This window comes from Peromyscus maniculatus, chromosome 1 (genome assembly GCF_049852395.1).
Source record: "Peromyscus maniculatus bairdii isolate BWxNUB_F1_BW_parent chromosome 1, HU_Pman_BW_mat_3.1, whole genome shotgun sequence".
Lineage (NCBI taxonomy): Eukaryota > Metazoa > Chordata > Mammalia > Rodentia > Cricetidae > Peromyscus > Peromyscus maniculatus.
Window position 1 is genome coordinate 97,502,166 of NC_134852.1, and position 72,089 is coordinate 97,574,254.

At 35.2% G+C, this 72,089-nt stretch overlaps 2 protein-coding genes and 2 pseudogenes across 2 annotated transcripts; all 4 read right to left on the reverse strand.

The window, feature by feature from the left end:
- Positions 1 to 25,452: 25,452 nt before the first annotated feature.
- On the reverse strand, positions 25,453 to 35,406 carry Or13g1 (olfactory receptor family 13 subfamily G member 1). The gene is made up of 2 exons (XM_076565817.1): positions 35,305 to 35,406; positions 25,453 to 28,194 (listed from the first exon to the last, which is right to left on the reverse strand). Exon 2 carries the CDS (start codon positions 28,094 to 28,096, stop codon positions 27,047 to 27,049), a length of 1,050 nt encoding a protein of 349 aa, XP_076421932.1. The 5' UTR covers positions 28,097 to 28,194; positions 35,305 to 35,406; the 3' UTR covers positions 25,453 to 27,046.
- An 8,479-nt stretch (positions 35,407 to 43,885) lies between these two features.
- Positions 43,886 to 44,095, reverse strand: LOC107399961 (large ribosomal subunit protein eL39-like; annotated as a pseudogene).
- A 192-nt stretch (positions 44,096 to 44,287) lies between these two features.
- Or6f1 (olfactory receptor family 6 subfamily F member 1) lies at positions 44,288 to 45,214 on the reverse strand. The gene has a single exon (XM_006996526.2). The coding sequence runs from the start codon at positions 45,212 to 45,214 to the stop codon at positions 44,288 to 44,290; it is 927 nt and encodes a 308-aa protein (XP_006996588.1).
- A 16,910-nt stretch (positions 45,215 to 62,124) lies between these two features.
- Positions 62,125 to 66,152, reverse strand: LOC102915342 (olfactory receptor 14A2-like; annotated as a pseudogene).
- Positions 66,153 to 72,089: the final 5,937 nt, after the last annotated feature.

Genomic DNA, 72,089 nt, shown 5'->3' on the forward strand with positions numbered 1-72,089 from the left:
AAACTTGAGATTCTGAGAGTCAGGCAAAAATCTGCAGGATAAAATGAATACCCAGCAAACTCACACCATGTTTATTTATTCCCTTCACATCTCAGTAAATCTCAGAACTCTATGTAGATAACATCATCTTCAGTCTAAGTTAATCAATCTGTCCTCAAGATGAGGGATACTTTTCTACAACTGATCTAGCAAAAACATAGAAATTGATTTATAATCTCTTCTGGCAATAGTTCCAATCTTCAATGAGATGATACTCTGCAAGTAAGAATGTTTCCATTTGATATGAAGATATGATATGAACTAATAAAATACGCTGCGTTCAAATCTGGGGAGAAACAAAATATTTGACTCTATTCCTAGAACATGTAACAATAAACAAACAAAAAGGAATTACCAATGAAGAGTAAATCAGCTGTATGAAATTCATGCCCCCATATTCTTCATGTTTATGGCAAAGACTTTGGTAAATATATTTGAAAGGAATCAAAATTGTATTCATTACCAAAATAAATGTAATTTTCTCCTTCCTAATTCCCTTTCCTGGTTTGAAATGCTAGTCTGTAGTACATAAGTACTTATGTCAAGCCTCACACAGCCCATATTTTAATCCCTTTTATAATTTATGGTAGATACTGACTGTTTGGCTCATTCATTTTTCTTCCACCTGAATATTCATATTTTCACAATAAACATGGAGGGAGGACAGTTCATAGAAGCATGTTTTTATTCTTGACATTCCTTAGACTATGAAAACCATCTGCTTCCATGTATATTTTGTAATGTTATCAGTTACAAGACTAATATCACATACCTATGACTTCATGTAAATGCTTGGGGATGCAAATACCACAAACTACAGTTATTGCTTATAAGGACTATATGAACAGTATCAGGGAATGCAGAAGCATAAACTTTTACCACTTTCTATCTGTACCTGTTAGAAGTATCACCCTCACTTTTAGGTTTTAATGTATGAATTTTAGAAAAACACAGTACTTACCCCTTTTACTAATTTCTTTAAGAATTTATCCTATGTTTTCACATGGAAAATATTTATTGAGAAAACAGCATGAAAGAGATGTTTTCTGTCTCTTAAGTATACAGATATGATGCACAAAAGGGGATAGTGAAAAAACATATTTCTACCCATAACATGTAAATTATGATATTGTGTCTTCAAATGGTTAAAATTTAGGGGCACAACACAGAAATTTTAAAAACAATAATATCTTTATTCATGAACTTTCATTCTTTCAAAATAGTTATGTCTCTCAAATATTTATATGCAGTGTTTTCTACAGAGTTAAGAAAAATAGTATTTTTATTTTTTCTAAATATTCTATAATTATTGTTATAGAGACATTTTATTTTAAATATTTTATAAATACATTAAGTAGCCACCAATAATTTTAAAACTCTGGTTCAATATCATTATATTCAATTACTCTAAAGTTATCATACTGAAAACAATTTTTTTGAAATATATAAAGTATATTTTAATACATTAATTAATAATAATTATTTTGCAATAAAGAAATAATACTTGTCAGTCAGCTTTTAAGCAGGGCAAGAATTAAAGCAGATTGTAAATGAGCACATCAGTTCTACAGATTTATACCTGAATCAGTATATATTAAATTTTTAAACTTATTTTATTGTTTAGAGTAACAGATCAATGTCCTCACCTGGTGTTTAAAACACACAATCAAACAAAAAAAAGGCAAAATAACCTAAACCTTATTTTAAAAATTGCAATTGTTTTTACACTACTTAGAGGAAGAATTACAAATGTCTTGATATAGCATTAAGAGTTTATAATTTGCTCTCAAATCTGGAGTCAAATTTCACTATGATTTTTTTTATACTTTCTCCACCATAGTTAAAAATTCAAATGTTAAATGTTTTTGGAATCATTTTTTCATCTCTGTTAAACTTCCTTGCATTATACTCTCACATTCATTTAAATGGCTCAGTGGTTCTTTTCTGATGAGGTTCTTAACTTCCAAGTACATTCATTTCTAGTCACTCCACACTTCTAACTGAAGGCCAAGAATGATTTTTCATATAAAAATGTCTGTATGACTGGATATTAGTTGCTTTTCTGCTGCTGTGACACCCCAACAAAAGCAAGTTAGGGAAGAAATGGGTTTATTTTGGCTTATGATTATAGAGGGATAGAGTTGGGAAAGATGCAATGGCAGAAGCATGATGTAGGCTGATCACATTTCATTGTCACAGATAAAGCAGCCAAGAAAGAAAAACACCAAAGCAAGACAATCACCTCTCAAAGCCCATCCCACACTGATATATTTCCTGCATCAAAGCCCGGTCTCCAATTTCTCTAAGCAGCACCACCAATTCGGTACCAGGTGACCTAATATAAAAGCTTATGAGGAATATTCTTCATATTCTCCAAACAGTATTACACATCTGGTCTTCATAAACTCCTGGTTGTTCCATGATGTAAAATACATTTAGTTCAAACTGAAAAGACCCCTTTGTTGTTAGCATCCCAGAGACTCTTCAAAAGTCCAAGTTTCCTTTTCTTTTCCTTTTTTTATTATTTATTTTTATATAGTTTTCCATGCAACTGTTTTTCCCATTGTTCATTCGGATCTCCATAAAATGTGCTTAGTATTTCCATGAACATTTTGTGTCTGAACTCTAGATACATCTCCACATCATAATTTTCATAATATATGGAAAAACCTGTAAGTTGGTCTGAAAAGTAAATAAAAATACAAGTTCATTATTTAGGTTTGTATCATCCCTACAAAAGTAATTACTTCCATCATTCTATAACCTTACAAACTAACAATAATTTCACTATCAATGTTACCATGGAGCTCTTTATTCAAAGAAGATATCCCCAAATATTCAATATGAAAAGTTTATGTGTACACTTGTTTTCAACATTACCATAAAAGTTCTTATTTAGAATTCCACATGCTTGCTCCCCAAATCATTTGTTGACTAATGTACAATTGAAAATACCATCTACCAAATGAGAACCTGATCTACTATAGGACACACTATAAAACACATGCCTCTCAAATGTAGCTGAAGTTTTTTTCTGGTCCTGCCCAGCCCCACAGACCCTGCAGCTGCTTATAAAATAATCACTCTGAAGCTTATATTAATTAAAACTGCTTATCCATTAGCTCAGGCCTACCACTGACTAGTTCTTATATTTAAACTAACCCATACTTCTTATTTATGTTTAGCCACGTGCCTTGGTATCTTTTCTCAGTTCTGCCTTCACATCTTGCTTCCTCTGTGTCTGGCTGGCAACCCTGACTCAGCCTTCCTCTTCCCACAATTCTCTCTGCTTATCCCGCCTATACTATACTTCCTGCCTGGCTACTGCCCATCAGCATTTTATTTATCAACCAAATCAGAGCAATACACATTCACAGCATACAGAACTACATTCCCATCAATCAAACAAGATGAAATACTCTCAAATGTCTACAATTTATCACAAAATTCATAGGATAAGTATAAATAAGGATGTATAGACCAAGGCTTAAGAAAGATAATAAGTACATATACTGCATTATGTAGTGATGAATTCCAGGCTGCAGATAAATGCTCAAGTCTTGTTTCATACTGTAAAGCAGTTTTCAAAAGTAACTGTTAAGTGAAATTATTCTAGAATACTAAGTCAAAAATTTAGTTCAGGATATTGAAGTGTGTTCTTTAAGGAGAAGAAGAATTGATTCATTTTTTTGTTATGATATTTTTCTTTTTTTCTTTCCAATAAGTTTTCATTGAGAATTATGTTAAAATAGAAGACGGTAACTAATGTAATGAATCTTACAATAAGACATATGCCTACTTGTTCTGCTGGAAATTTCATTTTCTGAACAAAGGGGTGCAGTTGAAACAGAAGACAGCCTTTCCCTGCTGAGGGGATTTTCTAAATCCTTAACTGCAAAGCATACTGTATATTGAAGTTGGAGACTGAGGAAAATCACAGATGGAATATAAAGAAAAAGTCTTATCTACTTTTCAGGAGTTACAATGGCTTAGAATATGGTACTATTGAAAAAACCCTTTTACACATATGCATTCAATTGAAAAGTAACATTTCATTGTGTTTTGTGGTTACATATTATTGATTTATTGTGATTTATATACTGTGAAATGTGTATATATGTGTTTTGTGTATTATAAGCTATATCTGTCCATCTATCATATATATATATATACATATATATATATATATTATAAGTGCATATATGTAGATATATACACATATATGTACATATAGGAAAATATATACAACAGTAAGAAATATGTTCTGAAAGAAAATCTTCAAGTATGAGAAATGAGTTAATCACTGTATTTGGGAATGCTCTATCCAACGAGAATGCTCAAGTTAATTTTCAGGCTTTTGATATTTATTTTGCATGTAGAATTTTAGAAATAATTTCAACATTCCTGTATAACGTCTGTGTTCCATTTTATCTACTCTTTAGACATATATAAGTGTTGCTTATGTGACAAAAGTTTAGTGAACTTCCTCTTTTGACCTTATGTCTGAGATTTTGCAAAATATCATAGTATAGTGAATGTCATACTGTATATCCTATTTTTCTTTCTGGTACATTTTCATGTGGTCTCCAACAGGGTTTATAAACTGAATGTTGCTTATACAATGGACTATTGGAAAATTTGTTATTTTCATTTCAAGTATTCCTACACATTGGAACAGAACATATGAACGTTAGATCCCCTTTAACTTTTGTTAATCTGTCTAAAATAGAACCTAATTACAAGTACTCAGATAGTAGAAAAATTGCCATGTAGTGGTAAAATTTTGGTGCCTGGGGGACAGCCTGCAGCAGTGCAAGGCTGTAAGGGAATTCACAGAGTCAGCATACTTCAACTTTTTTATCCGAGGGGGGTAAGGGAAAAGTCACTCACACTCTCTCATGATGGTTTATTTCCTCTGTATCTTTATTCTGTGCCTATGTTCTCTTTTGTTATCTTTATCCAGAAATGTCCCTTTGTCCTCTTTTGATGTTTTCCTTCTAAATCTCTTTATTTTTCACTTACAATTATATACTGCAGCAAAATCTTTCAAGTAATATAAAAATTACAATGTGGTTACATTCCATTTTTCAAGTGAATGATTAAAATGAATGAAGTAGGAAATAGTCTTGAACGCCTTGGCATAGGAGATCACTTCCTAAATATAACACCAGTAGCGCAGACACTGAGACAAACAATCAATCAATGGGACCTCTTGAAACTGAGAAGCTTTTGTAGAGCAAAGGATACGGTCAACAAGGCAAAGCGACAGCCTACAGAATGGGAAAAGATCTTCACCAACCCCATATCTGACAGAGGACTGATATCCAGAATATATAAGGAACTCAAGAAATTAGACATCAAAAGGACCAACAGTCCAATTGAGAAATGGGCTTTAGAACTAAACAGAGAATTCTCAACAGAGGAATCCCAAATGGCTGAAAGACATTTAAGGAATTGCTCAACTTCCCTAATCATCAGGGAAATGCAAATCAAGACAACTCTGAGATACCACCTTACGCCTGTCAGAGTGGCTAAGATCAAAAACACTGAAGACACTTTATGCTGGAGAGGATGTGGAACTAGGGGAACTCTCCTCCACTGCTGGTGGGAATGCAAGCTTGTACAACCACTTTGGAAATCAATATGGCGCTTTCTTAGAAAATTGGGAATCAATCTCCCCCAAGATCCAGCTATACCACTCCTGGGCATATACCCAAGAAATGCTCAATCATACCACATATTCCTTATTATTAAACATTTTAGATATTACAAGTAAAAAAAAGATAACCTATGTGCATTCATACCTAAGCCACTTGTTATAGATTAATAGCATAAGCAAACAAGACATTTTTCTCAGGTCTTTTACTGGAAGACTGCATTTTTGTGGTTACAAGGAAAGGTCCAATCACTTTATTACTTATCTTGAAAGGCAATCTTTTTTTTTAAGATTTATTTATTTATTATGTATACAGTGTTCTGTTTGTATGTATCCCTGCAGGTCAGAAGAGGGAGCCAGATCTCATTACAGATGGTTTTCAGCCACCATGTGGGTGCTGGGAATTGAACTCAGGACCTCTAGAAGAACAGCCAGTGTTCTTAACCTCTGAGCCATCTCTCCAGCCCCCTTGAAAGGTAATCTTTAAGGAATCTTAAAGGAATCATGAACCTAAACTTTTATACATGAAAAACAATCACCTCTACTTTAAATCTTTAAGATACATAACCACTCATCAATAGTTTTTTATATCACAAGATTGGGGGCAGAAATGGGTACAAGGAATTGACCATCATCTTTGGTCACCAACAAATCCTCACAAGGGAAGTACATTAGTTAGTAATAATTGAGCTACTTTGTTTTTTTTTTTTTGATTCCTAAGCTCAAAGCTATTATCAAAATATCTTAATCTAACCTGAATCATTCTAAGATTTATTTCAGCTATCATACACACTGATACCTGTGAACATATTTCCCAACATTAAGTTTAAAAGAATTTAAACTATCTGGGCTCTTGGGACTCAATTGTTTTTCTTAATCATTAACCTAAACCAGGCTATATGACACCTCAATAGAAACTCATGTGTTCTAGCTGTGTGACACTTCCTTGTTTTATTTTTTATCATCTGCAGTCTCTGATTTATCAGAGGCAGAGGCAACATTTTATCCTATCATTGCCTATGTTAATTTTTCCACTGAAATAACCTTTATAATATCCTTTACTATATTTATTTACAAACCCCAGTCATCAAAATCCTATTTAAACTAACACTATTATTATATAAACTCATTGTATCAGTTAGACAGTAGAGCTTAGGAGGAAATCATCTTCATAATAATCCACAGGTAAAATTGTCCAGCAGAATGGGATATATCCAAGAGATAAACACACTATATTACAGGTAGTGGGGATATCCCCACACCCATTCACACTATGCCAGATACCAGAGAAAGATGGTAGCAACAAACATATAAATGCAGAAAAAAAGCAAAAGATACTCTGGAGCCAAAGCTCCTGGCGCCTTGCCTATCTGAGACTCACCCATCAGGGTTTGGTTTCTTGGTGGTCCAGTCCTTGGTGGTCCAATCCTCTGAAGTCAATTTCCTCTACTGCTCCTCTGACACAGCCACCGGCATTGACAATAACGTTATATTTTGATAATACCAGCTTCTCCCTGCAGTGAATTCTCTCATACTTCCTTGCCTGAAGGATACTCCTGAAGAGTAGTAAGACAGTCAAACCCTTATTTTGTGTATAATGTTACCTGAAAATCAGCTAGGGAATGCTGGTCCTCAACAGATTTACAAATAGGACAAGATCGCTTCCTGTAATTTGGGATCTATCCATTTCATTGATCTCCAAATTCTTGAATACTTATAAGGCCAGGAATATTCTTGTTGGTATTAAATATTTCTTGAGAAAATCCTAAATTTTTGTTTCAAATATTAAAAATATAAGACACTTCTGTGGTAGAAACAATCAAATATAGTCTTAGGTTATGAAATTGTGCCTGTGTGTTTGTCTTACATAGATTTGAATCTATACCAACATTAAGGTACATATGGTATCCAGTCAAAGAATACAAAAAATGATGTGTTTGACAGAATGGATTCTAGGAGATCTGAATAGAACCTATGGTATCTATTAGAAAAATTATATCTAAGACATTACATGATATACATTAGAATACATATTGCCTGCCATGAATTTTTCCAGAATTCTTTGGTCATATATCCACTTCTTGTAGCAGCATCTCAAAGACTGCAAGGGCTACAGCCTGCACAATATGGTATAGGACATAACCTGTCCTACTCACGGACACTTCTAAAAGGTGCTTGAGTAACCATTCCAATCATTTTTCTTTTGAAAAAAACGTCATGTTTTTACAATTAAAAGTTAACCAAGAACAATAAAAATAAATCCACCATAATCTTCCTAGGGAACTTTCTTTACTATAGTTTAGAGTATGTGTTATCTGAATAAATATTGTAAAAAGGTTAATTCTGAATAGTGATTTAAAAATGTAAAGGTCCAATAGAAGTAATTAAGAAGTAATCTCTCATTATGCATGATTAAATCACACTGTCAAGTTGTGACATAGGTTCTCTGAATGTTTACTCCTTTGTAGAGTTTAAGGTTGAGCTGTATTTGAGAGTCTTTGTCTCCATAAATGATAAATTTTACTCATGACAATGTGATCTCATTATAGTAGACATATACATTTTCCCAGAATATTATCATTTCCTTCACGATAATATTCACAAAAGCTAAGTACATGGTATTTCTTTGCATGTCTCTTCTCAATTCGAGTTCTAGATCATCTGAAATGATATTCCACCAAGTTCTACCTGATATGGACCACAAAAGACAGCATGGTTAAGGCCATGTCCTTAGGAGCCATCTGGTACAAAAGTTGATACTTTCCATGGCTGCTCCAGAAAGGACCATAGTATATCTGACAGGCCATAGATCATAAGCATTACCTTGAAGAATATGAAATTCATACTCTTTAGTCTGAAAAGAAGTAAGAAAAAAAAGGAGAATCAAGAAAAGCTATGAGCATTTGGACATGTGGCCTTTTCATCTCATTATTAAAATCATATCTAATTTCCTAAGAGTATCTTAAAACTTACAGATAAACTAATTTGCTAGTAAATCTGACCTAGTTAGGTTTCTATTGCTGTGAAGAGACACAATGACCACAGCAACTCTTATAAAAGAAATCATTTAATTAGAGTGGCTTATAGTTTCAGAGTTTTAGTCTATTATCACCATAGTGGGATATGGCATGTGGGCAGACATAGTGCTGGAGAAGGAGCCTTGTGTTCTACTTCCTGATCCTCAGAAAACAGGAAGTGAACTGTCTACTACATTGTGTGTAGCTTGAGCAAAGGAAAACTCAAAGCCCACCCCTACAGTGACATACATCCTTCTGTATACCACGTCTACTCCAACAAAGCCACCACACCTAATAGTGCCACTCCCTTTGCGGTTATTTTCTTTCAAACCACTGCATTCCACTCCCTGGTCCCAAAAGCCTTGTATCCATATCATAATGAAAAGTGCTTTCAGTTCAACTTCAAAAGTTCAGTCTTATCTCAGATTCATTCAATCTCTTAATTGCAATTGCCTGTAACATCAAAATTCAAAAGCAGATCACACATATTGTATAATGGCACAGGAATATATATTACCATTCCAAAATGTAGGGAAGGGAGCATAGTGAGAAAACACTGGACTAACACAACACCAAAAGCCAGCTGGGAAAATTCCAAATTCTGCTTCTCCGTGTTGGTGTCAAAATGTTGTTCAGATCTCTAACTCCTTTCAGCCTTCTCAGCTGTAACACTTTTATATCTCTTGGGCTGGTTCCACTCCCTTTTATCAGCTCTCCTCTGCAGGTATCTTACATTTCTGGCATTTCTAACATCTTGAAGTATCCAAGGCAATCCATTCATTACTTTCACAGCTTCACACAATGGGCTTTCTGGGTCTCCATCCCAGTACACTCCTGACATATCCTGGCCTCAGCAGCTTTCCTTAGTCACGAGAGATTCCACAACATCTTTCTTCTATCCTTGACTCTAAACTCAGAACCATGTGGCCAAAGATGTTGAGGTCTACTGATTGCTGGGCCTGGAAGATGGCCCTTGTGTTAGTATGATTGTAATTAGCTCCCATAATCTCATAAAGAGTGGCATTTTTAGGAGGTGTGACTTTGTTGGAGTGGGTGTGATCTTGCTGGAGGAAGTGTGTCACTGTGGGGTAGGCTTTGAGAATTCCTATGCTCAGGATATGGCCCAGTGATTCAGTCAACTTCCTGTTGACTGCAAGATGTAGCATGCTCAGCTCTAGCACCACATTTGCCTCCATGCTATCATGCTCTCTATCATGAGTCACAATAATGGAATGAACCTCTGAAAATGTAATCTAGCCAGTAAGCAGCTCTTTTCTATGGTCTCTGTTTCAGCTTCTGCCTCTGACATACTGTTCTATTTGAGCTCCTGAGTTTTTCAGACTTCCTTCAGTGATGAAAAGGAATGCTGTAGTATAAGCCAAACAAACCCTTTCTTCCACAACTTACTATTTGGTCATGGTGTTTTGTTGCAACAATAGAAACCCTAACTAAAATACCCCTCATTCAATTATGTCTTCATTAACTTTCTGTTTCCATGGATTCCTTCACTGCCCAAAGTTGACTGTTCTGGAACTTTGTGTATATACCAGGATGGCTTGGAACTTAGAGACCCATTAGCCTCTGCCTTCTGAATGCTGGGATTAAAAGCACCACATCCAGCTCTAAACTTTTCTTTAATTCCTTTTCACAAGTTGAGAATTTAGGTGGATGGGACTCTTACCCTGAGGTTACCACTCTCTTCATTTCATTTCTTAAGCTGTTTATCTCCTTGAATATAGGGCTTAGCTCCATTCCTCAATCTGGTGATTTTTTTTCTTCTCATATCTTTTTCCTTGCTTAGCTTGCACTTTTTCATTATATATCTTCATTAGAATTAATGCTAGTAACACACAATAACATCTACACTAGGCTGTTTTGAGATTTCCTCTGCCAATAGAATTAATTAATCCATATCTCTTCACTTTAGCTTTAGGTAAATATTTTAGACAAAGGCAAAGTATAAAAAGCAGGCACAATCTTCACCAAAATATCACAAGAATGGTGTCTAGACAACGTACTAAAATGCTTCTACTCTGAAACCTCTTGGTCTATCTCCCACAGTTCAAATCACTTTTAGTACCACTGTCTTCTGTGTTCCTACTGGTATGGCTTATACTGTAGAGCTTAAAGCATCCCATTGCTTTCCTAACCCAAACTCCAAAATTCAAATTCCTCCAAACAAAAACATGGTCAGGCTTTTCACATCAATAGTCCAGTCCTTGGTACCAACTTCTGTCTTAGTTATGGCTTCTATTCTTGTGAAGTGATACCATGACCATGGTAACTCTTATAAAGAAAAATATTTAATTGTGGTGTCTCACTTAAAGTTCAGAAGTTTAGTCTGAACTAAAATTCAGTACAGGAAGCAAGGCAGCTTGTAGGCAAACATGGTGCTAGAGAAGAAGCTGAGAGGCCTTACCTCCTGATTCACAGGCAACAAGAAGTAGTTTGACTCACTGGGCATGGCTTAAGCATATATGAACCTTCAAAGCCCACCTTTACCGTGACACACTTCTTCCAAAAAGGCCACACCTACTCCAGCAAGGTCACACCTCCTAATAGGGTCAATCCCTTAGGGGACTATTTTCTTTGGCACCACCACTGCTTGGGAAATCCACTATCTCTAAATAGAAGCATGTATCTAGATACAAGTCTTCTTTCAAATATAAGGAAATTATTGAAATTGATCAATATTGGCCAATGGTAAATTCTGGAAGAGGGAGAGTCAGTTTTCCTTAAGGGTGTGGCCATATGTGGATCAATCACACCCCAGTGGAAGTATGCATGTCAAAGGTTATACTAGCAGCACAAATTAGAGTTGATATGATTTAAAAAAAAAAGAGTTAAAGAAGGAGAACACATTTCATCAAAATAAACTATACCAAACTCTTAAATAACTAATAAAAATGTACCTAATGCAATTGTCCCCAAAAGAGGACAGTTTTCTGTAGGCTCACATTCTGGATATTTAACTTAATCTCAATGGAATTTTATTGACTGCTTTATATCCCTGACAGCACTATGTATCTAGGTGGGAGAGAGTGATGGCCAAAAGTACTTACATCATGTCTTGGATAAACAAGAGAGAATATAAAAAAATATTGGGATTCTACAATTTCAATAGAAAAACAAACACACTACAAATAACGTATCCCAATATATGTATCCAATTTATAGGCAGTGCAAACTGAAGTTTGTTTCATTGATGTGAAAGCATTTTAGTGACTCTCAAATCCAATCTATAGTAATTCCTAAAACACAAAGAAATCAAATACATAAAAATCTACCATTTTGTTCATCTAACATTCAAAATGTAAGTTTTAGTGGACAGCTAAATACTCCAATGTGCAACAAATTAATCCCCAAGTTATACAAGTCCTGTGAAGAGGATGTTTGGCAGAAAAATCTGACAAAATATGATGACATTTTATTCTCCCTAAAATTCACATTACTACTGATATAAACATGCCACAGTCAAGTATGTTTGTAACAAAAAATAATTACAGGAACATTTTCCAGGGCTCAAATACAAATGACATTTACACAGTTGTTAAGCAGTCTTGGAAAATGAAAGACACAAAATAAAACAGAGAGAATATTGAAGAGTGATTCACGTAGTCTTTGTTTTTTCTTCCATCCTGTGGGCTTTGGGAATGGACCTCAGACTTGGTGATATGTATTTATTGCTGAGCCGTCTCCTGTAGCCAAGTTATGTAGCTTTTAAACAACTGTAATAATTTTTACTGCTTGTTAATGATGGCTGTATGGATAATCAGAGGAATTTTGTATATTTACTAAAATTTATGTAGCAAAATTAAATATCATATATGTAGCAACAGAATATATTAAATAACAAAAACATTTCAATTTTATATGGAACTGAATGTTTTTATTATTATTTTTACCTACCACTGTGAGGCCTCCAGCAGCACAGGGTTTGATGGGGATCCAGCAGAGTCCATAAATTAGGACCTTTCTATCTGAGGGAGTAAGGAAAAAGACAGACACACTCTTGATGATTTCCTTCTAACTTCTTTTCTTATTCTGTGTCTTTATCATTCTTCTACAGCTCATATATCCCAAAAAATCTTTGAGAATAATAAAAATACAATGTGGTTACGTTCTAATTTTCAAGTGAATGATTGTAATAAATACAGGAAAAAACATGTTTTCCATTTCCCTTACATGATTAAACAAATCATTCCAGGAATCCACATGCATTTAAATTTGAGTAACATTTTAGATTAATAGAGTGTAAACAAGCAGGATATTTTTCTCAACCAGTTTTTTTTTTTAAATTGGCAGGCAGCATGTTTTGGTTACAAAGAATCAATCACTTTAAGATTTATTTATTTATTTATTTATTTATTTATTTATTTATTTATTTATTTATTTATTCATTATGTATACAGTGTTCTGCCTCCAAGCCAGAAGAGGGCACCAGATCTCATTGTAGATGGTTGTGAACCACCATGTGGTTGCTGGGAATTGAACCCATGACCTCTGGAAGAGGAACCGGTGCTTTTAAAAATCAATCACTTTATTATTTATCTTGAAAGATAATCTAACAGGAAGCTTAAAAGAATCACAAACCTAAATTTTTATATATGAAAGACAATAAGCCAGACCTACATTAAATCTTTAGGGTGCATACTCACTCATCAACAGATTTTTATATCAGGAAGTTGAGGGAAGAAAGAATTGGGTACAAGAAATTAATCACCATCTTTGATGACCAACCAATCCTAGCAAGATAGGCATGTCAGATAATAATAATTGGGCTGTTTTGTTCCTATTTTCTGACCTTAACTAATCCCTCACTTAAGTATGTGCCTTTCTAAAACTTTAGAATATCTACTTCAGTTTTTCACCTCAAAATTATTCATAAGAGCATCTCAATCTAAACTTAAGTTATTTTCAGCTACAGTGCACTTCAAAACCTCTGAGCACATCTCCCAACATTAACATTAAAATAATTTCAACTAGGTGGGCTACTGCGAGACAACTGTTTTTCTTAATCATAAACCTAAGCCACAGTCTATTTGGCTCCTCTATAGAAACTCATATGTTTTTATAGCTGTGTGACATTTCCTTGTTTTACTTTTTATCCTCTGCAGCCTCTGCCTTATCAGAGGCAGAGGCAACATTTTATCCTACATTTACTTACGGTATTTTTTTCCCCACTAGACTAACCACTATCACTCCTTTACTATATTTATTTAAAATTCTCAATCAGCCTGGCGGCAGTGGCACATGCCTTTAATCCCAGCACTCGGGAGGCAGAACCAGGCAGATCTCTGTGAGTTCAAGGCCAGCCTGGTCTACAAAGCAAGATCCACAGTCACCAAACTACAGAGAAACCCTGAAAAAAAAAAAACAAAGCAAAAACAAAAAACAACAAAACAAAACAAAACCCTCAATCATCAAAATCCTATTTAAATTAACACTACTATTGTATAAAATCATTGCTTCAGTTAAACAGTACAGTTTAAGAAGAAATCTTCTTCATAAATAAGCCACAGGTAAAAATGTCCAGTAGAATGGGACATTTCCATGAAATAAACACACCTCAGCATAGGCAGTGGTGATCCACACCCTGTCACACTATGCCAGATACCAGAGAAAGATGGCTGTGACAAACATGTGAAGGCTGAGCAGAAGCAAGAGACATTCTGAGGTCTGTGCAGGGTTTTGTTTCCTGACCAGCTGATCCCGTGAAGTCAATTGCCATGTGCTATTCCTCTGGCATGGCCACTGGCAACTTCTGAAAAATTTTGTTAAGTTTTATATAATATTTATTTTAAAATTTTATTAATCTTATTTTAATTTGCAAAGCTGTTAGAAATCAATACTTAAAAACAAATAACAAATTAAAGGTCAAAAGTCAAATAAACTGGATGAAAATTTAGTTGTTCCAAGCAGAGAAAAATGCCTTTAAAATATTTGTGAAATTATTCCTAGGATCATTCATAATAAAAACATATTGAGTAAATATGCCTATACGTTTATTTTTATTCATTATTTCCATAGTTTTTGTGTGGTTAGGGGTAAGAGTGTGTGTCCTGTATTGAATATGGAACTGATAGGACAAAATGCTAGAGTCAGTTCTCTCCTTCTATTGTGTGGTTCACAGGGAATAAACACATCACACTCATGTCATCAGGCTTGGTACACGTGCTTTACCTGCTTGTCAATTTTTCTCACCCCAAATTATGTATATTTTATACAGCAAAATAGTTTGATAACAGATCTGTAGGAAACACTCATAATGAGCAGTGTAAATTATATAAGCCTTTCAAAAGGAAAAATTTTTCTGTCTATGAGATTCACAGAAGTACTCCAAATTTTACTCATATTTTTTATGAATTGTAATACAGATATTTGGCCTTATTTTGATTAGTTTTATACATACTGAAGATCAGATCTACTGGTAATGTGATAAAAAAGTGAGTGTTTCCATAATGAAAGAAATTAAAAATGAGATGAAGGTATATATATCTTAATTAAAAAGAAAAGGAATGTATATTGATATATATGATGAATGTAGTTTAAGAGATAGATGTGTTATGTTGTTTGAATTATATTAAAAAAGTGTATACTGCTTAGAAAGTATAAAATACAAACTGCATAAATTAATATGAGAGCAGTGAATGAAAATATTCCTGATATTTTTAAAACCCTAAAGGAGGAACACCATTTTAACTATGCTAACATATTGATAATAGATTGTATTATCTATTGGTTACTGTATTTTAATCATTAGTAGTATTTTTTGTTTATTAGAGTCTAGAAAAGGGACTTAGTGGTACATGGGTGTAGTCTTAGCTCCTATGTAGAAGTACCACTGGCCCTCAGAAGACACAAATCAGGGCAGCACAGTGATCTACTTCTCTCAGTTCCTGTCCCTGTCCCTGTCCCTGTCTCTGTCTCTGTTTCTGTCTCTCTGTCTCTCTCTGTCCCTCTGTCCCTTTCTCTGTCTCTGTTTCTCTCTTTCTCTCTCTCTCCTCTCTCTCTTTTGCTCATACACACAGATAACATAAAGGACCTGATGAAGACTAGCTGCATATGAAAATGGAGTTTCTTCCTGGAGATATCTGGATAAAATGCCATGGGATTTATAAGGCTGGGGGAAATGTGAATTGAATGAAAACTTTTACTTAGGTCAGTGCTTTTATTATAGATCGCAGGGACCAGAATCAATCCTTTAAAACTATTCTTTTAATTTAATTATAATCATTTACTTTCCACTTTTGAAATATCTAAACTTGTGGTTGTAGTTCATTCAGTAATCTCAGAATTCTGGAGACCAGCTCTAAAAGGTTATGAATTCAAGGTCAATTTAGGCTATATAGTGAGAACTTACCTACTCCACACCAAAACAAAACAAAACAGAAATGTGAATAATGTTTTTGGCAATAATGCTATGTTTCTGAATGAGGTACTTAAATCTCACACCTTTTCTTCATCTCGGGTTGCTTGTATGTAATCAATATGAATAGTGACAATCACCATTATTTTTCATAAGCATGATTTTTCTTATTTTTCTGAAGTTAGCAAGTCTTATTGTTCATTCACAAGGAAGTAATAGGAGAATCCTGCTTTGGATACTAGATAAAAATTGCTACAAAGACCTCTAACACCACATCGTGCATTACATGATTAGCAGCTTTGTAGTATGCAGCCTCTTGGGAAACATAAATATATTTATATTTAAGGTATTGTATGTGTTGCTCATGTATAGGATACTGTTTTGAAAATGTTATATATTGTAGATTGTCTAAAATTAAGTAAACAAAAGCATCCACATGGTTTCTTTGAGATTAGTGAAAACACAAAATCTACCCTGGTAAGCATTTTCATGAGCACAACAAATTACTGTTAACCATAGCTAACATTTTGTACTTCCTTTCCACTTTTACACAGGTTCCTTGGCAGATTCCACCTTCATGGTTCATGTTCCCTCAGATGAACAGCTCCATGCAGATCTGACCACTGACAACAGATGCCTGTAGCAAACCCTCCCATGTATCACATGAACATAGTTCTGAATGTTAAATTGCAGGTGTATAAATAAAACATATAATATATGACATTTAGCTCATGGTTCTAATATGTGAAAGTTATACATGGAATTTTATTATATATGAACATGTTAATAAATATAAAATAATATAAGTTAATAGTCTGAATAATTTCAGAGGGTATGAAGTAACAAAAGCCTCCCTGAACCTTCCATCTCTCTGATGGTTGCTTTTTTGTTTGTTTGTTTGTTTCTCAGAGGAGTTAGAAATGGAAGCCAGAGCCTTGCAAACTTAAGCATGTGCTCTCTCTCCCTGATGACTGCTTTAAAATGTGTGCTTTTTCCCCTAAGATGAAGTAAGTTCTCAAGTAAGATGTACTTTATAAAATGTTTTATAAAGGGTGATGACAAGCAATCATTAAGATTGAATTGACAATATCATATTTAATAAGTAACCCATAGGTGAAAATTCCATACAAAACATATCTGAGAACTGCATGGACAGATTAAAAACTAAAAGAATGGAGAAGTACTATATTAAATTACAGTAAAATGCTAGAATAGGCATGGAGTTGCATTCCAATTGTAGAATGGGTATTTAGTAAGGGCAGGATTTTAGATTTGGTGTCCAACACCAAGCATACACACACGAGCATAAACTCGCATGAGTATGTTCATATAAAATATAAAATATTCACAAAAGCTATGTAATTTATTTTAATTTAATTTGGTTATAAATATATAAATTTCTGTGCATAATCCTATAAAATAATCATAATAAAACAATAGAATAATTTCATTTATATTTATAAATGTATATGTACTTAGAGAAAATGGGTTATGGAAATGATATAGCACTCTCCAAAGAAATGCTGAAAGACCAAATTGAAATGGAGACCTCAAAAAAGGTGAAAAATCAGAAATTCATAGACTACAAGGAATATTCTGAGGATGCATTTATAATTCACTTTTATGATTTGATTAGAAAGTTGTCCAGTCTAGTTAGCCTCAAGGGCAAGTATTTCAGTCTATCTACTTATCTGTCACTGTGGAGAAACAGGAAGGAAAAGGGGTAATGTATGTATTTATGTATTAGACAATAGAATCAGAATTTATTTTCTAGAGATGGTGGAATACTATTATACTATCTTCTTAAGTTTGTCTATTTGTGTTACACCCTGTTCTCTGTTTTATGAAAGTTACAGAAGATGCACACAAAAAGCCAAGCATATGAAAAACAAATAATTTTAGTATAGAAAGAAAGTTATCAGAATTATCCAATACTTTATGTAAGGTGTGATTTCCTTGAACTGATGAAAATGCCTGAAGTAATACTATGACTCTAATTTCCACTATTTGATCTCCCAGTGAGATTTTAAATTAAAAAATTTCATGTTTAAACATAGGGGTTGACCAGAGCATAAATTGTCTCCCATGGAACATAGAAGAACTTTGCTACTATTATTTTATTTATTATGAACCTTCTGGAGTTGAGATGCCTGCCAGCTATGCTTTAGTTCTGGGCATGCCAGGGGACTTGTTAGAGTGTTACACTGTGACAATTAAAAAGTTAGAATTAAGTATAGACAATTACAAGGATATGAACTTGCAATTTGATCTCAGGAGAACTTAAGAAAATAACCTCAGGGTATGTAACTTAACTGTACTGACAATAATGAATTCCTCAGTTGATTTAAGAGTATCTTGGCAACAATGAAATCAAAGGCAAACTTGGACAAAATATTACAGGTTTCTTCTGGGACCAGCTGTGATTTTCATGAAAAACACAAGACCATTTGCTTATTATTGGACATATTTCCTCTGTGTTTTGGAGTGTTTGGGGAGAAGGACAGTACTATCTAAACACATTTATGTGAAGTATAACTGCACTATGAGTCCTTAATGGTGGAGTTGAACTCTTTAATTGTTTTGTTTCTATTCCACCAGGCTTATCTGCACCTGCTCACTATATGTTAAAATAAAAATATTGCCAATAAAAATATATTTCCCTTTGTATTATGACTGATTTTGCAGACAAATAACTAACTTTGTTCATTAAATTTATACTTCCTTTAGTATTTTCACTATGCCACACACCAACTTTTATAATAAAATTCTCACTGACTGCAGATGTATTTCTTTTATATTCTGTAAAATAGATATACTATTTAAGTTCCTCAATTCATAAGTTATTTAATTGCTTAAAGTTTACATACATATTTTATTTATGTATGAAGCCCAATAGCTACTGACAGAATCTCCCCAATGCAAAAGAAAAGATATACACATTCTTCCATGAAAACATACACATTTACACACACACACACACAGGCCTATGCCAAGAATATTATTCACCCACTCCCCTGTACAGACAAATCTATATGCACTGATATGAGTTACTTCATTCATATTTCTACCCCACCATCATGAAAGAGAAAATATTCATTATCTTATAAAACTTCTGTGATAAGACAAGTTTTATTAGTTATCACCCTTTCCAACTTCTTTATTGAGCATCCTCCTGTATGAGTCATTTCTCTTAGTGTACTACTTTCCCAAGTACTAAAATATATGTTTTAAAGGTATTAAAAAAACAACATCCAAAATTATGTAGAATTAAATAACAAATCTGAAGAAAATATACCATTGAAGTGAAATGTATTTGGTATATTAAATTAAGAATTTACTCAAAAAAATTAAGCAAAAGGAGAGAGCAAGTTGCTGGATGCAGAGTTCACTGTGCTTGAAGAGCCAACACATAAGCTGGCATGAATTCACTGGTGGAGACACTATTTTTGGGCAAGATTCTCAAGCATCTCTTCTTAATTGTTTCAGACCTAATGAACATTAAAAATAATTTTGACATATTGATGACTTTTGACATATTACCAGCTGCATGCCTTGCAACAGTAAAAGTAAGTAACCATAGGAATCCACTGGCTGATTTGCATTCAAAGGAAATTAAATCAGCATGTCTCAGAGACATCTGTAAAGTTTATTTTAACATATGCATTGCAGTTGACATATGACTTCAGCCTAAAATTCCATTGCAGCATGGATAAGTAAATATGGCACATGATGGTATATTCTTTTGTCCATAACACTGAATAAAAGTATTCTGTAATAACATATTATGAATCATATATGTGCATATATGCAGGGTGTAAAAAGTATATGGTACATATAACATAAGAAGGAGTCATTTTTCTGGGTTTTGGAAAAATCTTTAATAAAGTACTCTGATATGGGGACATACTTTTCCTCTTTTGCAGCTTCTTAGCTGTGGTTTTGTCTGGGAATGCTTTTTTGTATTACAACATTCACAATTATATATATTTATTACATGGCAAAATTGTAAGCAAAAATATTGTAGAATTACCAGATCTAACACACTAAGAAATATATTGCTTGTCATTACTTTTATGGTGAAAGCACAATTTTTCTTCTGAGAATTTTTATTTTATTTTATTTTACAATACAATGCAGTTCTACATATCAGTCATGGATTCCCTTGTTCTCCCCCCTCCCGTCCCCTCCCCTTCAGTTCCCCCTTTCCCCCCAGCCTACTCCCCATTCCCACCTTCTCCAGGGCAAAGCCTCCCCCAAGGACTGAGATCATTCTGGTAGACTCAGTCCAGACAGGTCCAGTCCCCTCCTCCCAGGCCGAACCAAGCGACTCTGGTTTCAAAGAGCCAACTCATGCAATGAGCACAGGACCCGGTACCACTGCCTGGATGCCTACCAAACAAATCAAGCCAATTAACTGTCCCACCCATTCAGAAGGCCTGATCCAGTTGGGGGCCCCTAAGCCACTGGTTCATAGTCCATGTGTTTCCATTCCTTTGGCTATTTGTCCCTGTGCTTTATCCAACTTTGGTCTCAACAATTCTCGCTCATATAAACCCTCCTCTTTCTTGCTAATTAGACTCCTGGAGCTCCACCCAGGGCCTAGCTGTGGATCTCTGCATCCAGATCCCTCAGTCTTTGGATGGGGTTTCTAGCATGACAATTAGGGTGTTTGGCCATCCCATCACCCAAGTAGGTCAGTTCAGGCTGTCTCTGGACTGTTGCCAGCCGTCTATTGTGGAGGTATCTTTATGGATTACTGTGGGCTTCTCTAGCACTTTGCTTCTTCCTATTCTCATGTGGTCTTCATTTACCATGGTCTCCTATTGCTTGTTCTCCCTCTCTGTTTTTGATCCAGCTGGGATCTCCCACTCCCCCAAGCTCTCTTTCCCTCGAACTTCGCCCTTCATTACCCCCACTCATGTCCAGGCTGTTCATGTAGATCTCATCCATTTCTCCGTCATTGGGTGATCCCTGTGTCTTTCTTGGGGTCCTGTTTTCCAGGTAGCCTCCCTGGTGATGTGAGCAGCAGTCCAGTCATCCTTATTCCACATCTAGTATACACCTATGAGTACATACCACCTTACGCCTGTCAGAATGGCTAAGACAAAAAACACTGAAGACACCTTATGCTGGAGAGGATGTGGAACCAGGGGAACTCTCCTCCACTGCTGGTCGGAATGCAAGCTTGGACAACCATTTTGGAAATCAATAGGGCACTTTCTTAGAAAATTGGGAATCAATCTCCCCCAAGATCCAGCTATACCACTCTTGGGCATATACCCAAGGAATACTCAATCATCCCACGAGAGCACTTGCTCAGCTATGTCCATATCGTCATTGTTTGTAATAGCCAGAACCTGGAAACAACCTAGATGCCATTCAACTGAAGAATTGATAAATAAAATATGGTACATATACACAATGGAATACTACTCAGCAGAAAAAACAATGACATCATGAGGTTTGCAGGAAAATTGATGGATCTAGAAAAATCATCCTGAGTGAGGCAACCCAGACTCAGAACGACAAACATGGTGTGTACTCTTCTGAGAATTTTAAAAGGCATAGACTATAGCATAAGTAACTATGGCCATTTTGTCCTATGATATGTCTCCTGAATTTCTGCCCCTTTTTAACTATATGAATGAATATTTGGACCAACATCTCTCCAACTTCTTCTATCCAAAACTACCTTAACCAATGTTCATTATCATTCTACTCTTTTAGATATAAAAGATTTTAGATTCTACAGTGGGTAGTTTTACGTTGTATTTGTCATTTTGTTGTGCTTTTTCTATTTTACTTGACATAATATTCTCCAGCCTCATTTTCCAGTAATAAGTTTTATTTCGACACATGATCTTATGTATTCCATACTGACCTCAGACGTCTATCTAGAAAATATTGACCTCAAAATATTGATTCTTCACTCTCCATTTCCCAAGCTCTAGGATTATGAGTGTCTTTTTACTATGCCTGGCTGATTTAATTTATTATTATGAGTAAACAGTACACCATCGCATACCATATTTATTTATCCATGTTAGGTGAATATGTATGTAGTCTTAAGTCATGTGTCAATTGCTGTGAACATGTTACAATAAACATGTGCAGATAACTTTCAGATATGCTGATTTGACTTCCTTTGAATGCATGCCCAACTGCTGAATTGCAATTCTATGGTAGCTTAGTTTTACTGTTTAAAAGTATTCAGGATGTATCAGTATATATCCTCAACAATATTGAATAAGAATTCTTGTCATTGATGCTTTCATTCATATTCTCTCTTTCAAATCCAACTTTCTCGATTTTATTAATTACCTCAATCTTTCTATTAAATCACAACTTCTTATTACTTATTTTGTTACAATTCACTGAACTATTTGTATGTGCTTTAAGATTTCTGTGATTCTTGAATAGTTATTTTGTACTTTTTGTGAAGCAGTCACACATCTTCATTTTTTTAAGGGTCAATCAGTATGTTCTCAGTTGGACCTAAGGTGGTTGTGTAGTGCAGAGCAAATTTTGATACGCAATGTACTGGTACTTCCCAAGAGAAAGGAGCCATAATGTCTATCTACTTCTGTTTTCCCTGCAAAGCACATTGTTGGTATCTACAATCAAGCCATACACTTTTCCTAGTGTTTTCCAAAGATAGATAGCATCTTTATAGCATTTTGCTGTGCCTCCTGGTTAGGAGAGAAGTACTCAGTTAATGTAAAACTCCCTGCTACTATCAATGTGTACCTTCATATATTAAACTATAACAGCATAATACAATATCAGGTAATTACATATCTTTTGTAACAGAATTCTTGTGTTTTTGTTCAAATTAATATTTTCTTGAAGGAATGATTTCTGGAAAGTTCTTTTCTGTCATCTTGATTCATGTTGTGTTCACTGTTTTAAGCATGTGTTTGAAACTTAAACATGCTTTACATCTAGCATTATCTCAACCTCCATTTTTTTCTTTTGAAATTTTAAGGCTGCTCAAATAATAAAATGTTAGCCTATTGTCAGTTTTTACTTTGACCAGGTGTATATTTTGTCATTCTAGCATGAAACAGTGTTTGGAAAAATATCCAAGACCGATGAGATATGATAGAATTCAGGCACCTCACAACAATGCTATTATTATATTTTTTATATTTCTTTGTATGTGTGTGTATATATATGTGTACATACATGTGCATTTGGAGGCAATAACAGTTGAGTACATCTCTCAGAGCTGTAATTAAAGGCATTCACAGCATTCTTAGCTTCTTACATGGGTGCTGGGATCCAAACTCCAGGCGTTATGATTTGCAGCAAGCCCTCTTAATCACTGAGCCATTTCTCTAGCTCCCAAAATGTTACTCATTAGGTCATTGGTTCCCTAGGCAGTCTGCATTCTCGTTTCTACCATTTAGAATCTGTATATGATATATTATTAAAATATTTATATATTAGAAGAGAATAAGAAAAATGCATCCACTACAGCTTAACTAAAAGTTATTTTTGGGAGAGAGTAAACAAAAAATTATCATTTAAGTACCATCCATAATATTGCTTTGCTGGCTTGATATTGTACAGACCTTATATCAGCAAAAATATCCACTGTGAGTTCATGTATACAACAATCTTGTCCTGCTCAACAAAAAACATCTTTGTTGCAAATACCTACTGCCTGTGGAACTTACAATTTTTCCCACTTTTGAGATGATTCATGAACATTAGGAGGAAGAGGTGTAATATGGGTGTACCATTTAGAGCTGAACACCTGAGTCTCTTATTCTTTGCACATTGAGCAACAATTTGTTTCTGTATTAATAGACATCTGCAAAAGTAGTTTCTCTGATAGGTGTTTAAAGATGCACTTATCTACAGGTATTAAGATAAGAACATTGGAGGCAGTTTGGTACTATGCCCATTAGCAAAATAGAAATGTGAGGTTCTCCCCTAGGGCTTGTGTCCTATCTAGTCATAAGTTCTTCCGTTATCCATGCTAGGCACAAATTCAACCTTGTGAAGAAGGCTATCAATCTAATCAGAATGTGTTTGGTTATTCTCATAATCATTCCTGTAATACATCAGTGTTTATGTCTGTCCAGGCTAGTCATTATTTTAACTTACAGGGTTTGTAGTTAGGTAAAAATATTAATGACCTGCACACCAGTAGCATGCCCTTCCTCTACTATGAAAGCTAGTCAATAGGAATGAAGATTCCAGGTTTGTACACCACCATCATATGAGTGCAAAGACATTCTTCAGAATTGGAAAAATTCTTTAATAGTTTTATTTGACAGAAGGATTATGTATAGAACATACAGCAATCTTGAAAAAAATGATGACCAATCAAACAAAGAATCTAATTTAAAGTATGGACATGGATATATACAGAAAGTTCAGAAAGATGAAATAAAAATGGTTGAGAATTTTTTTAATGTTCACCACCATAAGCCATCAGACAAATACAAAGTAAAACTACTTTGAGTTTTATCTTAGGCAGTTAAAATTGGTAAAATATGAGAGAAAAGGGGAAACCAATTGGGGCAGTTGAATGAATAGTGAAAATGTAGCACATATATACAATAAAATATTATTCAACTATAAGAAGTAACATTTGGAGGTAAATGGATGGAGCTGGCCATAGTCACTTTTAGTTAAGTAATATAGTCACAAAAAATAAATGCTGTATGTCCTCTCTCATCAATGGATGCTAGCTTTGAATCTTTAGATAGGTGTTTAAATTGTAGTAGACACATAAGTCAGAAAAACTGTAAAGTTCCATGGCATATGGGGGTGGGGTGTCCAAAGGAAAGATGATACAACTCAGGTGCTGTGAAGGAGGTAATAATGAAACAGAAAGAGTAAAAGGTGATGGGGGGTGAGAGCAGGGTAGATGTGGGAGTACAAGAAAGGATAATTAAAACTTAAGACTTGATGAACCTATATGGAAACCTATTACTATAGAAGCTTCCTAAAATATATACATTCATGATAAGTGTTTAAATCATGGTAAACTATATACCAGGAAGACAATGCCTCTCTCAGACACCATGGGATAACAAATAAAAATATTATTACCAAGTATGGGTTAACTCTTTTGGAGTTGTGGATTTTCATAGACATCACCAAAACTGACAAACTATTGAAATTGTTCTTGGGTGCCTTTCCAAAATGTGATAGTAAGACCTTCTGCTGATGATACCATATCAATGATTAATTGGATTTAGCTCTTTTTTAAATGATTCCTGGGAGTTGCTTCTACTTCCTAAGGAAATGAGACTTACCTCTTAAGAATGAGCTTAGAAATAGCAAAGTCATATAAACTAGTGATATTACTTTTACAAGACTATACACTGCGAAAAGTGAAGCATAATTCATGGATAAGTTAAATCAGTACATCTTTAATTTAATAACAGTATATGTGAGACTGCCAATTGTTTCTCAATTAAAAACCTGTTAAATAAAATTCCATAAGATGTATGTCCATACAATGGAACATTAAGTAGCCACAGTGAACTGAGGAAGAGCTCTAGATAGTTTGATTACAATTTAAGTGAAAATATATCAGATATTATTAAGATGATTTATTAGAAGCTTATATAATAAGAAATTACAAAATTATTTTATTTTGACAATATTTTAATAATTTTACAATATATTTTGCCTATATTCACTCCCTATTCCTCCCCTAACTCCATTCAGATTCACTACCCCACCTCCATCCAACTTATTTTATGGTGTTTTAACCTCTTTTTGTATGTATTTTTATCATTTAATATGGAGCAGTTTTATAAAAAAGTTTTCTTATCCAGGTAAAGTCAATACTTCTTAAATATCATTACCAAAGATGTAGTTGGAATAATTAGTTTAACAATTGTCTTATTATTTCTTATACATTGTTTCATAGCATAGGGTTATATAGGAGACATGTATTTAGTAGTTAATTGGTAAACCTCAGAAACTTATTGTTTTGTAATTTTATTTTATGGTTGCATTTATATTTTAAGGAAAAGGGATGATATTTATATTTTAAGAAAAAAGGATGATAAAAAGGTGTCATTTTTTTCAAGCTCTATAGTTTCAATGAATTATTTTATGTTAGGAAGGTTTAATTATTTTCTGTACATCCTCTGTGTTCAGTCAATTTCAGAAGCTATCAGTGATCACTGCTCAGAGTTATTATGTCATTAGAGTTTATAACAGATTTATCACATGTGTGTTCGTGTTGTATTTTGTGTTTGTTCACATGTATATATACAGGGATAGAGTCTCTCACTGAACCTGAAGCTGAATGTTTTGGCTATTCTGATTAGATATGCCTGCCTTAGGCCCCTAACATTGTGATTACATGCACATGTGGCCATGCCTGTGTTTTATATGTATGCTGGGGATTTGAACTCAAGCTTTCATCTTTTCACAGCAAACATTCTTGCTTAATGATCCATCTCCAAGCCTCCTACTATGACATTTTTATGTTTCAGTCTTCGCTTAACTCAGACATCAAGTATGTGACTTTGTTTCTTGCCACATGGGAAATAAACAACTTATTATTTTAATAGCATTTATTAACAGATTTTAATGAATTATCTTATAGCTTCCTAAATTATCTATACTTAGGATCATCTGTAATTTAAAATTTGAATACAACTTATATGGACAGAAAGTTCACTTTCATAGCTACCCATAGTAGTGGAAACGTGCCTGGTGTTTACGAGAGGATGTGTTTGAATCAATTCCTCAGAGTTTGGAATGGCTTTTTTTGAATAGTGCTTATATATTCTAATGTGACTAATCTTGATTTATATAAATTCTCCCCTGGATCTTTTCTCCAAGGAGTTGTGCGTTTTTAAAATGGGAAATATATTTTAGATGCAATAATTATATGTGATGGAGGTACTTAAGGAAAAAAAAATATCAACTTGAAATGTTATAGGAGATAGTTTTACATGAATTAGGTTATATGCCCTTCTGAAACCATTAGCGTTTCAGGAAAGCAAACACTTTCCTAATTCCTGCTTGCATCTCCTTGTTCCGGAAACTGTACACTATTGGGTTTAATGTGGGAGTTACTAGAGTATAAAGTGCAGCTACCACCTTGTCCCTTTCAAAGTTGTAGCTGGATGCAGGTCGGATATAGGTATAGATCACAGGGGAATAGTAAAGGGACACCACCATAAGGTGGGATGAGCACGTGGAGAAGGCTTTCTTCTTGCCTTCTGTGGTACGGATGCGGAGAATAGCAGCAATGATAAAGCCATAGGAAATGCAAGTGAGGGTGAAGTCTCCCACAGCCAGGGTGAGATCAGCAACATAAACCATCACCTCATTGACTCTCACGGGACTGCAAGACAAAGCTAGCAGTGGGGGTATTTCACAGAAGAAGTGGTCAATTGTATTTGGCCCACAGAAAGTCAGCCTTAGAATGAGACCTGTGTGCACCCAGGAATTGGTTACTGCAATACCCATGACGATGCTGAGCAAGGCTGCACATGTAAAGTGGTTCATAATAGTACTGTACCGAAGTGGGAAACAAATGGCCACGTAGCGGTCATAGGCCATGGTAGTGAAGAGCACCATCTCAGCCCCCAGGGACCATGTAAAGAAGAAGAGCTGAGACATGCAGCCTCCATATGAGATCGAATTTTCTGATGTTAGCATTGTTCCTAGCATCTTTGGAATGATGCTCGTTGTGCAGATGATGTCCACAACAGCCAGGGCCAGAAGAAGAACATACATTGGGGTGTGCAAGGTAGTGTTGTAGATTATAGCAATGACAATTAGCATATTACCAAAGAAAGCCACAAGGTAGATAAAAAGGAAGATAATGAAAAGAAGTCCCTGAAGTTCAGGCTTTTGAGTGAGTCCCAGAATTGTAAACTCTCTAACAATGCTGTTGTTCATTGTGTATAAGTTATTAAACATGAAATTTCTCCTAATGAGAACAATGGAGAATTTAAAGGCACTGTTGCAAGTGATAATGTTCAGTGTGTGCTGTGTAAGTATTGATGAAGCCCAACTTTGAAGCATGAGTTCCTCTGTGATGGTATTCTGAATTCCAGGCAATACATTTTATTCTTCAGACTCCATTCTGTGATTTCTTTTCTTCTATGGATAACTCAAATAAACTGAATAAAGGTAATAGTGGGAATAAAAATATAAGAAAGATACATGTTATCAAATATACTAATGTTACCATTTGATTTGCAACATGTCAGAGTATAATTTTCATTCACATACATATAGTAATAGAAATATAATAAGAAAATACACATCCTAATAATTCAATTGATTGCATAATAGTGTTTAGATTACTTTCCTTGACAAATAGAAAATCCAGACTATTTAGAGCAATAAAGGCCAATGAGACTAACCATAATCAGTATGTTCCAGATGAAAAAAAATTCAGCACAGTATTTTGACCCTGCATATTCTTGAAATTTTTGAAAGATTCCTTACACTCCAAATACTCAAAAGTTTTCATCAAAAACTGTTTTGGCATAGTTCTTTAGTTTTTTGAGTACACTGATAAAATTGTGTGAAATCACCTTTATTGACATTCAATTAAAAATAATCTTTTATTCCACTATGTTGATTTTGATTGGTATTTTATCATAGCAACAGGGAAACAAACTAGAGCAGACCCCTTAAACATAACTTCCAACTAAAATCAGTAATTTTCGTTAAACTGTTATATCACGTTATTCAAAATAGCTGTGGAAGGGAATTGCTAATGTTCTCATTACAAAGAAAATATAAATATTTAAGGTGATGAGTAGTAATATTAAAATATGCTATTTGACCATAATAAAATACCATGCTTTGTTCCTCAAAGATGAATCTTCGTTATCTGTAGATTAAAAATGAAGATATAAAGTGAAAGGAAAACTGTAATGACATGGACATCAGTATGTTTACTCGATTGTTTGATGGTGTTAATTAAAATTGTTTTAGACAAAAAAAATTTAAAAAAAAATAAAAATAATCACATTTTAAAATATATATGCCCCACTATGTGTCTTTTTCAATAATGTATGTAAATTATTCATACAACCTCCATAAGGCCCCATTTTTCCTCTATCAGTGTTTGAATAATTGATATAATATGCTATTTTTAGATGAATCAATCTTTCTTCTTTGAAATAAATCAATCAAAGAAGAGATGTGATGGCAACTTTTCCCTATTAAACAGCAATTATGGTAAAAAATAGAATTGGTGTGCTATGTTATTTCTTTGGAAAATATTTCCACTATTATTCCATGTTATATTTTTTATATTTACTTAAATAGACTTGCTTTTTATGCACTGTCAAATATGGATGTGAATTCAAGGATTTCAAGACTACTGTGTTGCTGTAATATAGTAAGTGTTGAAGGAATTGTAAATGTTAATAAAATTTTATCATTGTTTTATTTATTTTCAAATATCTCATTTCATTTATCATATTCAAATGAAGGGAAAATGAGAATAACTTTCTGTGAGTCTTCAAATTTGACCTACAGCCTTAATTCCCCTATTTGATTAATTAATTTAGGCCTCTAATGGATACTTCTGAAACTATTGAAAATAAAAGGAACACAGCTTTTTGTCAAATTTGCAATCCACTTTAACAATCCAGAACTTAAAAAAAAATTTAAAGCATTCTTCACAACAAAGGAAGCAATTTCAAGTGAAACAACAACCCAAAGAATGTAAGAAACTCTTTTCTATCTACTCATCCTTCGGGAAATAAACGTCTAGAAGGTATCCCAAACTTAAAAGCTATACACAAAAATAACAAATAATCCAGCCAAAAATACATAAATAATTTAGACAAGTCTGAAAAGTAATGCAGATGGACAATGAATATATGAAAAATAGTCAACATGTTTAATCTGTAGGAAAATGAAAACAAAATTAACACTAAGCTTCTTAGTGATATTGGCTATGTTCAACAAAATAAATACATAGCAAAAAAGTGCTAATGAGTATCCCTTACATGCTAATGGTGTGAGGGTGTGCAAATTGGTGAAGTCATTATGGAAATGAGGGTTAAATATACAAGCATTTGGTACAACTATACTACTCAGTAAATTCCCAGTGACTCAATTCAACAAAGAACACAAAAATATGTGTACATATTTTTATCAAAGTTTTCCTCAGAAATAATGGAATCAGACTAAGTACCCCTCATTTAATGAGAGAAGAAGAAAATAGTTGCATATATAGGTACATATTTATGTATAAATGTATGGCTATATATAGTATTAAAATAATATGAATTAAATGTTTATAATACTTGAACATGCATTAAAACAAAAAATGAAGTCGTTGTGGCCTAGTTACCTGAGTTACTCAGAGATCTGTGTCAAATGTTCTTTCATTGAGTCTATAGGACAAGGCTATTTTAAGCCTGAAGGATCTTACACACCAAAGCATATGCTCAAAGAGAATTGATCATCTAATTTAAACAAACATAAACAAACAACAACAACCAAAAACTAACTTCAACTTCTTTTTTGAAAAATTATGACTCCTTAACATAAATAAAATTATTTATCCACATAATTAATCCATGAAATTATTACTGATTAATTTTTCACTAACCATGTATGGTGTATGTGATAAGGAATGAGAATCTCAGATACAAAATAAAATGTAAAATTTTATGAAATCATGTGAATTCACAAGGATATCAGCCAATATACCCCTGTTTTACCACATCCAAGTTAAGAGCTAAAGCTGAATCACAGAGACATTTACATTGCTTGTTTCTGCTATGACACACTATCTATGCCATAGGAGCCATGGCCTTGCTTGGGAATGTCCTATTGCTTTGCACAGACTTCTCAGAACTAGGAATCACCTCATGGCTTCCTGAGAAGAGAGGTTATCTCTTAATGTGTTGTTTATTTATTATTGTTACTGTGTCATATTGTTTTAATTTAGAGATATCACTTCCTGCACATAGATTCTCAAACAGCCATCAGTAGTTTATTTTGAATTCTGCAAGTGACATTAGTCTTGCTCAGGTTTTACTCTATGCTTCTCCCTCAACCCCGGGATTTCTGAACTACAGAGAAATAGCGGCTGCCTCTGTCACCAAGAAAGTATATTTTTTTTCTAAGACCTAAACATCAAAGCATTTGACTTTGCCTTTTCGCATTCCTGGACACTTCATCTGGAGATATCAATGTTGCTTTAGTGGATTTTGTACTGACTAAAATTTGGAGCAAACATAAATTAATTATAATCTATTATAAATATACATGTACCCATATACATATGGATTGCTAAATCCTGAACCTATAAATTCTTGTTTATGAATATGCATTTTAAATTAATATTTCAATAGACACAATAATCATATGAACTTTTACATACTATGTGACATTAACATATGTTGGAGAATATTCAACTGAATTAACACGAGACCATCAACTTACTATTTTTGTTGTGAAGATATTAAAAATCTATTTGGGGACATTATTATTATTATTAACTGTAGCCACAACAAAATTTATTAGATAATTTAAATTTATTTATCTAACTGAATCTTTGCACTCTTTTTCACTATCTCTTTCCCCTCTCCTTTCTTTTAGCATCTTGTAACAACACTTCTGTTTCTGCTAAAACTGATTTTGTAAAACAAACAACATTGACTAATTGTGTTCAATTGTGTTGGCTAATAAACCTAGAAATAAACCCAAGTATTTAGCCAATTGATTCTATAAAATGTGCCAAGAACGTACAATGGAGAAGAGTCTTGTCAATAAATGGCATAGAAGAAGCTGATGGCCACATAAAGAATGATGAAACTTAACTCTTATCATACAGCATACAAAAGTGAGTAGTTTTCATGAACACATTTTAAACTATGGTTTCTTGCATAGGGATCCAATAATACAGGCAAAGGAAGAAAAAGAGACATACAGATGACTGCCAAACTAAACAGCTTCCACAAAGCATAGGAAGTAATTAATAAAGTAGAGAGAGATCTTGTAGCTTGGGAAAATAATTTCAAGGAATAACTTTGTGAAAAGAGGCTAATATTCAAAATACATAAGAAACCCAAACAAGTATAATGGCAAGAAAACAAAGAAATATTAAAAAACTAGTAAATGATATGAACAGACACTTCTAAAAAGAAGAAATATGAATGTCCTGGACATCTATGGAAAATGATTTACATTTCTGATTATCATAGAAATACAAATTGAATCTAAAGTGTTATAAATAGAGGTGTTATAGTATGTTATGAAACTATCATCAGGATATGAATGATAGCTAGGTTTAGTAAACATGAAGATAATTAGAAAAATGTATTGCTCAAAATTATTGGCATAATTTCAGAATAGCTTGAGAGTCTATATAACATAGTAAAAATAAAATTACTACATGATACAACATTGCTTCTTCTGGGTAAACATTCACTGATATTTATGGTATTGAATCAGAATGTCAAAAGTATATTTTGACTCCCATGTTTATTGAAACAATATCCAAAGTAGCCAATGTAGGAATCAATTAGGTGTCCACCATTGCTGTAATGCATAAATAGAATATGATATGTTATACAGTGAAATACTTTACATCCTCGAAAGAAATATTGTTTGTAAAAATGTAAGTAAATGTTTCTATGCAATAGCATAAAATGGTATTTTTTTGCAAATTTTTTAAAGTCACATTTTTCACTAACTACTATGCTTTTGTATTAGGCTATCCTTTTGTATTAGGCTATTATGCAATATGTATAATATATGTTCCCCATTATGGAGTTAATTAAATAATAAAGCAACAATAAAATTACTCTCTCACTATGAAAGATTTATTAAGATATGCCATAATTGTATACAGTGATAATGAACTTAAATTGACTATTGGATCTCTACAGCCTCAACCCTGACTATCTCTTGGGTCAGTGTCTTTAGGTTTACCAATTATACTGTTCTTCATCTCTCCTGCTTATCTTCTTCATACAGGGTATTTCTTCTTGCTTATTCTTTTCTGAGGTCACATAATTGTGGTATTGTCTTTACAAGTAAATATATTTTGAAGATCATGAAGAAAAGAGACTAGAAGAAATAAATTTAAAAAAATGACATTAAAATGAATATGTAAGGAATTGTGGAACATAAAATGTGTTCAGGATGTGACAACTGGTTCCACAATGAGATGCCAGTACCTTACATATGCACAAGTGTATTTCTGTGAAATATAAAAAGACTGAATTTGCTGAGATTATTAAATTCCAAGAAATTATCTTGTGGATAGCAAGTAGGGATATATCATACTTCTAAGGGAAGAAGTGATGTGTAGTGTTTCTTAACTTTAGACAAATAGCCCCAACACTCCCATAGAGGATTAATTGTGAGGAGACATTTATTTTCTCCATCTTGACCTGATTTTATGTTTACAACCTCTTCTGGTTTTTAGGAAAAAAAACTAATTTAGCTAAATATGACTTAAGATTAATCTTTCATTATTAATTGAGTTACTCAGAAAAAATAAGTCATGCAATACCTACAACTACATAAGAGACAATTTAAACATGCTCATTTTGTCTGTCAGGATGAAGACATAATTCTTAGTAAATACAAGCAAGGTCTTCGCAGATCAGTGATTTTGAAGTCGAAGTGTGTTTAATAACACTAGAACATAGACTATTAAACAATAATTGATATTTCAGAGTGATTTTTTTGTAATTCACCACGATACTTGTTTAATCCTGAGGGTAAGTTTAAATCTATAATTTTATTGCCATTTTTGTATATAAGAAATAATTTGAGATATTGATGGAGTTAACAAACATACTCATAGAGTCACCATGATAGCATTACTATCATGACATCTAATGACATTTGATTTATGCAGTCGTGTTATGTTACTGAGAATTTCTAGATCTAAATTATCCTGCATGATTCCTGCCATCTGTTTCCTCAGATATTGTCAATATCATTGCCACTATAGAAGAGGGCTGCCCACTTAAGGAGCTACAAACATACCACATCAGTCTTTGAACTTCATGGGAATTTGATGGTAGAAATTATCCCATATGCTCCTTTTTTGAGTTATTTCTGTCAGACACTTTCATCCTAGGCAACTCTCTAATAAGCACTGTTAAGTCAAAAATGCTGCAGCGTTGCTTATAAAGTGACATTGTCTTTAACTTAGCTTATGTCACTGTTGAAGTACTAAAACAGAGATGAAAATGGGTATGTCTAGCTAGTGTAGATTTCAAAGTGACTGAGGAAAGATAAGAAAAGAGGTCCTGACTAAACAGAAAAAGCGTTAATCATATACACAAAACACAGTAATTTGAACATACTGATAAAGACATGTCTGTCATCTTGGCACTCAAGAAGATGAGACAGGGGAATCATTGTAAATTTGAGGCCAGCCTACACTGAATAGTGTGTTTCAGGTCATTCTGCTCCACACAGACTTACTCAGATCTCCCCCAAACCAAAAGATAACATGTGAGTGTGAAAATACCTACATACATGTCTTGTCTTTAATCTAAGTGATTATCATATGGTCATCCTAGAATATCCATGTTTTGCCTTAGAAGGGGCCTATGTGCCAAAAGACATATCAGACTCAAGAATTTGGGACAGTTAGACACAAAGTAGACCTCAGGTCAATGATATGCCTGCTCCTGCAAATTCCAGCCATACACAATAATTGCAAAGAATTTTGTTCTCTATATTAATAAAGAGATAATGATTTGAATTCCTTTTTAAACTCCTATTTTATTCCGGATTTGATCACATCCTTGATTATAGCAAGTAGGTTATATGAATGAAATCCTTGCACAAATATTTTTTCCCTGAAAGGTATTTGAAATTACATTGCAAAATCATTTTGCTAATTAAAAATTTAAGCTAAATTTAAAGAGTTATTGCAAAGCAATTTTCCAACTACTCACATTGCTGATACTCTATTCATTAATAGGCATTCTGTTAAACAACAGTTCTTTGTGCTTATTGTTTGTTTTGTTTTTGATCTTGAGGATTGAAATCAGCAGTATTGAGCAATATTGACAGACTAGTTTGTGCTTATTTTACATGAAATTAAAAAATGAGAAGTCATGCAGCCAATATAAATTCATGTATTAAAAGATCCCCTTTGTTTGAGTTAGATTATGATCTATAGATGTACCTTCTTTCATGCTGTTGTTGAAAGGATAAATACATTATTTAGTTCATAAATATCCTGATTATGGCCACAATTTCATAGTCAGCATTTTCACACTCACCTCATTGCTTGACTGGGATGTATCATATTTGAGTGGAGGCTTGTATTAAATACACAGAAAAAAATCTCAAACATAGACAGTAGCCACAGTCAGTTTCACATCAAAGCATCTCTCTGTGTTATCTTAAATATCAGTACCTCCACACTTATGATCAAGCCTGCTAGTCTTCATTCTAACTCAGGATTCCTGAGAGACAGTACTTTGAGCCATTTTGCTTAGAGTTACTTAAAAACAGATCTCAAAGGGACAATTAAAACATGCCTATACTGATTAATAGTGACAAAATGGAATGACTTGGTTTTTCTGTGGCATCATGTCACACAAAAGGCATCATAAGTATAAAGAGCAAGGACTTTAACAGTGGGAAATATTGTACACCCAAGTGATTCAAGGGAGGATTGGGTCAACACTATGGGAATTACTGTCTCTACCAATAGAATTGAGAATGGTCATATAACTCAGTGGTAGAACCCTAGCCTATCATATGTAAATTTATGGATTTGAAAAAAAAATCCATACAGAAAAAAAATGTAAATGAACAATGTATTGCAAAAAAAATTAATTCTAAGGTTAACACCATGTATAATAATTCTCTGTTTAGCTAGGACATCCTTATGGATTCCTGAGGATTTCTCTAGCATCAGATTTCTCCCTAAACCCATAATGACTCCCTCTATCAAGATATCCCTTTCATTACGCTCCCTCTCTGTTCCTCTCCCAACTCTACCATCTCTATCTTTTACATTTCTATCCTTCATTCCCTCTCCTCTATACCTGTCCCCTACCAGTTTACTCAGAATATCTTTACTATTTCCCCTTCCTGGGGTGATCCATGCATGTTCCTCTTAGGGTTATCTTTTTTTTTTTTTTACCTAGCTTTTCTGGCTAAGACTCCTAGCAATAGTGGAGAGAGTGCCTGAACCAGACTTCCCTTATAATCAGATTGGTGACTACCCCAAATGTCATCATAGAACCGACATCTGGTAACTGATAGAAGCAGATGCAGAGACCCAGAGCAAAGCACTGGGGCAAGGTCCTAGATTTCAGTTGGAAAGAGGGAGGGGGATTATATGAGCAAGGACAGTCAAGATCATGATGGAGAAATCCACAGAGACAGCTGACCTGATCTAGTGGGAGCTCAGGGACTCTGGATTGACAGCTGGACAACCTGCATGGCACCAAATTAGGCCCTCTGAATGTTAGTGACAGTTATGCGGCTTGATGTGTTTCTGGTGCTCCTGAGAGTGGGATCAGCCCTCATCCCAGGTACATGAAGTGGCTTTTTAGAGCCCATTGCCTATGATGGGATACCTTGCTCTCAGCCTTGATGCAGTGGGGACAGGCTTTGACCTGCCCCAACAATGTATGCCAGCCTCTGTTGAAGCCCCAAGGATGGTCTCACCCCTATAAGGATAGGATGGGGGTAGGGTGGGGGGAGATGGGGGAAGGTGGGGGAAGGTGGGGAAAAGGGAGAAAGAACTGTGATAGGTATGTAAAATGAAAAAAAAAACTAAATAAAAAGAGAAGGAAAAAAGAATTCTCTATTTTGCCCTCTATATGATAACAAGCAGGGATCAACAAATGAATTATTGGATCAAATTAGTTCGTCAGTTGAATATAATGAAAAAACCTTAAGTGCAATATTTTTCTGAAATGAATGATTTGGAAATCTGTTCTACTCATTCTTTCTGTGATTTTTATGCTTTTGTTCTACAAGCCTAATCAATCTGTGAGGCAGACTCATGTCAAGGTCAACCATGGCTTGTTTGCTTGATATTCTCATTGTTACAAACAATATCGGATGTGAGCATGCATTTTCATGTTTAACATGTAGATTTATTCTATTTGTTTATGCTAGAAAAACTGTGCCTGAGTAAATGTTAGATCATCTTCACAGATCCCTTAGCACTTCATTGATTAGATTAAATAGTTTGTATTTATAGTGATATGCTATATGTATATGGTAAATAAATTTTATTTTCAATATGAGAGCAAGAAAAAAGAATTTTATGTTGTTGTCCAAATATCAAGTACAAATCAAACAATTTAACTTTAGAGTGGTTGCTTTTGAACCAATGAGTATAATTTACCTTATTTCATTATTTTAGGAAGTAAAAGAATTGACTGTATTTTATACTGATAAAAATGTTATTGTTGTAGACATTTGTATAAATATAATACAATATGGTAACTAGACATATAATACAATATGATAACTAGACAATCTTAATTCTCTGAGAAAATGTGTGTAAGGGGATTGAAGGGAAGGGATTTAATTAATAAATAACACTACTCCTCTTGAGCCAGCTATCAAGTATGTTGGTTCCAAGATCATCTCTATTCATTTTGGATATATAGTTAGATAGATGATAGATAGACACAGACAGAAAGATAGATACGTAGACGATAGACAATAGCAATAGACATTAGATTTGCTTTATGTATTATTCATCATGACACTTTGATTGATTCTATACTTTATTTATTTGAATGATGCTGAAGTCTGTATTCTGCATAAGATATTTCTTTGATATATGTGTTTTGTTTCCTTTGTTAGATGGATGCTCAACCTGTGACTATTTGATTATCATTTTATTTTTCATTACTTCTTTTATTTTTGAGATTAACATACAATTACATCATTGAGTAAACTCCATAGCATATTCTAAAATGGTTGTACTGGTTTATATTTCCAAAGTCAGGAGGAAAGTGTTTTTTCTCAACTCTGCTGATCACCAAGCACTTTCATCCTTTTGAAAATAGATAAGCTAACAACTATGAAAGTTCCATTTCTTTCTGGTTTTATTTTACATTTCTGTGATAATTGGTCATTTTTAAGAGTTTTCATATGGCTCTTGGACATGTATATCTGGCCTTTTCAGTATGTATGTAGAACTTTTGGTCCATTTTCATTTAAGGTATTAACTTTCTTACTAGAGCATTGTTTTAGTTTCTTACATATTATGAATCTAAATCCTTTATTAGACATATGATTTTTTTAATCCTTTCTTACATTCAATGGAATCTTTCCTTGCTCAACTGCTTGGCTTGTTTGCTATTCAAAATTTTAGTCTTATCTAACCACATACTGTGCTTTTAGAGTCTAGAACAACTTAATGGAGCATTCTTGTGTTTTCTTGGAATATTTTGGCAGTTTTGCATCTGATACTTAAGACTAATTCATTTGACTAGATTTCTTTTTCAGTGGTATTTTATGAGTTTCCAACTCCATTACTCTGAATGTAAACAGCCACTTTCTTTTTTTCTTTTTTTTTCAGAATATTGTTTCTTTATTCAGTTAATACCATAGGCATGTGAAGATACAGAGCAACATAGTGTATAAATAAAAGAAGAATTGTACAAGGAGCAGTCAGCACAATGCTTTTGTTTTTCTCAGGATTGAACAAAATGACCAACTACAAACATAAGTAATTATCAGTGAAGTGGATTTAAATAACAGTTTTTGTTTATTGTATAAAATTTGTAAAAATTTTGTATGAAATTTTATTGTATAAAATTGTAAATTTGTTTATTGTATAAAAACACATTAAAATGTATGTAAATATTTCTTTTGCATCAAATAAGAAAAGAAAGTACAGAAATATTTAAATTTCTTGCCTGTTCACAGAGATTTCAGATAAAACCACGAAAAACTGACAAGGAAGCAGATAATTGGTTGAAAAGACTATTACTTTTTCATTATTAAATTTTGGTGTCTTTATGAAAAAATTCATTGATTGTTAATTACTTCTCCTATTATTGAGATTATGATATAATATTATTTTGCAATTCCTGTTCCTCCCTTCAAACCATCCCATCTACTCCTCCTTCCTCTCTTGTAAATTCATGGCAATTTTTTGAATATTGTTACATGCATATATGTATATGCATATCCATATATATTCCTAAATATATAAGTGCAATTGCTCAATCTTTATGTTACTTGTATGTCTCTTTGGAAGGCTGGCCATTTGTAATGGATAACAAATTGGTGTGTTCTTCCCTGGGGAAAACTATTTTCTCCACTAGCAGTATTCCTTATTTGCTTGTAGTTCTTTGTGTAGGACTGAGGCCTACCCAGCTTTACTATGTCTACTTTAGTGTGACCATTATAAATGTTCTTGTCTTGCTTGTGACTGGGGAGTCAAGTTGGTAAGACTTTATCAGGTAGCTTCCTAACACCACAAATGCCCTTAACTTTTGACACTTACATTCTCTCCACAAATATGTGGTTTGGGTTCTTAGCTCTCTGTTTCGCTGTAGATGTCTACATGTGAATCTTCTGCCACTTGTATTTTGTGTTGGTTATTACAGCTTTGTAGCATAATTTGAAAGTGGGTGATGCTGCTATCTTTGTCATCTTGTTCAGCATTGCTTTGAATATGTGTGTGTGTGTCCAGGGCAATACTATAATATTTTTACTTCTATTAAAATTTTACTGAAATTTCTTGTAAAATTTACATTGCAGTTCTATAATGCCTTGAATGGTAAAAGATTTGAAATATACTAATTCTTCTATTTAAAAAAAAATCTGTGTATCTTTCCTTTACCTAGGCCTTTGTCAATTGTTCACAAATTTACATAATTTTATATCATTTATTTCACTTCCTACGTCAAAATTATTTCTAAGTATCTTAATCCATTATAACCGTGTCTGTATTTTGAATTCTTTTTTGATAGTCAACTGTTAATACACTGCATACAGATTTATACCTTGAATTTCTATAGTTTATTGATTTTGACGCTCCCATGTATGGATCTTTCCATATTTGTCTCAGAGATGGGAAACTTTCTTCTACTTCTTTAAATGAGGTTTTGAGGCTTACAGTGGTCTTCTGTATTTGAGTCCCTAAACTTTCGTTGCTGTATGAAAAGTTGTTTTTTTTTTTTCCTTTCTGGTCATGCTTTTCTCTTTTCTTGACTATAATCTTTGCATTCATGGAATCATGCTTCACTATTTTCTCTGTTGATACTTCCCATTGACTTTGTTCATTGCACTTTTATGTCCATAATAATTATGTTTGAGCAAGTTAAATATCCATGTTTAATGCAACATTTTACTCATTTACTGTTTTGCAAGTTCACAAATTAAAAGCTAATTATAATAGGAGAAAAACTTTCAACGATCCCAACATTAAGGATATAGCATAGTTGTTGCTACCTACCCAAATTAAGATGTACAATAAGACTTATGATCAAACATCAGAATTGAAGTTAATTTTAGTGGTTCATGAAACAAAACATAAAGATATAAATATAGAGAAGGTACTTATAGTACATGGGAGTGGTTGACAGGGGGAGGAGGTAGATAAAAGAAAGTAAGTTGCAAGAGTAACCAGAAGACATTATGAACATATGTCAAGTTGTACAAGAATAAATTAAACTTTTAGAAAGAGCAACACTTTAAAAACTTTCTTTAAAAACTTCTAATTCATCAGAAAAACAGTTAAAGTTGAAGTTACTGTGGCTGTGAATGTTGTTGTTTTCTGATCTAATCAGTTTGCTCTATGGAAATATTTCCCAACATATTATCAGACATTGCTTTGCTAAGGAAAAGAATAAGGAAAGAAAATTTTCCTCACACACTTGCCAGTATCTTATCTTCTGTCATTTAATTTTAGATAGTAGCAATTCTCTTTGTAGTGAGACATAATTTAAAGTAGTGTTAATTTTTGTTTCCCTGCTGGCTATTGAGATTGGACACTTTTTAAAGTGGTAATGACCATTCTACCCTAAGCAATCTACAAATTTAATTAAATCCTCATCAAAATGTCAACACAATTCTTCAAATAAATTGAAAAAAAAATAGTTTCTACTTCATAGGGAAACAAACAAACAAACAAAAACTCGGGATAACTAAAAACAATCCTGGTTAATAAAATAATTGTGGTAGTATCACTATCTCAAATTTTCACTTATATTATACTAGAAAGCTATGTTAATAAAATCAGTATAGTCTTGGCACAGAAACATATACATTAGTCAATTAAATTGATTGAGGACCCAAACATAAATACACACACCTATAAACAACTGCTTTTTGACAAAGTCAGAAACATACACTTTGAATTAGAGAACATCTTCAACAAATGCTGATGGCCAAACTGGAGGGCTGCATGTGGAAGAATCCAAATAGATCAATCCTTATCACCCTGCAGACAACTCAACTCCAAATGAATCAAAGACCTCAAAATAAAACTACATACATTGAACCTCATAGAAGAGAAAGTGAGAAATAGCCTTGAACTCATTGGCACAGAAAAAGAACTTCTGAACAGAACACCATTAACAAAAACACTAAGATGAACAGTTAAATAGAACCTCATGAAACTGAGAGGCTTCTGCACAACAAAAGATAGTCTTTCAGAAAAAAGGGCAGCCTGCAGAATGCAAAATACTATTTTTTACTAAGTACACATATGGTAGAAGGCTAATACACAAAATATATAAATAATCCAAAAAACTAGATATCAAGGGAACAAATAACCCAATTAAAATTATTAGTAAATTTCTTTATATTTATTTTGGGAAGAAAACTTAATTTTATTATTATAATCATGTACAAAGAAAGTAGATATAGATGTAATGCATAGATTTGTGCTTCTGTTCCTTCAGTGTTTTAAAGATATATCAAAGAAAGATTAGCAATTTTATATTCAAATTTTCTCAGTTTGTTTTATATTTGTATATAAATTGTAACAGTATTACAGATGACATTGAATCACACTCTTGAAAAAAAATGATCCTCCTTTTCCATAGCATCCACCATCTGTCAGTATTTCAGATAGATGTTGAGAATCAGGAGCTCTTCTCACATGCTGAAATGTTGACTGGCTTGATCTTATGTAGGTCTTGTGCCATCAAAATGGTAAGGGGACAAGGCAGAAAGAAAGGATCTGCAAATTTAAAATGAGATATTAATATAACCATTAAGCTCAAGACATTTTCTTGTTCTTTTCTATATATTAGATTTTCATTACTGAAGGAATGAAGTATTTAAAAAATGTTTAACTGTCTTAGACGGGCAGTGGTGGCACACGCCTTTAATCCCAGCACTCAGGAGGCAGAGCCAGGTGGATCTCTGTGAGTTTGAGTCCAGCAAGATCCAGGAAAGGCGCAAAGCTACACAGAGAAACCCTGTCTCTAAAAACTAAAAGACAAAAAAAAAAAAAAAAGGAAAAGAAAAAAGTGTATATCTGTCTTAATGTCTTTAAATGGGTATTTTTTTTTTATTTCAAGGCATGTTTTCTGCTTAGTGCTGGCTGCCCTGGACTTTACTCTGTAGACCAGGCTGACCTTGAACTCACAGAGATCTGCCTGCCTCTGCCTCTCAAGTGCTAGGATTAAAAGCGTGCGCCACCATGACCTCATAAATGATCATCTTCTAAGGTAGTAGAATGGGAAATAATTGTTAGTGATAGTAGCCTGTTTAATGCCTAAGTCATGATAGGACCAAAGCAGTGAGAGGCCAGTTTGGACATCACAGCCAGAGAATGTTTCAAAAACCAAGAAAAAAAAGTCACCAAAGAAATAACAGCCCTTCTGTAAGTAAGTAAATACAAAAGTTACAGCGAAAGAGTATTTAATGGCTGGCCTCCTGGCACTAAAGTTCTTCTAATCTCACAATCTGGCTCCTAAAAAAATGGTGCATGGTGTTTCTTTCAGGCAGAGGTATATGTCTCTTTATTTTTGCTTCTTTATTTCAGATGCATTTCATGAAACTTTCACTGGTTCACAGGTAAAGGTGGCATAGTACTCCAAACCCCAGATACTGAGGAATGGGTAATGAACTAGAGGAATTATTACAGAAGCTCAAAATATTAGACTCCTCCCAGGGAACTATACCCCAGGGCTGGTAACCAGAATTCTACCACCAAAGGAAGCACTCATTTTCCAGAAAAAAAAGACTTACCTCAGAATTCTGGTAATTTATGTCACAACGGAGAACATACATTTATTTTTTCTTGTTTTGTTTTCATGTTTCCTTTCCACTGTAATACTGTCAGGGGAAAGGTAGACTGAGAATATTTCTATACCCAGTTTTGAACAAAATAATACATAAAATAATTTCCTTTCATTAATTTCTCTCTTCTGTTTGTTTGGTAGAGAAAGATAAACTCATATGTATTTGCAAGAACATTAATTATTTTTCATTTAAATGTATTGGCTTCTTAAAAATCCTATTGCCTTGGAAATAATCATAGCCTATTATTTTTCTGCTATAATGCTTGTAAATTACTGTACATGGAACTTGAAAGTATATTATAACTTCATATGCACCTGTTCATCTTTTTTTTATCAGCAGTATTTTGACATGTTCTGTTCATATCCTTGTGAAGTTAATGTTTTACCTCATGGCTATCAGCTTCTAATTCATAAGTGTTTTACTATATTCATTCAAATAGCAAATTATATCTTGAAAAAATTTACATTCTCATTTTTGTTATACTTTTGTATAAACATTTCTAACTTCAATCTTTATTTTTTTTGGAAGGTTCTACATTTTATTACGGGACAAACTACTCCCAACTTAAAACACGACCCAGTCTTCAGGTTAAAATGTTGAACTCCATGTGGTAGGATTGCTTGATGACCCACAATTCAGTATAAACTGTCTTGCCATTGAGTGAATCCTTATAGACCCAGCTTTGTTTTCCTCCAGTGTCTTCTCTTGGAGTTGTACCTTATTTTGTTACCAGTTTTCATCTGAATTCACTGAGGAATAGGACGATTTTGCTTTTGTTTCTTGGCCCGGAATTGCTTGATTCTGAAAGTCTTGTGAGAAGACATGGTGAGAAGCCAAGGCAGGAGCCCACTGCACGATGGAGGAGTAAAGGAGAAGAGGTCTAACTTCAAACTTTATACATCACACACAACTTCATGAAAATTTTCATGTCAGTGATAAAAAAAATATTACAAAAGTGTCAATCCCTGTATCCGTGAAGGGAATGATTTGCAATATGTTCACGGCACTGCAGGTGGTTCACATTCTTCTCCATTTCTTCATTAGACTTTCTCTAACCTCCTTGTTTCGAAGGGTATAGATGAAGGGATTGAGAACTGGAGTTACCACTGTATTGAGCACATGGACAGCTTTGGTCAGCTCCAAATCATCTTTGATGGAGGTTCGAACATGGAGGAAAATTGTAGACCCATACCAGATAAGCACCACAGTAAGGTGAGAGGAGCAGGTAGAGAATGCTTTGCTTCGGCCACTGGCAGAAGGTATCCTCAGGATGGTGCTGATGATGTATACATAGGAAATAAGAGTAATGAGGCAGGAACTCAGGATAACCACAAAGGCTATCACAAAAGCCACTGTTTCCACTGCCTGTGTACTGGTGCAGGCCAGGGCAATCCAGGGTGCAATGTCACAGAAGAAATGATTGATAGCATGGGGTCCACAGAAGGACAAGGTGCTGATGAGGGCTGCTGGCACAGATATGACCAGGAATCCACAAATCCAGGAGCTAAGAGCTAGCTGTGCTGAGAGTAGACTGTTCATTATAGCCTGGTAGTGTAGAGGAGAGCAGATGGCAAGGTAGCGGTCATAAGCCATAGCTGCCAAGAGGAAGTATTCTGTGCAACCCAGTGAGAAAACGAGGTACATCTGCAAAAGACACCCTGAAAATGTTATGGTCTGGCTTCTCCCCACCAGGATGGCCAGAGCTTTGGGGACTGCAGCTGTGGTATACCAGATTTCCAAGAATGACAGGTTGCTCAGAAAGAAATACATAGGAGTATGTAACTGGTGAGAAGTACTGACCAATAGCAAGATTGCCATATTACCACCAACAGTAAGGAGGTACATCACCAGAAACAACATGAAAAGAGAAAGCTGGAGGACCTGAGGCCCAGGGAAGCCCAAGAGAAGAAAGTCTTGGGCTAGTGTCACATTCTCTGTGGTCATCCCGCTGATTTCAAACCAGGGACAGACTTTCCTCACCTAGGCCCTTAGCCCGGTAGTGCAGTCCTAGAAAAATGAAAAAAAGTAACTTCATGAAAGCCTGACGTTTAGACTAAGAAACATTTCCTGCCACAGAAACCTACTGCAGAAAATTAATGTGCAAAGATTTCCTGAATATTCACTAAGGTCATGATGATAGCTACATTACAGATTGCTTTTTGGTTATACTGAGTTCCAAGATTTAAATCCTTCCACTGCCTGCCTCATTCCACCTCAAGCCTTCAAAAGGCTAATGATTTCATGGCTATATTTTTAACTGCTGTATGTGTGGCAAATGAGAAAATAAAACAGCTTTCAATGGAAAAAATAAATAGCTTCTAATTGTTCAGAAATTGGCCTAACAACTTAAATCAGAACTACATTTGACAGCTACAAAGCCTAAGTTATTTTTCTAATTCATCAGCTTAGTGCACAAAAGTAATATTTATCTTTCCTGATTTATATCGTTTCTTATGATTATGATGATGATGATGATGATGAAAATGACAATAGTAATAATACAAATAAAATCCATATAGAAAAACTGTGAAACAATGGACATCATTGACATCAGTAAATGAGAGCAGGTGAAGAGTAGAAAGTCCTTTGAAACTTTCTTTTTAAAATACAAAATTAAATTGTGTCTATTTCTTACCTATTGTGAATAATTCAACAATAAATATGGCTAAGCAAGTAAATGTGAAGCTCAGTCTTGTTTCTTATGTCTCTCACATTGTGTATGAGGTCATCTTGTTAAGATAGGCACATTTGCCTACTCTTGTTAATTCATCCATTTTTCTGTCTAGTTGTACAGTTCCAGTCAATGAATCTGTGATGGGCAAAGGAAAAATAGTTTTAATTTTCTTACACTGAAGTAGTAAAACACATAATAATTAGAGTATTAGTTACTCTAGTGGAATAAAAATGGCTTTAGATATTATATTTGACCTAGAAGAGAAAAATAAATAAAAGAAGGTGATCAGGGGGAAATGCTAATTAAGTTTTCTCCCACAAAATTGTTAAGACAATTCTTAACTATGTGTCAATCTGTGCATTTTGCAGATTGATTTCTTTAATGGATTGTAAAGGTAGCAAATGTTTAGTTGTTGAAGCCCTTCAGTCAAAAGTGAGCACCTCTGTTGTTATTCACTTGCTACATTTTAAGTAGTAGTAAAGTAGCATCAAATTGAATTTATACTGACAGCTTCCAGTGGTGTGAAGCCTCATAATATTATTCTCTAAAATATGGATCCTCAGCATGAAGGGTGTTTCAAATGAAAGCAACACAGAAAACTGCAGAATTAGGAGGGTCATTTGCTAAACTTCTTTTCTCCTGAAAAGCCACAAATGTTGAGATTCCTGCTGGTATCCACAGTGAAGAAATAGCACACCAAGTAAGCAAATGAATTCTCAACAAACACACTACTACATTCCTTTCTGCTTATCACCATTTTATCTTTTTTCTTTTCACCATATATCATCATGAAACGTGCATCATGTTTCTCTTGGTATTTTTGTTTTAATTCCATGTCATGAAACTTAAGTATATTTAAGTGGTATTTTAATAAGAAATATCATTATGCAGGCTAGCCTTACATTTTCTCTTTTTAATATGTTCTTGTAGGAAAGCCAACCATAAGCATTACAGTGCTAACTGAAAGCTGGTTTGTCAGTCACTCATTCATATCTAACATCATCTTTATAAATCTCTAAGCATGGTTTTGCTGCTGTTGTAAACTAAAGATTGATAAGGGTGGGGAATAAGCTGTTTTAAAAGTTCTACACAGTACTGCTTGACTCATTGGGACATCTGGTCTTAAGAGAGCAGAACATTATAGGGCCAGAGAGAAATTATCTTAGCCAATTCTTATCTTCTTTTTATAGTCATGTATTTCCAAACAGTTTGACCTAAAATTCTAGTATCTGTAAGTTAAATCCTTTTAAAAATGTTTGATGTGACCCCTAGCATTCATCGAACCTAAGGCCCAAAATGTCATCAGACAACATTTGAAGCCTATAGCTAGATGTCCCTATGTTGCTCTAGCCTGCTTACCAGAAGTTCCTAACAGTGTATTTTAAAGATCCCTTGATTTGTTACTTCCTTTGTTTTGTATAGCAAAAAAAACTGTAGAAACGGTTACCACATTGAGACACAGTATTTGTAGCAAAGTAGAACTGTGTTCTAAGGCCCTGCTCTTTCATATTTTTGTCTAAAATGATCTTTTATACCAGGTGGAGTGAGAGTTGTGTTTGTGTTGACATCCTGACACTTTATAGACAATGATTAAAAATAGAAGCCAAAGAAATTTCCAAAACAGAACTTTTACACTTATTCCTAGCAGCTTGGCCACAGAGTCACAGCATGTTTAAACTGGTACTTTCAGGGACATTTCCAAGGTCTCTCTACCATCAGATTCTTAGGTTAAAAAAGATGGTGTTTTAATATGTGCAAGTACAATTTCCTTGTCAAAATAATTAAGAAAATATACTGTATTAATGGATATCATCCTAAATTTATGAATGTATCAAACAAGTATATTCAACCTCATCCATTTTCTAATTTTAAGATATAATCTAAATGAATAAAAATATACAACAAATAGAATTTCTGTCATTTTACAATGAAATGACCTTTTCATATTTTATGTTGATTAAGCTACTGTATTCTTTTGGAATCATGAACTAATATTTGTTTGATATGTGAATATCTTTTCCTGTGTACTTAAGACCTATGTATAGTGCTTTGTCATTGGGAGGATCAAGTACTAATTCTAAGATCACCTAAGTAAGAATTTTCTGTATTCAACCAACAAGAGAGAGATAGGAGGATAAAAAATAAAGTAGACAAAGGAACATATAAGATCAAAGTATATATAAAAATGCCATTATAAAACAAACCCATTACCTTATATGCTAACACCCAAAATATGTATGATATTGATATTGCATATCTGAAATCACATCACTCAGCATATGAAGGCAGGCACATTTCTGAGCTCAAGGTTATCTTGGGGGCACCAAGAAGTACTTGTCATAGAAAATGGAGAGAAGAGAAAGGAAATAAATTTAAAATACTATAATTAAAATGTCATTTGATTTTGAAAATTAGTTAACAAATTAAAACTAACTAATCTGTTTTATGGAAATAGATTGTGTATTACACATTTTTTGAGTGTATATTATAATTTAAGTTTCTCATGTGTGCAATCATCAAATTTTGAAGATAGTACATTTTTATAAAAATAGATTTCTTTTTTTTACCAAAGGTTACATTTAGGTTATTTCTGACTTTAAGATTGAGGTATTAATCAAATGCTACAGTGGCTCTGTTATAACAAATTTGTCAATACAAAACGAACTTAACTTTGGAAACAATATACTGAGTACAATATAATCCATTTGCTTACCTAGTTGTAGTTTTTACTTCTATAAAGTTCATAAAGGCCACACGTTGTCTTCCAACCTCACACGTTTCTTTTGTTGGTGTGTGATTTTCTTTTCATGAAGGATTACATTTTATTCTGATCTCTCTCTCTCCTGTGTGTGTGTGTGTGTGTGCACGCATGCTCTTCTGTTCATCCCTTGTGGTTATTATATTATTATTGTATGGTATACTTTATTTGCTTTTGCATTCATTGTTTGATGAATGCCATCTTTTCTGGTCTTTGAAACTGCCCAAATTTTCTGTGTTTCCTTTGGTCTTTTTTCAGGTTAAACTTCCAATTTGTTGTTTGACTTCTTCCTCACTTAATCATAATGAGCTTCCTACTGAAAGCAATTTTCTATTAAGTAACTGCTTATGTAGAGATGAAACCTTTGGGAGGAAGTTAATTTTCTCTCTTGGGCATTTAGGGTCACTTCCAAAAACTGTGACCACTGGCTAAACTTTCATAAATGGGAGACTTCAGAATTGTTGGCTTTTTGATATACTGATCATTTGTAGAAATTTATAACATGAGGTAATATTTTTTTCAGTAAACCTTGCAATTTAGTTGGTAATAGGAAACCTTGTTTTCTGTGCTTTTTTTTTTTTGTGTGTGTGTTCTGAGAAAGAACATGAAATTAAGTGAGTATGGAGGGCATATCTGTGAGGTGTTGGCAGAAAATAATATGATAAAACTACATTGCATGACTTTTTTAAAGAAAAAATAACTATAATAATGGTTTTGGAGTGTAATTTTGTGATGGGACATGAGACTGGATCAACATTAAGAACACTTCCCTAGCCGGGTGGTGGTGGTGGTGGCGGCAGCAGCGGCGGCGGCACACGCCTTTAATCTGAGCACTCGGGAGGCAGAGGCAGGTGGATCTCTGTGAGTTCGAGTCCAGCCTGGTCTACAGAGCCAAATCCAGGAAAGGCACTAAGCTACACAGAGAAACCCTGTCTCAAAAAAACAAAACAAACAAAACAAAACAAAAAAAACACCACTTCCCTAAAAATAATCAGAAGAAAGAAATTGAAATCAACATATGAAATAACAATGTAACAATTGTCACTGGTCAAAAGTAGCAAAAATACTTTATATCACTATTCATTTTTCTTAGAATATTTTATTACTAAAAAATAATTCAACACTGAAAAATATTAAAACTTTGTTATAAAACTCTGCTGCTGTAAAAGATAAAATTAAGTTTCTCTTGTGAAATATTTTTTTAGACTTTGTCCAGAACTATGTTTCTACATGTCCAAAGTCTCCATTTAACAATGTCAGGATCTAATTCTTGACAATTTTCCATATTTTTTCAATACAGTTTATTCTCATATTTGTATTCACATTATAATTGTCTGTACCAGAAATAGAAAAATGTGACTTCCTTTAGTTTGGTAATAACATTAAAATAGTATTATTTAAAAAGTTTTTTTGTAGAAATATAATTCACAGCAATGCAAAACAAAATATTCTAAATAATTTCCTATTTCTATCTATAAATGATCATTCTTCTCCAGTTTTTTTCTCTTGTGTCTAGAGCAAAGAAGAAATATTTGTGTGTTGGGGTTAAAGCATAGGTCACTAATCCTAAGCATCTCTTTTTCCAATTGCATTGTTCTCAGTCCCTCCTCCAATGTTTGATGATGACAATCTGTATTTCAATAGTCATGCCTGCCCGTTTAAAATTGAAATCAAAAGAAATAAACTTTAAGGGATGTAAACTTTTCTAGAAAGTACTGATTGCTCAGTAAATCTTGAATATATTTACTTTAAAATTATTCTTAAAACGTCCAAATTTGTCAGCACTAGATTAAGAAGTGGACACAAAAATACCACCAAAAAAAAAAAAACTATTTGCTATCAATAACTGCTGAAAAGGGAAAGTCATTTTTCCACAAAAAAGTATATTTGAGTATATTCATCACACATCAGGGCAGGCCTCATGCCCAGGAAGTAGTTGGCCAATGCAAAATGGACTCTGATTTTTGTTTGCTTGTTTGTTTGTTTTTTTATGAGGAGGGTGGACGATGATCTCTTTGTTTTCTTTTGGTATTTTTTTTTCTGTCTTCTCAAATTTTTGTTTAGTTTTTGATTTTAGAAGGGAGGGAGGGAGGAAAGGAGAGAAAAAGAAAAACCGTTCCTGGCTAATTAATTAAATCAAGAATCTTCTATTGAAAATTCTCTGTTTAGATCTCTAAACAGTTATTGGCCCAACTTGAGGCACAGTCCAGGAGAGGTAGTCTGTGGCTGACACTGCCACAGACTACCAGATACTTGAACTGTATGTATAGCGACCTAAGGTAGAATCCAACACAATTGGCAAAAGTCAATGAAATGATTCCTAATGATATTCTACTATACTCAAAGATCAGTGCCTAGCCCAATCATCATCAGAGAAGCTTCATTGGGCAACTGATGAGAGAAGATATACAGACTGATAGCCAAATATTAGTTGAAGCTTGGGGCACCCTCCAGCAGATGGGGGAGAAGATTGTATGAGCCAGCAGGGTCAAGAACATCATAAAGAACATGGCCCACCAAATCAACTTAATGGTGTTTATAGGTGTTCACAAGAACTAAAGCAATAGTCATGGAGCCTGCATGGGTCTTTGCTATGTCCTGTGCAAATGTGTTGTTGTTGTTTAGTTCTGGGTTTTGTGGGACAGCTAAGAGGGATTCAACTCCTTTGCTTGCATTTTGGACCTTTTTCCTCCTACTTGGTTGCCTTGTCCAGCCTTGATAAGCATGTTTGTGCCTAGTCTAATTGCATATTGTTATGCCATGTACAGCTGATAACCCTAGGAGATTTGATCTTTCCTGAAGAGAACTCAATGAGTAATATATGGCAGGGGAGGGGCTGTGTGGGAAAAGGTATGTGGGGAGGACTGGAAGAAATGGTGGGAAGGTAAGATGTATTTGGGATGTGTTATATGAGAGAAGAATATATGAAAAAAAGTGAAAAAATAACACATATTGGCTGGTAGATCAAAAATTGCTTTAATTCATAGTTCATGGTCTGGATGATACCCAGTTTTATTTTCAGATGGCTGAGCCATGAAACAAGAAACTGGACTAGGGATGTGTGGGTAGTAGTAGAAACAGAGGCAAATTTCTTAAGATAGAAAAGCACAAACTGAATAATGCTCAACTGAAACAACAATGGGTTAAGGAAGAAATAAAGAAAGAAATTAAAGACTTCCTAGAGATCAAAGAAAATGAAGACACACATACCCAAACTTATGGGGCACTGTGAAAGCAGTGCTAAGAGGGAAATTCACAGCACTAAATGCCCACATAAAGAAGTTGGAGAAATCTCACACTAGTGACTTAACAGCACACCTGAAAGCTCTAGAACAAGAAGAAGTAAAGTCTCCCAAGAAGAATAGACACCAGGAAATTATCAAAGTGAGAGGTAAAATCAATAAAATAGAAACAAAGAGAACAATACAAAAATTAATGAAACAAAGATATGGTTCTTTGAGAAAATCAACAAGATTGACAAGCCCTTATCCAAACTAACCAAAAGACAGAGAGAGTGAGAATCCAAATCAACAAAATCAGAAATGAAAAAGGGGACATAACAACAGACATTGAGGAAATCCAGAGAATCATCATGTCATATTTCAAAAACCTCTTCTCCACAAAACTGGAAAACCTAAAAGAAATGGACAATTTTCTGGATAGGTACCACATACCTAAGTTAAATCAAGACCACATAAAAAATTTAAATAGTCCAATAACCACTAAGGAAATAGAAACAGTCATTAAAAGTCTCCCAATCAAAAAAAGCCCAGGACCAGATGGTTTCACCACAGAATTCTACCAGATCTTCAAAGAAGAGTTAATACCAATACTCTCTAAATTGTTCCACACAATAGAAACAGAAGAGACATTACCAAACTCCTTCTATGAGGCTACAATTACCCTGACTCCTAAACCAAACAAGGATACAACAAAGAAAGAGAACTACAGACCGATCTCCCTCATGAACATTGATGCAAAAACACTCAATAAAATACTGGCAAACAGACTCCAAGAATACATCAAAACAATTATCCACCATGATCAAGTAGGATTCATGCCAGGGATCCAAGGGTGGTTCAACATATGAAAGTTCGTCAATGTAATAGTCCATATAAACAAACTAAAAAAAAAAAAAAACCATGATCATCTCAATAGATGCAGAAAAGGCATTTGACAAAACCTAACACCCCGTTATGATAAAAGTCTTGGAACAATCAGGAATACAGGGAACATACCTAAACATAATAAAGGCATTTTACAGCAAGCCAACAGCCAACATCAAATTAAATGGAGAGAAACTCAACGCAATTCCACTAAAATCAGGAACGAGGCAAGGCTGTCCACTCTCCCCATACTTATTCAATATAGTACTTGAAGTTCTAGCCAGAGCAATTAGACAACATAAGGAGATTAAAGGGATACAAATTGGAAAGGAAAAATCAAGCTTTCCCTATTTGCAGATGACATGATAATATACTTGAGTGACCCCAAAGATTCCACCAAGGAAATGATAAACCTTATAAACACCTTCAGCAACATAGCAGGATACAAGATCAACTCAAAAAAATCAGTAGCCCTCCTATATACAATGGACAAAGAACCTGAGAAGGAAATCAGAGATACATCACCCTTTACAATAGCCACAAATGACATAAAATACCTTGGGGTAACACTAACCAAGCAAGTGAAGGACCTATATGACAAGAACTTTAAGTCCCTGAACAAAGAAATTGAAGAAGATATCAGAAAATGGAAAGATCTCCCATGCTCATGGATAGGCAGGACCAACATAGTAAAAATGGCAATTTTACCAAAAGCAATCTACAGATTCAATGCAATCCACATCAAAATACCAACACAATTCTTCACAGACCTGGAAAGAATAATACTCAACTTCATATGGAAAAAAAAAAAGGATAGGCAAAAGAATCCTGTAAAATAAAACAACCTCTGGAGGCATCATGATCCCTGACTTCAAGCTCTACTATAAAGCTACAGTAATAAAAACAGCTTGGTATTGGCATAAAAACTGACATGTGGACCAATGTAATGGAATTGAAGACCCTGACATTAACCCACACACCTATGAACATATAATTTTTGACAAAGAAGCCAAAAGTGTACAATGGAAAAAAGAAAGCATCTTCAACAAATGGTGCTGGCATAACTGGATATCAACATGTAGACGGCTGCAAATAGATCCATATCTGTCACTGTGCACAAAACTTAAGTCCAAGTGGATCAAGGACCTCAACATAAATCCAGCTACTCTGAACCTGCTAGAAGAGAAAGTAGGAAGTAGTCTTGAACGCATTGGCATAGGAGATCACTTCCTAAATACAACACCAGTAGCACAGACACTGAGACAAACAATCAATCAATGTCACCTCTTGAAACTGAGAAGCTTTTGTAGAGCAAAGGATACGGTCAACAAGACAAAGCGACAGCCTACAGAATGGGAAAAGGTCTTCACCAAGCCCACATCTGACAGAGGACTGATATCCAGAATATATAAGGAACTCATCCCGGACCCCATCCCTGGGTTCCAGCCACTCCTGGGAACACCTGCCAATTTGGCCCCAGGTTCTGGCCACTGGGCAGGTCCCCTTCTAGCCCCACTGGGAAGGATCCCCTTGTCCAAGCCCCGGGCAGCTCCTGCAATCTCCACGCCCTGCCCCCACGCCCATCTGCCTGAGATCCCAGCCACTTCCTGAGACTTAGAGACCGGCCTCCAGCTCCCATCCGGCCCCCGACTTCCCTTCTGGACCAGAGGTGAGTATCCGGGCCCATCCCGGACCCCATCCCTGGGCACGAGCCACTTCTGGGAACACCTGCACAACTTGGCCCCAGGTTCTGGCCACTGGGCAGGTCCCCTTCTAGCCCCACCAGGAAGGATACCCTTGCCCAAGCCCCCAGCAGCCCCTGCAATCTCCCCGCCCATCTGCCCAGACCCCAGCCACTTCCTGAGACTTAGAGTCTGGACCCCAGCTCCCATCCTGCCTCCCACTTTCCTTCTGGACCAGAGAGGGCTTCCATCCAGGCCTGGATGTCCCTTCTGGACAAGAGCTCACATTCTGACCTGGACTTCCCTTCTGGACAAGAGTGCACATCCTGCCCTGGACTTCCCTTCAGGATAGAGAACGCATCCTACCACTGACTTCCTGTCTGGACAAAAGCTCCCATCCTGCCCCAGTTTCCCATCCAGATAGAGCTTCCATCCTGCCCTGGAGTTCCCATTTGGACAAGGGAGATCCCATCTGGACAAGAGAGAGAGAATTCCTGAATGTCAGCTCTGTCTGAAACAAGTGTGCTGATAAGGCCAAGAACGAACCATAAGGAGATTGGCAGACGTCAAGGCAGAACTACATACAATAAAATGAAGAGCAATACAGCATCACCAAAACCTAGCCCACCTCCAACATCTAGATCTGAACATCAAAAATTGGAAGAAGCAGAAGAAAACAGCCTTATGAATAACATCATGAAGAAGTTAGAGGCTTGTGTAGAGGAAAAGACAAAAAAATGGGAAGAACACTGTAAACAACTAGAGGAAAGGGCAAACAAATTAGAAGAAAACAATGAAGTACTGGAAGAAAACAATAAAGTACTGAAAGAAAATCATGAAAAAGCAATGAAACAAATAAAGGAAACAGTCCAAGACCTGAAAAGGGAAATAGAAAAAATGAAGACACAAACAGAGGTAATGCTGGAAATAGAAAATCTGAGTAAAAGATCAGATGCAAGTATAACCAACAGAATTCAAGAGATGGAAGAGAGGATCTCTGGCATTGAAGATACAGTAGAAGAAATAGATTCATCAGTCAAAGAAAACACTACAGCCAACAAAGTCATGAACCAAAATGTCCAAGAAGTTTGGGACACCATGAACAGACCAAACCTATGAATTATAGGGATAGAAGAAGGTGAAGAATACCAACTCAAAGGCACAGAAAATATATTCAACAAAATCATAGAAGAAAACTTTCCCAACTTAAAGAAGGAAATGCCAACGAAGATACAAGAAGCCTATAGAACACCAAACAGACTAGACACCCCAAAAAAGTCCCCTCGAAACATAATAATTAAACAACTAAATATACAGAATAAAGAAAGAATATTAAGAGCAGCAAAGGAAAAAGGCCAAGTGACCTTTAAAGGCAAACCCATCAGAATAACACCCGATTTCTCAATGGCGACTTTGAAAGCCAGAAGGACCTGGACAAATGTAATGCAGACACTAAGAGTCCATGGATGTCAGCCCAGACTAATATACCCAGCAAAACTTTTAATCATCATAGATGGAATGAACAAGACATTCCAAGACAAAGCCAGATTCAAACAATACTTATCCACAAACCCAGCCCTACAGAAAGCACTAGAAGGAAAATTCCAACAAAAGGAAGTCAGATACACCCTCGAAAACACAGGCAATAGATAACATCACAGCAGCAAACCCCAAAGGAGAGAAGTACACACACGCTACCACCAAAAATAAAAGGGATGAACAATTACTGGTCACTAATATCCCTTAATATCAACGGACTTAATTCACCTATAGAAAGACATAGGCTTACAGAATGGATACGAAAGCAGGACCCATCTTTCTGCTGCATACAAGAAACACATCTCAATTTCAAAGACAGACACTACCTAAGAATAAAAGGCTGGGAAAAGAATTCCCAATCAAATGATCTTAAGAAACAAGTGGGTGTAGCCATCCTGATATCCAACAAAATAGACTTCAAACAAAAATCACTCAAAAGAGATCAAGAAGGGCATTACATACTCATCACAGGAATGATCCACCAAGATGAAGTTTCAATTCTGAACATTTATGCCCCAAACACAAGGGCACCCACATATGTAAAAGAAACATTACTAAAGCTTAAACCACATATAAAACCCCACACATTAATAGTGGGAGATTTCAACACCCCACTTTCACCACAGGACAGTTCTCCCAAATCGAAGCTTAACAGAGAAATAAAGGACTTAACTGATGTCATGACCCAAACGGACCTAATAAATATCTACAGAACATTCCATCCTAACAAAAAAGAATATACTTTCTTCTCAGCACCCCATGGAACTTTCTCTAAAATCGACCACATACTTGGCCACAAAGCAAATCTCAACAGATACAAAACAATTGGAATAACCTCCTGTGTACTATCAGACCACCATGGTTTAAAATTAGATTTCAACAACAACAAGAACTACAGAAAACCTACAATCTCATGGAAACTGAATAATGCTCAACTGAATCACCAATGGGTTAAGGAAGAAATAAAAAAATGAAATTAAAGACTTCCTAGAGATCAACGAAAATGAAGACACCATAACTCAAACTTATGGGACACTATGAAAGCAGTGCTAAGAGGGAAATTCATAGCACTAAATGCCCACATAAAGAAGTTGGAGAAATCTCACACTAGTGACTTAACAGCACACATGAAAGCTCTAGAACAAGAAGAAGCAAAGTCTCCCAGGAAGAACAGATGCGAGGAAATTATCAAGTTAGAGGTGAAATTAATAAGTTAGAAACTAAGAGAATAATAGAAAAAATTAATGAAACAAAGATATGGTTCTTTGAGAAAATCAACAAGATAGACAAGCCCTTATCCAAACTAACCAAAAGACAGAGAGAGTGAGAATCCAAATCAACAAAATCAGAAATGAAAAGGGGGATATAACAACAGACATTGAGAAAATACAGAGAATTATCAGGTAATATTTCAAAAACCTCTACTTCACAAAACTGGAAAACCTAAAAGAAATGGACAATTTTCTGGATAGGTACCACATACCTAAGTTAAATCAAGATCAGATAAACAATTTAAATAGTCCAATAACCCCTAAGGAAATAGAAACAGTCATTAAAAGACTTCCAACCAAAAAAAGCCCAAGGACCAGATGGTTTCAGCACAGAATTCTACCAGATCTTCAAAGAAGAGTTAATACCATTACTCTCTAAATTGTTCCACACAATAGAAACAGAAGGGACATTACCAAACTCCTTCTATGAGGCTACAATTACCCTGACTCCTAAACCAAACAAGGATACAACAAAGAAAGAGAACTACAGACCGATCTCCCTCATGAACATTGATGCAAAAATACTCAATAAAATACTGGCAAGCAGACTGCAAGAACACATCAAAACAATTATCCACCATGATCAAGTAGGCTTCATGCCAGGGATCCAAGGGTGGTTCAACATACGAAAGTTCATCAGTGTAATACACCACATAAACAAACTCAAAGAAAAAAAAAACCACATGATCATCTCACTAGATGCAGAAAAGGCATTTGACAAAATCCAACACCCCTTCATGATAAAAGTCTTGGAGCGATTCGGAATACAGGAAACATACCTAAACATAATAAAGACAATTTACAGCAAGCCAACAGCCAACATCAAATTAAATGGAGAGAAACTCAAAGCAGTTCCACTAAAATCAGGAACAAGGCAAGGCTGTCCACTCTCCCCATACTTATTCAATATAGTACTTGAAGTTCTAGCTAGAGCAATATGACAACATAAGGAGATTAAGGGGATACAAATTGAAAAGAAAGAAGTCAAGCTTTCCCTATTTGCAGATGACATGATAATATACTTGAGTGACCCCAAAGATTCCACCAAGGAAATGATAAACTTTATAAACACCTTCAGCAACATAGCAGGATACAAGATCAACTAAAAAAAAATCAGTAGCCTTCCTATATACAATGGACAAAGAAGCTGAGAAGGAAATCAGAGATACATCACCCTTTACAATAGCCACAAATGACATAAAATACCTTGGGGTAACACTAACCAAGCAAGTGAAGGACCTATATGACAAGAACTTTAAGTCCCTGAACAAAGAAATTGAAGAAGATATCAGAAAATGGAAAGATCTCCCATGCTCATGGATAGGCAGGACCAACATAGTAAAAATGGCAATTTTACCAAAAGCAATCTACAGATTCAATGCAATCCACATCAAAATACCAACACAAGTCTTCACAGACCTGGAAAGAATAATACTCAATTTCATATGGAAAAACAAAAAACCCAGGATAGCCAAAAGAATTGTATACAATAAAACAATATCTGGAGGCATCACAGTCCCTGATTTCAAGCTCTACTATAAAGCTACAGTAATAAAAACAGCTTGGTATTGGCATAAAAACCGACATGTGGACCAATGTAATGGAATTGAAGACCCTGACATTAACCCACACACCTATGAACATATAATTTTTGACAAAGAAGCCAAAAGTGTACAATAGAAAAAAGAAAGCATCTTCAACAAATGGTGCTGGCATAACTGGATATCAACATGTAGAAGGCTGCAAATAGATCCATATCTGTCACCGTGGACAAAACCTAAGTCCAAGTGGATCAAGGACCTCAACATAAATCCAGCTACTCTGAACCTGCTAGAAGAGAAACTAGGAAGTAGTCTTGAACGAATTGGCATAGGAGATCACTTCCTAAATACAACACCAGTAGCACAGACACTGAGACAAACAATCAATCAATGGGACCTCTTGAAACTGAGAAGCTTTTGTAGAGCAAAGGATACGGTCAACAAGGCAAAGCGACAGCCTACAGAATGGGAAAAGATCAGAGGACTGATATCTAGAATATATAAGGAACTCAAGGAATTATACATCAAAACGACCAATAGTCCAATTAAGAAATGGGCTATAGAACTAAACAGAGAATTCTCAACAGAGGAAACTGAAATGGCTGAAAGACATTTAAGGAATTGCTCAACATCCCTAATCATCAGGGAAATGTAAATCAAAACAACTCTGAGATACCACCTTAAGCCTGTCAGAATGGCTAAGAACAAAAACACTGAGGACACTTTATGCTGGAGAGGATGTGGAACTCAGGGACCTCTCCTCCACTGCTGGTGGGAATGCAAGCTTGTACAACCACTTTGGAAATCAATATGGCACTTTCTTAGAAAATTGGGAATCAATCTCCCCCAAAATCCAGCTATACCACTCTTGGGCATATACCCAAGAAATGCTCAATCATACCACAAGAGCACTTGCTCAGCTATGTTCATATCAGCATTGTTTTTAATAGCCCAAACATGGAAACAACCTAGATGCCCTTCAAATGAAGAATGGATAAATAAATTGTGGTACATATACACAATGGAATACTACTCAGCAGAGAAAAACAATGACATCATGAGGTTTGCAGGCAAATGGATGGATCTAGAAAAAATCATCCTGAGTGATGTAACCCAGACTCAGAAAGACAGACATGGTGTGTACTCACTCATAGGAGGATACTAGATGTGGAACATGGATGACTGGACTGCTACTCACATCAACAGTGTGGCTACCTGGAAAACAGGACCCCAAGAAGGACACAGGGATCACCCAATGACGGAGAAATGGATGAGATCTACATGAAAAGCCTGGACATGAGTGGAACCAATGAATGGCGAGGGTGGAGGGAAAGAGAGCGGGAGATCCTAGCTGGATCAAGAAAAGAGAGGGAGAACAAGGAATAGGAGACCATGGTAAATGAAGACCACATGAGAAAAGGAAGAAACAAAGTGCTAAAGAGGCCCACAGAAATCCACAAAGGTACCCACACAAAAGACTGCTGTCAATGGCCGAGAGACAGCCGAGACTGACCTACTCTGGTGATGGGATGGCCAAATACCCTAATAGTTGTGCCAGAAGTCCCATCCAAGGCCTGAGGAATCTGAATGCAGACATCCATGGCTAGGCCCCGGGTGGAGCTCCAGGAGTCTAATTAATGAGAAAGAGGAGGGTTTATATGATCGAGAATTGTTGAAACCAAGGTTGGATAAAGCACAGGGACACATAGCCAAACGAATGGAAACACATGAATTATAAACCAAAGACTAAGGGGCCCTCAACTGGATCAGGCCCTCTGAATTGGTGAGAGAGTTGATTGGCTTGATCTGTTTGGGAGGCATCTAGGCAGTGGTACCAGGTCCTAGGCTCGCTGCATGAGATAGCTGTTTGAAACCTGGGACTTATACAGGGACGCTTGGCTCAATCTGGGAGGAGGGGACTGGACCTGCCTGGACTGAGTCTATCAGGTCGATCTCAGTCCTTGGGGGTGGCCTTGATCTGGAGGTGGTGGGAATTGGGGGTGGGCTGGGGGGAAGGGGAGGGGGGCAGGAAGGGGGAGAACAAGGGAATCTGTGGCTGTTATGTAGAACTGAATAGTATTGTAAAATAAAAAAAAATAAATAAATAAAATAAAATAAAATAAAATATGAAAGCAAAAAAAAGAATATATAAGGAACTCAAGAAATTAGACATCAAAATGACCAACAGTCCAATTAAGAAATGGGCAATAGAACTAAACAGAGAATTCTCAACAGAGGAAACTCAAATGGCTGAAAGGCATTTAAGGAATTGCTCAACATCCCTAATCATCAGGGAGATGCAAATCAAAACAACTCTGAGATACCACCTTAAGCCTGTCAGAATGGGTAAGATCAAAAAAACTGAAGACACCTTATGCTGGAGAGGATGTGGAACTAAGGAACTCTCCTCCACTCCTTTGGTTGGAGGCCTTACAAAATTTCACATTTCTCAGGTGCAAGCGAGTGGGGAGTCAGTTTAATGAGCTCAGAGCATATTGCAGAAATCTGGATTATTTTCTTTTCTGATTCATTGAAAAGATTGGGTGTTTGCCTCATTATACCCTAGACAAAGATGCACAAGATACTCTGTCAGTAGTGTTTTGTAAAACTGATGATAGCACATTACAAGCTGTGTCTACAGAATCATAGAAAATTCATAGAAAACTGAATTATTTTTTTCTTTGAGGCAAGGCTCAGTATGATGGAAAAGAGTCTCCAGAAGTTAACACATAGTAAGGAATAATCTTTGCCATTGAACACTAGTGAATAAACCAGGAGAAATCCGTCAAAGTGATTTCTGCTATAATTATAATGGGTTCCAAAAATTATCTATCACCTCATATGAAAAGTGTTTGCCTTAACATAGTTAGAGGGGGAAAGTACCTAAATTACAGACATTAGACAAAAAGACACATATAGATCATATAACAACATAATAAATACTCCAGTGTCTGTCTGGGAATACTCTGCAGATCTCTTCTGATACTCTATTATGGGTTTGGGTAAATCTCCAGAATGCACTGGACTTAATGTTCTTCTGCCTCACAACTAAGAATTTCATCGAATCCAAGAGCAAATTTACATAGGTAGTTCAGATACTTTACAAACTAGAGACCAATTTAACTATCTTGATATCTTTGTCTTCTAAGAAACAAAAGAAATGAACCAGTAAATAATTATATATAGACATTTGCTCCCATCTTTCCAAAGATAAAAAATTAAAAAAAAAAACATTCCTAAAACCATTCTATAATGTTTTGAAGTATTAAATGAGTGGGCCTCTCTAGCAGATATTTTGCTGCAACTTCCACAAAGCACTGTTAACCTCAGTATTTCTCAGGCTGTAGATCACAGGATTAAGTGTTGGAGGCAACAAAGTGTATAACACAGGAAAAAGCCTATCTATAATTGATGGTGTATTTGACAGTGGCTTCAGATAGACAAAGCAAGCAGTAACAGCAAAGACAGTGAAAACAGTGAGGTGGGGGATGCATCTGGCAAATCCTTTGGACTGAACTTTAGTAGTAGGAATCTTAAGCACAGTGGAGAAAACATAAAAATAAGAGACCACAACACAGATGAAAAAGATAGCCCTAGACACAGATCAGTTCCAAGACTTATATAAATGACCACAAGTGTTTCAGAGCAGGAAACCCTTAACAAAGAGGGGATATCACAAGAAAATTGTGGAATCACATTGGATTCACAGAAAGGCATGGAGAATGTGCCAGCTGTATATACAGTTCCAAGGAGTATCCTGGTAGCCCAGGAAACACCCACCATCAACATACAGCTACCACCACTCATGATGGTATCATAGTACAAAGGAGAACAGATGGCAACATAGAGGTCAAAGGACATGGCAGTTAGGACAAATACTTCCCTTGATGAGAAAGAACGAATTGGTACAGGAGACCACTTCCTAGATATAACACCAGTAACATAGACACTGTGAGCAGCAATTAATAAATGCGACCTCCTGAAACAGAGAAGCTTTTGTAGAGCAAAGGACATGGTCAACAAGACAAATCAACAGCCGGCAGAATGGGAAAAGATCTTCACCAACCCCACATCTGACAGAGGGCTGATCTCCAAAATATATAAAGAACTCAAAAATAGACTTCAAAATACTGAACAATCTAATTAAGAATGGGCTACAGAGCTTAACAAAGAATTCTCATCAGAAGAAGCTCAAATGACTGAAAGACATTTAAGGAATTACTCAACATCCTTAGTCATCAGGGAAATACAAATCAAAACAACCCTGAGATACCATCTTATACCTGTCAGAATGGCTAAGATCAAAAGCACCGAAGACAGCTTATGTTGGAGAGGATGTAGAGCAAGGGGAATACTCCTTCACTGTTGGTGTGAATGCAAATTTGTACAACCACTCTGGAAATCAGTATGGCGGTTTCTCAGAAAATTAGGAATAAGTCTTCCTCAAGACCCAGCTATACCACTCTTGGGCATACACCCAAGGAATGCTCAATCTTACCACAAGAACACATGTTCAACTATGTTCATATCAGCATTATTTGTAAGAACCTGGAAACAATCTAGATGTCCCTCACTGAAGAATGGATAAAGAAAATGTGGCACATATATGCAATGAAGTACTATTCAGTAGTAAAAAACAATGATATTATAAAATTTGCAGGAAAATGGGTGGAACTAGAAAATATCATCCTGAGTGAGGTAACCCAGATTCATAAGGACAAACATAGTATGTATTCACTCATAAATGGATAGTAGACGTGAGGGAATGGATGGCCAGACTGCAAGCCACAGCTCCAGAGAGGCTAGTTAACAGGGAAAGACACTAGAAGGGACACATAGATGACCCAGCGAAGGAGAAGTAGATGAGATCTACATGAGTCGACTGGGTGTGGGGGAGTGGTGGAAGGCAAGGTGTGGGATGAGAACATAGAGAAATGGGAGGGTTGAGCTGGAACAGGGACAGAGTGGGAGGAAAGGGAGGAAGATACCACGATAGATGAGGAAATCATGGGGATAGGAAGAGGCAGGGTGCTGGGGAGGCTCTCAGGAATCCAAAAGGAAGACCCTACCTTGGACTGTTGTCAGCGGTCCAAAGGGTGCCTGGACTGGTCTACTCTGGTGATCAGTCTAGTGAATAACCTGTCATCATAGAGCCTTTGTCCAGTGACTGATAGAGGCAGATGCAGAGATCCACCACCAGGCACCAGGCTGAGCTCCTGAAATCCAATCGATGAGAGAGAGGAGGGATTCTGCAGGCAGGGGATGTTGAGATCATGATGGAAAGATGTGCAGAGATGACTGCATTAGTGGAAGCCCATGAACTGTAGACTAGTGGCTGTAGAGCCCCCATGGGACTGGACCAGGCCCTCTGGATACAGAAGAAGGTTGTTTGGCTGGAGCTGTTTGAGGGACACCCAGGCAGGGGGATCAGAAGCCATCCCTGGCACGTGGGCAGGCTTTTGGGAATCTGGTGCCTGTGGTATGACACCTTGGGCAGTCTTGGTGCAGTGGGAAGGGGCTGGAACCTGCCTAGGCTCAGTGTGCTAGGCTCTGCTGACTCCCCATGGGAGACCTTGATTTGGGGGATGTGGGGATGTGGGGTGGCTTGGGAGAGAGGGCTGGGGGTGGGAGGAGGGAGGAGGTGGATCTGCGGGTGGTGTGTAGAGTGAGTAGAAAATATCTTAATAAAGAAAAATGAAAAAAAAAATACCCGGAGGCCACAAGCAAGAATGGAAATGGAATTGTTGTGACTTACGCTATTGACAATAAAAATTGGGATTGGAACAGAAACAAAGAAGACATCCAACAGGGACAAGTGCTTCAGGAAGTGCATTGGTGTTTGAAGCTTCAGGTCAAGGGTAATGAGAGCGATGATGATGAAGTTACTTATTAGGGCTGCCATGTACATCACTAGGAAGAGCACTCCACATAATGTCTATAGCTCCTGGCTGTCAGAGAACCCCATGAGGATGAATCTGGTTATTGCAGTGACATTGGCTGTGTAGGTTTGGTACAGGTGTAAAATTCAGGGCATGTGCCAGGCTGTTAAAAGCCTCCAGCCAGGGAAATATAGAAAGAAGTCAAACAGGAGAAATAAAGGTGAATAAATCACTGTTAAATTACATTGCTTTTTAATAATTTTCCCATTTTTACCCATAACATAAATATTGTTTTATACAGTGTATTTTAATATTTTACCAATGGAAATTGGAAATTTGTACCTCATAAGAGTTCAGATTCATCACAGTCCTAGAAAAGAGTTAGTTTTCAGATATCTGTAGCAAGATTTTTCAAGTAGGACAATATGAGGAGGGGAAATTTTTTCACATCCTTTAGAGTTTGGTTCATCAGTGGACCCCCTGCTATGATAATAGAACAGGCAGTCCTCTTTGGAAACTCTGAAATCCTAAAACATCTTCACATCTTTGGGCTGTGAGAAAACTTTAAGTTCTTAGCTAACATGTAGTCATTTCTTAGCATTACAATGAAAATATAAGAATCAAGGAAAATGCTTCACCTTTTTGTAAACTGTAATGTGAATTTATTTGAAACCAAATACAATCAAACCATCTCTAGCAGACCTCTTTAAATCAATTGGTTACTCCCTTGGAATTCCCAATGGTGGAGCTTTCCAGGTAGCCTCATTAAGAATGCCTTGAGACTATTAGTGCTATAATAATTGTTGCTTTCTATAGAACACATTACTCAGTCCCCAGAAAAATACACTGGGAGATATCATGAAAAATATGGTTTTCCCCAGAATTAAATTAATTATATATATTTTTAATTACACAGTGCATAGAGGTGAAGATACATGATATTTGCAAACAAATGCTATAAAACATAAATTTGGAGACTTTGATTAAAAAATCTTGTCATACCACCTGCATTAATTACTTTTCCCAAAGCTATGGCAAAATACATGGGAAAAAAAGACAACATGAGATAGGAAGGATTGACTTTAGCTCCTGGTTTAAAGGTATACTAAAACATGACAGAGCACACATAGTTGATAGAGTAAGAAAGTGCTGGTCACAGTGTACTTATAGTCAGAAAACAGAAAATCACTTACTATACCACTCTAATGACACTCTGACCAGCTTCTATTTTTCTGCCCAGGATTTAAATGCGGAAAATAGAGCGAGCAACACTAGAGTAATTTTCCTACCAATGTCAAGCCCTTCTGGAAATTCCCTTAGGTACATTTAAAATTATTTTTATATAATTCTAAATCTCATTAAATTGGCAATAAATTTTAGCCATTATACCTCTATTACCTGTCAACTTGATGCCCAAATCAATTTGATGCATCACTTTTAAAGCATAGATTTACACAGTGATTCTTAAAGTCTCATGTTCATTGCATAATGAAAAATATGTTTAGTACACATCCAAATATCCCTAAAGTCTGAAAAATTCTGACACTGTTCAGATGTCTGTGGTACAAGGTCTTGGAGAGATTAATCACTGGTTAAGAGCTGCTACTGGTCTTGCTTGGGATGTCGATTTGGCCCTGAGAACCCATATTAGACTGCCTATAAATACACATAACCCCAGCTCTCATGTCCTGTTCTTGCATCTGATTCATCATCACTCACATGTACACATCAAGAAACATACTAAGAAATACTTTAAAAATAAATGAATATAAGTGAATGGTCTTGTTTATCCTAAAACTCAGAGCAAAAATCAAAAATAAAAATCAAAAACTTTATGTATTCAATGGCACAGAGCAAAAGTTTCCATTATAGAAGAGAATAATGTGGTAATAAAAAGAAAAGATGAATTCAATAGACAACTGAAACCTAGCAGGGTATACTGCATGTTGTTTCATTTTGTACTTGAAATCTGGGGTTTATGATAGAATTATCTGCACCCCATAACCTTGAACCACTCCATTCATCCAGTTTTCTAACCTGTATCATATGTGACTTCTCAATGATGTGGCTTTAAAACATATCTGCAGCTTTCCTTGCTAGACACACCATACTCTTTGTATTGCCAGCATCCTGGGATTCCACTACATCCTAAGCTTTACTTTCTCATTTCCTTGTCAAAGCCAGGGAAACTATATGAATCTACCACACATTCTTTGGTCTCAACAGCATTTTGGAAACTTAGTTTAAGTCTCCATGCAACCTTCATTATTTTATACTTCATTCCAACAAACTAGTATCACAGCAGTGGCACTGGTGAATTCTACTGTTATCTCACCTGTAGTTTAAATCCTAGATCACAGTTTCAGTGGCCTCTTTATGCCCTGGGGAATATTTCCCTAGTGAAAATTTTGCACCAGAGAGCCACTAACACAAACTTAGTTGAGTATCTCTTCTCTCAATACATTTGCATATTCATAAGTTGATGGGTGGGGTTTTACTTTCAAAGGATTTAACTAGTTTTCCATGTATGAAATAGTATTTCAGTTAATGGCAGTACTTAAAGATGTTTCGTCTACATTGTCATGGTCTACAACTTTAGAATTCTTTACACTAATTTAATTTGTATGTTTTTCAAATCTTTCAGAAAGTTCTCACTGTGAGTTTGACTAAAAACCCTGAGTAATAACCATACCACTGCCTGAATGCCTAACAAAGGAAATATTTTTAGCTGCTGGGAACCCATGGGTCAACTTTCTCTAAGAATGTAACTTCTGGTAAGTTAACAAGTTTCCAGTGCTAGATCACACATACAAGAATATTTGGACAGCAGAAATGGGTCTTGAAGAGTGAAAACACACACACACACACACACACACACACACACACACACACACACACACACATCTATTTGTGTGGAGAGTGAAGTGGGATAGAACTAGAAAGAGTTGGGGCATGAATATAATCAAAAGACATTGTAAGAAACTCAGAACTCTAAAATAGTTAATGGAAATGGGATAAATAAATAAGTTATAGGAACATAGACTTGTTAACATGCCCTATAGTGGGTATTAACTCAACCCATAACCTAGGGCTAGCTGGCCAGATAGAGGCGGTGCTTCTTGCCTGCCTACTTGACCTCTTAAAAGGGAAGAAGGAAGGGATCACAAGCTCTCTCTTGGGCATGAAAGGCTTCCTGGCTCATGGTTCAGTGACTTGGAACTTTCCCCATCTTTCCCTGGGAATCAAATTGGCAGCGAATGGTGTTGCTTCATTTTGTATAAGTGTGATCTCCATTTCATCCCTTAATAAATATGTTTTCTCCCCCAAAATCAGTGGATTTCTCACATTAATGTCCCTTTTAACCTAAACATTTCCAGCAAGGCATTTAAATTAATAGAGCTTAGAGTCTTTTATATGCATTGTTCATGTTAGTACTAAAATCTTAAGAACAAAATGATATATTCAACACTCATTTCCACTGCTGTATTACTACTATTCTGTTAATTCTTTGAATTTTCACTTATTTTTACTAATCTGAGATACCTGGGGAAAAAAAGTGGACGCTACTAATATTTTACTTAGTGTCAATAAAGTCTCCATCCTTTGATCTAAGGTATTTATTTTTCTAACTTACAAGAATACTCTCAGCTTTAAGTATGATTATGCAAAATTTGTGTTCAACTCCCTTTTTGCTTGCTAGGATTTCGTTTGCTGACAATGTACATGTCTGTGCATGTTTCATATGTACAGCTGCCTTGTTGTGTCAAGATTATTCATTTTAGTCATTTGTCATATCTGACTCTTACACTCTTTCTACCACATCTTTAGTAATAACCACTGAGCCCTCAACATCAGTTGTCTGTAGTATTTTAATAGATCATTAACCACTATTAATAGAATTTATTTTTGTGCCATTTGTGGTCTCTAGGAGCAGATACTTGGATTACAGTGTTCTTACAAAAGTTCATTATCATCACAGATGAAAAAGAGTGAGATTAAATGTGACTAGTGCAAAGGGAAGAAAAGAGAATAGTAGGAGAATACTAGAGAGGTAAAGTTATATTTGTGTATGAAAAGGTCATAATGAGATAGTAGCTAAAGAAAACCTAACTAAAGGCTTTCACTTCAGTCTTGAGTGTGGCTACTCAGCCATCAATTTGATATGAGTTTGGCTTGATCCATATCAATACTTTATGTGGAGTTGGTGAAACTATTAAGGTTTACTCGTAAAGGTGTCATTCATAGGCTCATATATTTTCACACTTTGATCCCAGATGATCAAGTTGTTTTGTGAAGCTTTGGAATAATGAAGAATGGAGACCTAGCTTGTAGACGGACAAAAGTAGTGGAAGTCCTTGATGATTAGAGCCTGTCTTCCTTCTAGTGCTCTCTGCTTGGTTGAACCTACAGAAAATAATTTCAATTGTGTTTTTTATGAGAAAATTTGGTTTTAATTTCTGACACTTCTATTAGATACCTTTGTTTAAATTCATCAGAAGACTCATTAAGCTCTGCATTCTTTTTTTTAAATTTTATTTTATAATTTAATTTAATTTTACATATCAGCCACGGATTCCCTTGTTCTTCCTCCCCTTCCCCTCCAGCCCACCCCCCATTCCCATCTCCTCCAGGGATGCTCTGCATTCTTATGCTTCTCTAAGCCTTAGCAATAAATTCTTCTACCTTCTTCTTGTACATCAATTTCAAAATATTCAGAAACACAGACTGATATTAACCTTAGTTAGTCTCTTATTCCTTCATTACCAATATTGTGTATTAGAAAAATTTCACACTTCAGTGACAAAATACTTACAGTGATTTAATGAAGGAATTTCTAATTTGCCTCTTTGTTTCTTACATACTTCATCACATTCAGGAAGGGATGCCATCAGAGCCATTAGTTAAATGCTCACAATACACCTATGGTAAAAAAGCACAGAGAGAGGAATTATTTCATCCCATTTACTCCTCCCTTTGATTCAATATGGGACCCTAGACCACAGAATTCAGTCCCACACAAACCTGGATGAATATTTCCACCTCAGTCCAACCTCTATGGAAATGTATTCAGAGATTTGTTTCTCACATGATTGTAATTTTGTAAAGCTCATAACAAAAAAAAATCACCATTACAACTATTCTTCATGTACTTTCACCTTAATGGTTTTGACTTAGAGTGTTTAGGTAAAGTCCATAATATTAATGCTTTTAAATATGTGGTAGTACAATAACATATAATTCCTTGAGAAAACTTGGGGGTGGGAGGAGGGAGGATAGGGGAATCCGTGGCTGATATATAAAATTAAATTAATTATAAAATTTAAAAAAAGGCAGATCTAGCTTGTGAACTGAGGAAACTTCTCAAGGCGTAGAGCCTGGCTCTTCTTCTAGGGCTGCCTACAATCTGGTTGAGTATGTGAGGAGGGGCACTGCACACTCATCCCAAGATGGCAAAGATTATCAAGGTGCAAGGTCTTTCCTGCCATGGTTGACTCATGCCTCCCAAGTCTGGGAGTCAAACTGAATCCTCCATCTCTTAATTCCTTGCTATTAAGTATTCTGCTAAAGCAATGAGAAGATTGCTAGCATCAGTTCTCACAGGTATGTTTGTGATGTTGCTTTGGTTTTTTTCCATCCTTCTGTCTGAAATCCTGAGTTCTCAGAAATATTAAACATGTCCTCACTTGCACTACTCTAAAGTATGCATAACAAGGTTTACAAATTTCTGTGATCAGAGCACCCCTGAAGGAATCCTCATGTAACAGACAATAATTTCTTTATATTTCCTCTTCCTCTTAGATGGTGTATATACTAAACTATTTTTTTAAATGTTATGCATATTGATTTCCTTTTGTCTTTAGAAGGTTACATTTTTCAGTTGAAGTACTTATTTCATTTAAGCTATTTCTCATAAATTTAAAGCATTCTTTGTTCTACACCTTTGATGCACATTTTTAGTAATTAAAAAAACAAAACCTACTTCAAAGTAAAAAGTACACAAAAATATTACGAATAATGAAATGTTTACCTTTAAGTCTGTTTCTGAGGTTACACAGCTGCAATTTTACATTTTTGCTATTTAATTTATCAGTAGGAAAGTTCACATGAGACAAGTTCTCATATAGCATATGTCTATCCCTCATATTTAATTCCCTTTTATTTAACATAATACATGTAAGAAATCCCTAAGTTCAGGTATGGAAGCTCCTTTCAATCTTCCTATATGTCACAGCTGAAAAATAGAGCAGGGTAATTTCAATGGCAGTGGATGTGCTTGTGTGCTTGTGTTTGAACATGTGTGTGTGTGTATGTGTGTGTGTGTGTGTGTGTGTCTAAAAACAATAATTATTTTTTAAAAAGAGGCCATGAATTTGAGAGGAAGTGAGGGGGGCATTGAAGGAGCTGAAGGTAGAAGAGGATGTAGTTGAAAACAATTTGAAAAAGAGAAATCTTTATGCCGCTAACTTGAGGTGTTTTCTGTGGCAGTTTCAAAGGCTTGGGTTTTATGTTAAAGTCCTTGAGCATTCATAAAACAATCCTGTCCTCATCATGAATGCTACGTTGTATTTTTTTTTCTTGGTTTCATCTTCTTATATTACTGTCTACTCATCTTTTTTATTAGATACAGTGATGTTTTAAATTATATTACTTCTGTTATATTGCCTTGTTTAAATATCTGAATTTCCCTTTCAAATTTGTATGAATTCTGAAAAAAAATCTCAAAGCCTCAATATTCTTATACCCAAAATTTACATACATCTTTTTGAGCTAGTGGCATAAGAAAATTACATTTCCACAAGTGTGTTCTATTGATATATGCTCCCTGTGGTTGAGAGCAATTTCAGTCCTCACCTCTCTCTCTGCCTCCTATTATTGATGGTTATTGAATCTCCTCTCCACCTTATTGGAATCAGTAAGAGTTGTATAGAGCAAAGGGCTTCTGCTATCTTTGACTTATACTTAAAATAAATGTTGACTGAGTTGAAATTCAGAGAAAGAAGTCCAAAGCATGTGGTAAAAAGTAATTGACAAGACAAAAGACAAAATAAAAACAAAAAAGACAAGAGTTGGCTTACCTGGTCTTTGAATAAAAAAATCTCAAGTGTGTGAATTCAGAATGTTATTCTCAGTTATGCAGCAAAGTGGTGTTATAGATTAGACCACAGGTACTGTGGGGGAGTTTGGAAAACAACTTAGATGACTTTCTTTCTAGTTTCTTGGACTCATCAATGAACTAATCAATAAATAGACACAAAAGACCAGTAAACAAAAGTTTATTTGTAAAGTAAAACAGTTAAAATCTGTGCATTAAACAGCAAAGATAGTGATCTTGTGGCTACCATGTTAGGCTAGGGAGAATTATTTGAAC

What these genes read in the sequence shown, in the direction of transcription:
- Or6f1 (XM_006996526.2), bottom strand. Translation starts at nt 45,214, where the DNA reads ATGACCACAGAGAATGTGACACTAGCCCAAGACTTTCTTCTCTTGGGC.
- Or13g1 (XM_076565817.1), bottom strand. Translation starts at nt 28,096, where the DNA reads ATGCTTCAAAGTTGGGCTTCATCAATACTTACACAGCACACACTGAAC.